We start from the raw sequence: 72089 nt of genomic DNA, 5'->3' as shown, positions 1-72089 counted from the left end.
GCATGTAAGTGGCGATTTGAAAAGTGCCTGGGACCCATGGGGGTGGGGGTGGGGAGACTATTCATTCTTCTGAGAGTGCTTCCATGAGAGCAGCAAGCATGGAGATTCCCCTCTGGGGACAAAAGAGCTGACTGACACAATTTCCCTCCCTTGCCCCTCAATATTAACCAGCTTCAGTAACAGCTTAGCACAGAAGAAAGCCTGCTTAACTTGCTTACAAGTTACACCCCCTGTGCTCTGCTGGTACTGCTTTCCTTGGGCACATGTGTCTAAGTTCCAGAACTGTGGGCCCTTTGCTCAGAAGACCAACAGTAATGCTGGATATGCCACATTTCTTGACCAAAGATTTCTACAAAACTTCAGTGGAAGAAACATCAGGTCTCATTTAACAAGCAGACAAGAGCATACCTAGTTAAAACTATGGACTCTGAAAAACAATCTGAGGGGTTTGAAGTGGCGGGGGTGTGGGAGGTCGGGGTACCAGGTGGTGGGTATTATAGAGGGCATGGATTGCATGGAGCATTGGGTGTGGTGAAAAAATAATGATACTGTTATGCTGAAAATAAATAAATGAAAAAAAAAAAAACTTGCCACACTCTGGCCAAGATCCAAATACTGCCCACTGCAGGCAAGGAGAGCCTGTGCAGATGACTGGCCTGAAAGAGCAAGAAAAACACAGCAGCAAACAAACAAATAAACACCAAAAAAACACAGCAGCAGAATGCATGCAGAACACACCAGGGACACTCCCTGAAGTGCTAGTCCCTGGACACTATAAGGGCTCTTCTTTTTGAGTGCATGTGGAATAGTCTCCAGAATAGACCACATACTGGAACACAAATAAGTTATCAAGCAGTACCAAAATATTGGGATTATTCCCTGCACGTTTTCAGACCACAATGCACTGACGCTTGAACTCAATCGCAAGAGGAAATTTGGAAGAAACACAAATAGAGGAAGGTTAAAGAGCATCCTGCTAAAGAGTGAATGGGTCAAACAGGAAATTTAGGAAGAACTGAAAAATTCATGGAAACAAAAGAAAAAGACCTTCCCTCTCATGCTCTCTCTCACTGTCCCTCTCTCAAATAAATAAATAAAAATCTTTTTAAAAAACAACCTAAACCAAACAGGAGAAGAGAAATAATTAAGATTAGATCAGAAATCAGTGAAATGGAAACCAAAAGAACAGTAGAACAAATTAACCAAACTAGAAGCAGGTTCTTTGAAAGAATTAATAAGATCAATAAACACCTCACCAGACTTATCAAAAATAAGAAAAGGGACCAAATTAAAATCATGAACGAAAGAGGAGAGATCATGATGAACACCATGGAAATACAATTTTAAGAACATATTATGAGCAACTATATGCCAAAAAATTGGGCAACTTGGAGAAATTGATGCATTCCTAGAAACTTATAAATTACCAAAACTTTAACAGAAAGAAAGAGAAAACCTAAACAGACCCATATCCAGCAAGTAAAATGAAGTAGTAATAAAAAATCTCCTAATAAACAAGAGTCCAGGGCTGGATGGCATCCCAGGGGAATTCTACCAAATATTTAAGAAGAAAAAATACCTATTCTTCTTAAGCTGTTTCAAAAAATAGAAATAGAAGGAAAACTTCCAAACTCATTTTATGAGGCCAGCATTACCTTGACCCCCAAACCAGACAAAGATCCCACCAAAAAGGAGAATTACAAACCAATATCCCTGATGAACACAGATGCAAAAATTCTCACCAAAATACTAGCCAATAAGATCCAACAGTATATTAAAAATTATTATTCACCACGACGAAGTGGGATTCATTCCTGGGCTGCAAGTGCTGTTTAAAATCTGAAAATCAAGCAACATGATACATCACATTAATAAAAGAAAGGAAAGAACCATATGATCCTCTCAAAAGATGCAGAAAAATATTTGACAAAATACAGCATCCTTTCTTAATTAAAACTCTTTACAGTATAGGGATAGAGGGAACATATCTCAATATCTTAAAAGCCATCTATGAAAAACCCACAGTGAATATCATTCTCAATGGGGAAAAACTGAGAACTTTACCCCCTATGGTCAGGAACATGACAGGGATGTCCACTCTTACCATGTTGTTCAACATAGTACTAGAGTTCTAGTCTCAGCAATCATACAACAACAACAACAACAAAATAGAAATCGTTCAAAATGGCAAAGAATTCAAACTCTCACTTTTCACAGATGACATGAAACTTTATGTGGAAAACCCAAAAGACTCCACCCTAAAATTGCTAGAACTCATACAGGAATTCAGCAACGTGGCAGGATACAAAATCGATGCACAGAAATGACTTGCATTTCTATAAACTAACAATGATGCAGAAGAAAGAGAAATTAAGGAATTGATCCCATTTATAATTGCACCAAGAACCATAAGATATCTAGGAATAAAACTAACCCAAGAGCTAAAGAATCTGTACTCTAAAAATTATAGAATACTCATGAAGGAAATTGAGGAATACACAAAAAAATGGAAACACATTCTATGCTCATGGATTGGAAGAATAAATATGTTTAAAACATCTATGCTTCCAGAGCAATCTACACATTCAGTACAACCCTTATCAAAATACCATCAACATCTTTTTTACAGAGCTGGAACAAATAATCCTAAAATTTGTATGGAATAAGAAAAGACCCCAAGTAGCCAGAGGAATGTTGGAAAAGAAAACCAAAGTCTGACCACAATGTCAGACTTCAAGCTATATTACAAAGCTGTAATCATCAAAAGAGTATGGTACTGACACAAAACCAGACACATAGATCAATGGAACAGAATAGAGAACCCAGAAACAGACCCTTAACTTTGGGTCCATTAATTACTCAAGTAATCTTTGCAAAAGCAAGAAAGAAGATCCAATGGAAAAAGGACAGTCTCTTCACCAAACAGTGAAAATTGGACAGCCATATTAAGAAGAATGAAAGTGGATCATTTCCTTACACCATGCACAAAAATGGACTCAAAATGGATGAAAGACCTAAATGGGACATAGTAATTCATCAAAATTCTAGAGGAGAATATAAGCAGGAACCTCTTTGACCTCGGCCACAACACCTTCTTTCAAGACACATCTCCAAAGGCAGGGAAACAAAAGCAAAAGTGAACTATTGGGACTTGATAAAAATAAATAGCTTCTGCAAGGCAAAGGAAACATTCAACAAAACTAGAAGGTAACCTATGCAATGGTAGAAGATATTTGCAAATGACATATCTGATAAAGACTTAGTACCCAAAATATATAAAGAACTTTTACAACTCAACACCAAAATCCCCCAGATAATCTACTTAAAAATAGGCAAAAGAAAAAAAATAGGCAAAAGACATGAACAGATATTTCTCCAAAGAAGACATACAAATGGCTAACAGACACATGAAAATACATTCAACATCACTAATCATCTGGGAAATACAAATCAAAACCACAATGAGATACAGCCTCACCTCTGTCAGAATGGCTAAAATTAACTTCAGGAAACAATAGATGTTGGTGAGGATGTGGAGAAAAGGGAACACTCTTACACTGTTGGTGGAAATGCAAGCTGGAAAACAGTATGGAAGTATGCATGGTGTAAGAAGGCAGGACAATTCCATTCTTCTGCAGGTTGCTGTCAAGTTTTCCCAACACCATTTGTTGAAGAGACTGTCTTTTTTCTATTGGATATTCCCTATCAGGGATGCACTCCATGAAGAGTGAGTAATCTCCCCCTTTGCGTGCCCCAGGTGCTCTTCAGATTGCTGTTTTCATGGTATCTGCCCCTCGATTCTCTCCAGGAGCAGTGCAGTCTCCTCTAGGCTCTAGCCCAGTCAAGTCTCCTGACCTTTAGAACTCTAGTCTTTAAGGCCACTCATTGCAAGAACTCATGAAATTCAACCCCTCTCCTTTTCCAAGCCAAAGGCTTTGGGTTAATTTTCTCCTTGTCCATTCCCCATGTGCTCCTCTCTCTTTCACTCTTCTCTGTGATCACAGCTTCCTTTCTTCCTTAGCAGCCATGATACATTTCTCCCTTAAATCACACCTCCACACTTCCTACCTTCTTGGTTGTTGTTTCTTTTCTCTGTTTAGTTGTGGAGTTAGTTCTTTCAGTTTTCAAAACAATTTCTGGAGTGTTATGATAATTTGATAGTTATATTGTTATTTTTGTGGGACCAGGAGAGCCTAGGGTCTTCTACTCTACAACCATCTTTCTGCTGCCAACTGATGGATATTTCAATCACTATCACAGCAACCACCATTTAATCTTAACTAATTCTCATCAGAACATCTCAAAGACACTTAAAACAGCAGATCTTGGGAAACAAAACCACCATATCTGCACCTGACTAAGGAAAAGGCCAAGGGCTCATCCTGGTTTCACTTCATTATCACAAACCACTACCATCCATCACTGCAGTTCTTGCTTGTCCTACCTACATCACACTCAGTCCAGGGTCATTTCTGTCCCCTGCACACTGTTGCAGCACTGGGGCAATCAACTCTTATCCCTCCCTTGATTTCTGCAAGATTCTCCTAATGGTCATTCCTGCAGCCATCTTGTCCCTGTCCATTCTATTCTCCAAACAGTGGCCAGAGTCATCTTCTGAGCACATGAATGAGATCATGTCACTCTCATAATGCAACTCTCCAACCTCAGAATATCTCCAGAATGATGTGGTTCCTGTCTGACTTTTTGACCTCAGCTCCTACCATCTGCACGTTGTCTGCTGGACTCCAGTCTGTTCCTGGAAAAAATGATGTCAAGCCTCATAACAAACCAAAGGCCATCCCAGACCTGGTTTCCTCTTGATCTTCAGAACTCAGCTGAAATGTTACTTCCTGAGAAAGAGCTTCACTGACAATCCCACATATAATAGTCCCATTCTGGGGCACCTGGGTGGCTCAGTCAGTTAAACACCCAACTCTTGGTTTTGGCTCAGGTTATGAGCTCAGGGTCTGGAGACTGAGCTCCATGTTGGGCTCTGCACTTAGCAGGGAGTTTGCATCTCTCTCTTTCCCTCTGCCGCTCCCCCCAGTTGTGCTTTCTCTCTCTCTCTCTGAAACTAAAATAATCTCATCTCCATTATTTTCTACTCAGTGGATTCACTTACTTTAAAGCACTCATTTTTATATACAGTTATCATGAGTACTGATTTGCTTACATGCTTACTGCCAGTTTTCCCATGTTAGAAACAAAGTGCCATGGATATTGCCTTGTCTTGTTCACTGTGTTGGGTCCCCAGGAACTAGTTCAGTGACTGCTATAGGTTGAACTGTACCACTGCAAAGAAGATATCTTGAAGTTTTATCCTTCATTACATCAGAAACCTTATTTGGAGAGTTATTACTGCAGATGTAATGAATTAAGATAAGGTCATACTGAAGTAGGGTGTGTCCCTAAACCAATGTGACTCCTGTCTTTATAAGAAGACAGTCATGTGAAATCAGAACAGGGTATAATGGCTTGTGACAATGAAGGCAGATATTGGATTCAAACATCTGCAAGCCAAGAAATGTAAACATTGCCAGACAACCACCAGAAGTTAGGGAGAATTATGTATAGATACTCCAATAATATTCTGAGAGAGGATGTCCCTGGAAACACCTTGATTTGAGGCTTCAAGACTTCAGAAATGTGAGACAATACATTTCTATTATTTAAGTCACCTAGTTTGTAGTACTTTGTTATGGGACCCTCAGGAAATTACTTAAATCCCTCCAAAATCAAACAGTAAATGAGTATGACTGAAGAGAAAAGATTAATTCCTTTTTGATCTACTGGGAATAGACATAGATACTTAAAGTTCAGTTGCAGGACAAATTGACACAAAAATAAGACATTACATGATTCAAAATAGTAAGAAGACCTCATTGCAAATTCACAGCAGTGATTTTCAAACTTGCATGGATACCACCATACACAGGAGAAATCATTCAAAATGTGAATACCTCCTACTGAACCTCCCAGCTTTGGGTACAGCAGACTTAATGTGGACCATGTAGCTGCAGTTTTAAGAAGCACTCCCTAGTAATTTTGATGAAGTGTTCCTAGGACCACACTTGGAAAACTCCTGATCTAAGCATCTGTAGTTTGTGCACTCTTAATTTGATGTCTATCATGCAGAGTTCTGTGATATGTGGGATGTCTCTGTTAATATCATTAATCAAGAAGTCTCATGTTCTAACCTCTCCACTATGACCAAAGATTGCTTTCCTATGTGGATTCATACTAAACTCCATGATATCCCTGTGTTGTTAGAGAACTGGGTGTTGTTAGCCCTTTGTATCCCCACTGGAAAAAGGGAAGTGACTTACACGATGGGACCCTGATTTCTTCACTCTTACTTGATGAAAATGTCTAACACACTGAACATCACGCTTGGTTTTCTACTGGCTCATTTCTGAGGCTTTGGGTGCACATCTTCTCTGCTGTTCTACTACAAGGGACAGTCAGAAGATCATACAGCATGTGGAACAGAGAAAAAAGTAAGAGGAAGGAAAAACACATGAAACACAGGGGAAAAGGGTCAGCATGTGCTTGCTTGTCCCCACTCAGGTCACTGGAAGCTGTGCAGTGATGCTGTGCCTCTTCCCCAGCTCCATCCCACAACCCCCTCCCACACACAGCAGTGACACCGAAGCTCTCACATCATGGAGATGGGGGCTCATCACTGCTTCCTTTTCCATGTCCAAGTATTCTCTCTGGTAGTTATGCTATGATGTTCATGTCAGAGGAATCATCACATTGACAGAATTAAGGAAGCAAAGTTAGAATGGTCAACTAACAGTTTGAGGGCTTTCTAGATGCCACACAATGTAATTTTCTATTTTCAGACTTTTTTCTTTTATATACTCAAAGCATTGTTCTGAAGCTCACAACATTGCTTTCTTCATACAGTTTCAGGGATACTCGGGCTCACAGAGGAAAGTACACGCTCAAACAATTTTAGGGAGGTGACAATGGATGCTAATGGAAGCCAATTTGAAGGGGCTAATACTGGCTAATCCTGCAACAATTTGAATATCAAAATACATAATCATAGTGTCAGATGATAACTATTTGAGCACAGTAGGAATCCATGAGTCATACTAATAAAAGAAATACATAGAATTTAAGAAGCAAAACAAATGAGCAAAGGGAAAAAGGCGAGAGGCAAACCAAGAAACAGACTCTTAACTACAGAGAACAAACCGTAGGTTGCCAGAGGGGAGGTGGGTAGGGGATGGGTGAAATAGGTGATGGGGATTAAGGAATGCACTTGTGATAAGCATCAGGTGTTGTATGGAAGTGTTGAATCACTATGTTGTACACCTTAAACTAACATTACACTGTATATTAACTAGCTGGAATTTAAATAAAAACTTTAAAAAAGGAAATACAAGAAAAAATAGATAAATGATATGGAAGAAAGCAAAATCTCTACCCAACATGAATGCCAATGAATAAATCTAGAAGGAATGATGACACCATTATAAAAAAGAAACACTTAACAATTATCAGAGTAATGAGTGATTCAGGCAAGTATCATAAATGGGTTTTCAGTCTGTACCAAGTCCCAAATTAGTCACTGAGTCACCATGGTAACCATGCTGGCCAAGGAAAGCTGAGATAAAACAAGCAGCAACCATCCTGACTTGTCTCCTAAACTACTACATATTAGTGACTGGTTTTCTGAAGATGACCTGTAGAATTTTCTGTAGGTCATTTTCATCTCTGGATTTAGTATAGTGCCAATCATATCTAAAGTCAGGGCAAATGAATATTGTGTGTGTGGGTGTATACCACTTGTCTGTTATAATTCAAACATCAAAATACATAAGTATAATGTCAGATGGTAAATATTTGAGCAAAAAAGGAAGCCAAGCATCATACCAATAAAATAATACACGAATAAGTAAGTAAATGATAGGGGAGAAGTGAAAAGCTCTATTCAACATTTGAATGTCAATTTTTAAATCCAGAAGGAATGATGGTGTTATAAAAGCAACACTTAACAGCTATCAGAAAGATGGGTGAGTAAGGCAAGAATCATAAATGGATTTTCAGTTTGTAACAAGTTTCACAGCAGTCACTGAGTCACCATGGTAACCATACTGGCAAAGGAAAGCTGAGAGAAAGCAAACAGCAACCATCCTGACTTGTCTTCTAATATGTGCTTGGAACTGAGGATGATAGATATAACCCACAGTAAATTACCTCACATATTCCTCACAAGAGCTACTTTCACCAATACACACACACACACACACACACACACACACACACACACACACACATGCGTGCTCTCTCAATCTTTCTTACTACCAAAAAAATCTAGGAATTCATTAAGGTGCATTTGTTTAAGAATAAACAAGAAAAATCCCTAATTCAATTCTAACCACACAAAGATGAAAGCTACTAAACAATCACATACTAATGAGTGGTTTTCTGAAGATGACCTATAGAATTTTCTGTAGGTCATTTTAATCCCTAGATGTAGTATACTGGCAATCATATCTAAAGTCATGGCAAGTGAATATTGTGATGATAAATTATATACATCTTTTTGTCAGGGCCACAGCACCCAGATATTTGATCAAACATTATTCTGGATATTTCTGTGAGAGTGTTGTTGGATGAGACTTACACTCAAATGTGTAGATTTTTTTTTAAATTTTTAATTTTTTATATTAAATGTGTAGATTTTGAGTAAAGGAGTTAGCTCTCTATATTGGTGGACCTCATCTTACCATGTGAAGATTTTATTAGGAGAGAGGGATTATCTCCCCTAAATCAAAGGGAGTTTTTCAAGTAGATTGCTTTTTTAAAAAAATTTATTTATTTTCAGCATAACAGTATTCATTATTTTTGCACCACACCCAGTGCTCCATGAAATCCGTGCCCTCTATAATACCCACCACCTGGTACCCCAACCTCCCACCGCCCCCCGCCACTTCAAACCCCTCAGATTGTTTTCCAGAGCCCATAGTCTCTCATGGTTCACCTCCCCTTCCAATTTCCCCCAACTCCCTTCTCCTCTCTAACTCCCCATGTCCTCCATGATATTTGTTATGCTCCACAAATAAGTGAAACCATATGATAATTGACTCTGCTTGACTTATTTCACTCAGCATAATCTCTTCCAGTCCCGTCCACATTGCTACAAATGTTGGGTATTAGTCCTTTCTGATGGAGGCATAATACTCCATAGTGTATATGGACCATATTTTCCTTATCCATTCGTCTGTTGAAGGGCATCTTGGTTCTTTCCACAGTTTGGTGACCCATTGCTGCTATAAACATTGGGGTACAGATGGCCCTTCTTTTCACTACATCTGTATCTTTGGGTAAATACCCAAGAGTGCAATGGCAGAGTCATAGGGAAGTTCTATTTTTAATTTCTTGAGGAATCTCCACACTGTTCTCCAAAGAGGCTGTACCAACTTGCATTCCCACCAACAGTGTAAGAGGGTTGCCCTTTCTCCACATCCCCTCCAACACATGTTGTTTCCTGTCTTGCTAATTTTGGCCATTCTAACTGGTGTAAGGTGATATCTCAATGTGGTTTTCATTTGAATCTCCCTGAGGGCTAGTGGTGATGAACATTTTTTAATGTGTCTGATAGCCATTTTTATGTCTTCATTGGAGAAGTGTCTGTTCATATCTTCTGCCCATTTTTTTTGATATGATTGCCTGTTTTGTGTGTTGAGTTTGAGGAGTTCTTTATAGATCCTGGATATCAACCTTTTGTCTGTACTGTCATTTGCAAATACCTACTCCCATTCTGTGGGTTGCCTCTTTGTTTTGTTGACTGTTTCCTTTGCTGTGCAGAGGCTTTTGATTTTGATGAAGTCCCAAAAGTTCATCTTCGCTTTTGTTTCCTTTGCCTTTGGAGACATATCTTGAAAGAAGTTGCTGTGGCTGATATCGAAAAGATTACTGCTTATGTTCTCCTCTAGGATTCTGATGGATTCCTGTCTCACATTGAGGTCTTTTATCCATTTTCAGTTTATCTTTGTGTACGGTGTAAGAGAATGGTTGAGTTTCATTCTTGTACATATAGCTGCCCAGTTTTCCCAGCACCATTTATTGAAGAGACTGTCTTTTTTCCACTGTATATATATATTTTTTAATTTTTAATTTTTTATAAACATATATTTTTATCCCCAGGGGTACAGGTCTGTGAATCACCAGGTTTACACACTTCACAGCACTCACCAAAGCACATACCCTCCTCCACTGTATATTTTTCCTTGTTTTGTCAAAGATTATTTGCCCATAGAGTTGAGGGTTCATATCTGGGCTCTGTACTCTGTTCCACTGGTCTATGTGTCTGTTTTTATGCCAGTATCATGCTGTCTTGGTGATCACAGCTTTGTAGTAAAGCTTGAAATCAGGTAGCGTGATGCCCCCAGTTTTATTTTTGTTTTTCAACATTTCCTTAGCGATTTGGGGTCTCTTCTGATTCCATACAAATTTTTGGACTATTTGCTCCAGCTCTTTGAAGAATGCCGGTGGAATTTTGATTGGAATGGCATTAAAAGTATAGATTGCTCTAGGCAGTATAGACATTTTAACAATGTTTATTCTTCTGATCCAAGAGCATGGAATGGTCTTCCATGATTTTGTGTCTTCTTCAATTTTGTTCATGAGTGCTCTGTAGTTCTTGGAGTACAGATCCTTTACCTCTTTGGTTAGGTTTATTTCCAGGTATCTTATGGTTCTTGGTGCTATAGTAAATGGAATGGATTCTCTAATTTCCCTTTCTGTATTTTCATTGTTAGTGTATAAGAAAGCCACTGATTTCTGTACATTGACTTTGTATCCTGCCACGTTGCTGAATTGCTGTTGCTGTATGAGTTCTAGTAGTTTGGGGGTGGAGTCTTTTGGGTTTTCCATATAAAGAATCATGTCATCTGTGAAGAGAGAGTTTGACTTCTTCATTGTCAATTTGGATACATTTATTTCTCTTTGTTGTCTGATTGCTGTTGCTAGGACTTCTAATACTATGTTGAACAAGAGTGGTGAAAGTGGGCATCCTTGTCTTGTTCCTGATCTCAATGGGAAGGTTGCAAGCTTTTTCCCATTGAGGATGATATTTGCTGTGAGTCTTTCATAGATCGATTTGATGAAGTTCAGGAATGTTCCCTCTATCCCTATACTTTGTTTTTTTTTTTTTTTATTTATTTTTATTTCCAGCATAACAGTATTCATTATTTTTGCACCACACCCCGTGCTCCATGCAATCCGTGCCCTCTATAATACCCACCACCTGGTACCCCAACCTCCCACCCCCCGTCCCTTCAAAACCCTCAGATTGTTTTTCAGAGTCCATAGTCTCTCATGGTTCACCTCCCCTTCCAATTTCCCCCAACTCCCTTCTCCACTCTAAGTCCCCATGTCCTCCATGCTATTTGTTATGCTCCACAAATAAGTGAAACCATATGATAGTTGACTCTCTCTGCTTGACTTATTTCACTCAGCATAATCTCTTCCAGTCCCGTCCATGATGCTACAAAAGTTGGGTATTCATCCTTTCTGATGGAGGCGTAATACTCTATCCCCAGGGGTACAGGTCTGTGAATCACCAGGTTTACACACTTCACAGCACTCACCAAAGCACATACCCTCCCCAATGTCCATAATCCCACCCCCTTCTCCCCAACCCCCTCCCCCCAGCAACCCTCAGTTTGTTTTGTGAGATTAAAAGTCACTTATGGTTTGTCTCCCTCCCAATCCCATCTTGTTTCATTGATTCTTCTCCTACCCACTTAAGCCCCCATGTTGCATCACCACTTCCTCATATCAGGGAGATCATATGATAGTTGTCTTTCTCTGCTTGACTTATTTCGCTAAGCATGATACGCTCTAGTTCCATCCATGTTGTCGCAAATGGCAAGATTTCATTTCTTTTGATGGCTGCATAGTATTCCATTGTGTATATATACCACATCTTCTTGATCCATTCATCTGTTGATGGACATCTAGGTTCTTTCCATAGTTTGGCTATTGTGGACATTGCTGCTATAAACATTCGGGTGCATGTGCCCCTTTGGATCACTACGTTTGTATCCTTAGGGTAAATACCCAATAGTGCAATTGCTGGGTCATAGGGCAGTTCTATTTTCAACATTTTGAGGAACCTCCATGCTGTTTTCCAGAGTGGCTGTACCAGCTTGCATTCCCACCAACAGTGTAGGAGGGTTCCCCTTTCTCCGCATCCTCGCCAGCATCTGTCATTTCCTGACTTGTTTATTTTAGCCATTCTGACTGGTGTGAGGTGATATCTAATTGTGGTTTTGATTTGTATTTCCCTGATGCCGAGTGATATGGAGCACTTTTTCATGTGTCTGTTGGCCATCTGGATGTCTTCTTTGCAGAAATGTCTGTTCATGTCCTCTGCCCATTTCTTGATTGGATTATTTGTTCTTTGGGTGTTGAGTTTGCTAAGTTCTTTATAGATTCTGGACACTAGTCCTTTATCTGATATGTCGTTTGCAAATATCTTCTCCCATTCTGTCAGTTGTCTTTTGATTTTGTTAACTGTTTCCTTTGCTGTGCAAAAGCTTTTGATCTTGATGAAATCCCAATAGTTCATTTTTGCCCTTGCTTCCCTTGCCTTTTGCGTTGTTCCTAGGAAGATGTTGCTGCGGTTGAGGTCAAAGAGGTTGCTGCCCGTGTTCTCCTCAAGGATTTTGATGGATTCCTTTCGCACATTGAGGTCCTTCATCCATTTTGAGTCTATTTTTGTGTGTGGTGTAAGGAAATGGTCCAATTCCATTTTTCTGCATGTGGCTGTCCAATTTTCCCAGCACCATTTATTGAAGAGGCTGTCTTTTTGCCATTGGACATTCTTTCCTGCTTTGTCGAAGATTAGTTGACCATAGTGTTGAGGGTCTATTTCTGGGCTCTCTATTCTGTTCCATTGATCTATGTGTCTGTTTTTGTGCCAGTACCATGCTGTCTTGATGACGACAGCTTTGTAATAGAGCTTGAAGTCCGGAATTGTGATGCCACCAACGTTGGCTTTCTTTTTCAATATCCCTTTGGCTATTCGAGGTCTTTTCTGGTTCCATATAAATTTTAGCATTATTTGTTCCATTTCTTTGAAAAAGATGGATGGTACTTTGATAGGAATTGCATTAAATGTGTAGATTGCTTTAGGTAGCATAGACATTTTCACAATATTTATTCTTCCAATCCAGGAGCATGGAACATTTTTCCATTTCTTTGTGTCTTCCTCAATTTCTTTCATGAGTACTTTATAGTTTTCTGAGTATAGATTCTGTGTCTCTTTGGTTAGGTTTATTCCTAGGTATCTTATGGTTTTGGGTGCAATTGTAAACGGGATTGACTCCTTAATTTCTCTTTCTTCTGTCTTGCTGTTGGTGTAGAGAAATGCAACTGATTTCTGTGCATTGATTTTATATCCTGACACTTTACTGAATTCCTGTATAAGTTCTAGCAGTTTTGGAGTGGAGTCTTTTGGGTTTTCCACATATAGTATCATATCATCTGCGAAGAGTGATAATTTGACTTCTTCTTTGCCGATTTGGATGCCTTTAATTTCCTTTTGTTGTCTGATTGCTGAGGCTAGGACCTCTAGTACTATGTTGAATAGCAGTGGTGATAATGGACATCCCTGCCGTGTTCCTGACCTTAGCGGGAAAGCTTTCAGTTTTTCTCCATTGAGAATGATATTTGCGGTGGGTTTTTCATAGATGGCTTTGATGATATTGAGGTATGTGCCCTCTATCCCTACACTTTGAAGAGTTTTGATCAGGAAGGGATGCTGTACTTTGTCAAATGTTTTTTCAGCATCTATTGAGAGTATCATATGGTTCTTGTTCTTTCTTTTATTGATGTGTTGTATCACATTGACTGATTTGCGGATGTTGAACCAACCTTGCAGCCCTGGAATAAATCCCACTTGGTCGTGGTGAATAATCTTTTTAATGTACTGTTGAATCCTATTGGCTAGTATTTTGTTGAGTATTTTCGCATCTGTGTTCATCAAGGATATCGGTCTATAGCTCTCTTTTTTGGTGGGATCCTTGTCTGGTTTTAGGATCAAGGTGATGCTGGCCTCATAAAATGAGTTTGGAAGTTTTCCTTCCATTTCTATTTTTTGGAACAGTTTCAGGAGAATAGGAATTAGTTCTTCTTTAAATGTTTGGTAGAATTCCCCCGGGAAGCCGTCTGGCCCTGGGCTTTTGTTTGTTTGGAGATTTTTAATGACTGTTTCAATCTCCTTACTGGTTATGGGTCTGTTCAGGCTTTCTATTTCTTCCTGGTTCAGTTGTGGTAGTTTATATGTTTCTATGAATGCATCCATTTCTTCCAGATTGTCAAATTTATTGGCGTAGAGTTGCTCATAGTATGTTCTTATAATAGTTTGTATTTCTTTGGTGTTAGTTGTGATCTCTCCTCTTTCATTCATGATTTTATTTATTTGGGTCCTTTCTCTTTTCTTTTTGATGAGTCGGGCCAGGGGTTTATCAATTTTATTAATTCTTTCAAAGAACCAGCTCCTAGTTTCGTTGATTTGTTCTATTGTTTTTTTGGTTTCTATTTCATTGATTTCTGCTCTGATCTTTATGATTTCTCTTCTCCTGCTGGGCTTAGGGTTTCTTTCTTGTTCTTTCTCCAGCTCCTTTAAGTGTAGGGTTAGGTTGTGTACCTGAGACCTTTCTTGTTTCTTGAGAAAGGCTTGTACCGCTATATATTTTCCTCTCAGGACTGCCTTTGTTGTGTCCCACAGATTTTGAACCGTTGTATTTTCATTATCATTTGTTTCCATGATTTTTTTCAATTCTTCTTTAATTTCCCGGTTGACCCATTCATTCTTTAGAAGGATGCTGTTTAGTCTCCATGTATTTGGGTTCTTTCCAAACTTCCTTTTGTGGTTGAGTTCTAGCTTTAGAGCATTGTGGTCTGAAAATATGCAGGGAATGATCCCAATCTTTTGATACCGGTTGAGTCCTGATTTAGGACCGAGGATGTGATCTATTCTGGAGAATGTTCCATGTGCACTAGAGAAGAATGTGTATTCTGTTGCTTTGGGATGAAATATTCTGAATATATCTGTGATGTCCATCTGGTCCAGTGTGTCGTTTAAGGCCTTTATTTCCTTGCTGATCTTTTGCTTGGATGATCTGTCCATTTCAGTGAGGGGAGTGTTAAAGTCCCCTACTATTATTGTATTATTGTTGATGTGTTTCTTTGATTTTGTTATTAATTGGTTTATATAGTTGGCTGCTCCCACGTTGGGGGCATAGATATTTAAAATTGTTAAATCTTCTTGTTGGACAGACCCTTTGAGTATGATATAGTGTCCTTCCTCATCTCTTATTATAGTCTTTGGCTTAAAATCTAATTGATCTGATATAAGGATTGCCACTCCTGCTTTCTTCTGATGTCCATTAGCATGGTAAATTCTTTTCCACCCCCTCACTTTAAATCTGGAGGTGTCTTCGGGCTTAAAATGAGTTTCTTGGAGGCAACATATAGATGGGTTTTGTTTTTTTATCCATTCTGATACCCTGTGTCTTTTGACAGGGGCATTTAGCCCATTAACATTCAGGGTAACTATTGAGAGATATGAATTTAGTGCCATTGTATTGCCTGTAAGTTGACTGTTACTGTATATGGTCTCTGTTCCTTTCTGATCTACCACTTGTAGGCTCTCTCTTTGCTTAGAGGACCCCTTTCAATATTTCCTGTAGAGCTGGTTTGGTATTTGCAAATTCTTTCAGTTTTTGTTTGTCCTGGAAGCTTTTAATCTCTCCTTCTATTTTCAATGATAGCCTAGCTGGATATAGTATTCTTGGCTGCATGTTCTTCTCGTTTAGTGCTCTGAAAATATCATGCCAGCTCTTTCTGGCCTGCCAGGTCTCTGTGGATAAGTCAGCTGCCAATCTAATATTTTTACCATTGTATGTTACAGACTTCTTTTCCCGGGCTGCTTTCAGGATTTTCTCTTTGTCACTGAGACTTGTAAATTTTACTATTAGGTGACGGGGTGTGGGCCTATTCCTATTGATTTTGAGGGGCGTTCTCTGAACCTCCTGAATTTTGATGCTCGTTCCCTTTGCCATATTGGGGAAATTCTCCCCAATAATTCTCTCCAGTATACCTTCTGCTCCCCTCTCTCTTTCTTCTTCTTCTGGAATCCCAATTATTCTAATATTGTTTCGTCTTATGGTGTCACTTATCTCTCGAATTCTCCCCTCGTGGTCCAGTAGCTGTTTGTCCCTCTTTTGCTCAGCTTCTTTATTCTCTGTCATTTGGTCTTCTATATCACTAATTCTTTCTTCTGCCTCATTTATCCTAGCAGTGAGAGCCTCCATTTTTGATTGCACTTCATTAATAGCTTTTTTGATTTCAACTTGGTTAGATTTTAGTTCTTTTATTTCTCCAGAAAGGGCTTTTATATCTCTCGAGAGGGTTTCTCTAATATCTTCCATGCCTTTTTCAAGCCCGGCTAGAACCTTGAGAATTGTCATTCTGAACTCTAGATCTGACATATTACCAATGTCTGTATTGATTAGGTCCCTAGCCTTCGGTACTGCCTCTTGTTCTTTTTTTTTGTGTTGAATTTTTCCGTCTTGTCATTTTGTCCAGATAAGAGTATATGAAGGGGCAAGTAAAATACTAAAAGGGTGGCAACAACCCCAGGAAAAAATGCTTTAACCAAATTAGAAGAGATCCAAAATCGTGAGGGGGGAGAAAGGGGATAAAAAGAGGTTCAAAAAGGAAGAAAGAAAAAAAAAGAAAAAAGAAAGAAAAAAAAAAGAAAAAAGAAAAGAAAAGAATTAAAAAAAAAAGGAAAACACCTGAGAAAAATGTAAAAATGAAAAAATATATATACTAGATAAACTAGTAAAAAATCGTTAAAAAAGAAAAAGGTAACAGTTAAAAAAAAAAAATTTACCCGAAGGCGAGAAAAGAAAAAAACAAAAAAATGAAAAAGAAAAAATTGAATTAACTGCAAGACTAAAAAAAAAATCACAGGGAAAAAGCCATGAGTTCCGTGCTTGGCTTTCTCCTCCTCTGGAATTCTGCTGCTCTCCTTGGTATTGAAACCGCACTCCTTGGTAGGTGAACTTGGTCTTGGCTGGATTTCTTGTTGATCTTCTGGGGGAGGGGCCTGGTGTAGTGATTCTCAAGTGTCTTTGCCTCAGGCGGAATTACACCGCCCTTACCCGGGGCCGGGGTGAGTAATCCGCTCGGGTTTGCTTTCAGGAGCTTTTGTTCCCTGAGCGCTTTCCGTAGAGTTCTGGAGGACGGGAATACAAATGGCGGCCTCCTGGTCTCCGGCCCGGAGGAGCCGAGAGCCCAGGGCCGCACTCCTCAGTGCGCCCTCAGAGAACAGCGCCCAGTTACTCCCGTCTGCCTGACCTCCGGCCGCGCTCCGAGCTCTCCGAGCCTGCGACCAGTTCAAGGTAACACCGAGCTGTGAGCTTACTGTCGGCTCTGTCTCTGTAGCCGGCTTTCCCGTTCCAATACCCGCAAGCTCTGCGACACTCAGACACCCCTGATCCTTCTGTGACCCTGCGGGACCTGAGGCCACGCTGAACCCGCGTGGGCTTCGCCCCGGTTTAGCCTCTGGAGCGATGTCCCTCAGCGGAACAGACTTTTAAAAGTCCTGATTTTGTGCGCCGTTGCTCCGCCGCTTGCCGGGAGCCGGCCCCTCCCCCCGGGGTCTATCTTCCCGTCGCTTTGGATTCACTTCTCCGCCGGTCCTACCTTTCAGAAAGTGGTTGTTTTTCTGTTTCCAGAATTGCTGTTCTTCTTCTCTTCGATCTGCCGATGGATTTTCAGGTGTTTGCAATCTTTAGATAAGCTATCTAGCTGATCTCCGGCTAGCTGAAGCAGTCTCAGTCTGCTACTTCTCCGCCATCTTGACTCCTCCGCCAGCTATTTTTTATTTCTTCACAGCAGAACTTTCTTGCATCAAGATTCTGCAGGTAGCATCTCTACCATTACTCATGTAGCTGTGACAAATGAGAAGCCGTGGAGGGGAGATAAGGAAGGAGACCAGTGTGCTGAGACTGGATATGGGGAGACAGTCACATCAGCAGAAAGCCTATCCCTATACTTTGAAGCGTTTTAATCAGGAACACATGCTGGATTTTGTCAAATGCTTTTTCTGCATTGATTGAGAGGACCATGTGGTTCTTCTCTCTTCTCTTATTAATTTGTTCTATCACATTGATTGATTTGCGAATGTTGAGCCATCCTTGTAGCCCAGGGATGAATCCCACCTGGTCATGGTGGATAATCTTTTTAATGTGCTGTTGGATCCTGTTTGCTAGGATCTTGTTGAGAATCTTAGCATCCATATTCATCAGTGGTATTGGTCTGAAATTCTCCTTTTTGGTAGGGTCTTTGCCTGGTTTGGGGATCAGGGTAATGCTGGCTTCATAGAAAGAGTCTGGAAGTTTTCCTTCTGCTTCAATTTTTTGAAACAGCTTCAGGAGTATAGGTGTTATTTCTTCTTTGAAAGTTTGGTAGAATTTCCCAGGCAATCCGTCAGGCTCTTGTTTTTTGGGAGGTTTTTGATCACTGCTTCAATCTCGTTACTAGATATCGGTCTATTCTGGTTGTCAATTTCTTCCTGGTTCAATTTTGGGAGTTTATAGTTTTCCAGGGATGCATCCATTTCATCTAGGTTGCTTAGCTTATTGGCATATAACTGTTGATAACAACTTCTGATGATTGTTTCTACTTCCTTGGTGTTAGTTGTGATCTCTCCCTTTTCATTCATAATTTTATGAATTTGGGCTTTCTCTCTTTTCTTTTGGATTAGTGTGGCCAATGGTTTATTGATCTTATTGATTCTTTCAAAAAACCAGCTTCTAGTTTCATTGATACGTTCTACTGTATCTCTGGTTTCTACCTCATTGATCTCTGCTCTAATCTTGATTATTTCCCTTCTTATGTGTGGAGTTGGTTTGATTTGTTGTTGATTCTCCAGCTCTTTAAGGTGTGGAGACAGCTGCTGTGTTCTGAATTTTTCAATTTTTTTGAGGGAGGCTTGGATGGCTATGTATTTGCTCCTTAGGACAGCCTTTGCTGTATCCCATAGGTTTGGGACTGATGTGTCTTCATTCTCGTTGGTTTCCATGAATTGTTGAAGTTCTTCTTTGATCTCCTGGTTGATCCAAGCATTCTTAAGCAAGGTGGCTGTTAGCTTCCAGGTGTTTGAGTTCCTTCTGAACTTTTCCTTGTGATTGAGCTCCAGTTTCAAAGCATTGTGATCTGAGAATATGCAGGGAATAATCTCAGTCTTTTGGTATCGGTTGAGTCCTGATTTGTGACCCAGTATGTAGTCTATTCTTGAGAAGGTTCCATGTGCACTTGAGAAGAATGAGTATTCTGTTGTTTTAGGGTGGGATGTTCTGTATATATCTATGAGGTCCATCTGGTCCAGCGTGTCATTCAATGCTCTTGTTTCTTTATTGATTTTCTGCTTCGGTGATCTATTTCTGAGAGAGGCATGTTAAGATCTCCTACTATTAATGTATTCATATCAATATGACTCTTTATCTTGATTAACAGTTTTCTTATGTAGTTGGCTGCTCCCATATTGGGGGCATAGATATTTAAAATTGTTAGATCATCTTGGTGGATAGTCCCTTTAAGAATGAAGTAGTGTCCTTCTGTATCTCTGACTACAGTCTTTAGTTTAAAATCTAATTTATCTGATATGAGAATCACTACCCCAGCTTTCTTTTGAGGCCCATTTGCATGAAAGATGCTTCTCCATCCCTTTACTTTCAGTCTGGGTGTATCTTTAGGTTCAAAATGGGTCTCTTGTAGACAACATATGGATGGGTCCTGTCATTTTATCCAATCTGCAACACTGTGCCGTTTTATGGGTGCATTTAGGCCTTTCACATTGAGAGTGATTATTGATAGATACGTTTTTATTGGCATCGAGTTACCTTTGAAGTCTTTCTTTCTGTAGATTGTCTCTATATTTCTGTTCAATGCTATTCTTAGGATTTTTCTTTCCATGAGTCACACAGGGCCTGCCTGTGGCACAAGCTCTGTTAAGGAATCTCTGACTGACGATTCCTGTCACTTGGATTTCAAACAAACCAATTCTGAATCGGGAAAGCAGAAAGGAATTTACTTTAGATTTACAAAGTTAATAGGCCCCAATACTGACAGACATCACCCAATGGACTTCCCTCCCGAAGAGTTGAGGTGCTTCTGTTCGGTGTCTCCACAGAACCCCGGAACAGCTACACTTGCACCGTGACCTCTGCTAACACTTCACTGCCTCGATGAAAGAAAAGGCTTCAAAGGTAAATCTTAAAAGCTAAAAACTTTACAATGAAGTATTATAATAATGCCACAGCTTTTGCCTGCCCAAGTGGAAAAGTAATCCCATGACTGGTCCGAGAATCCAGTGGCCTTTAAAGAAACTTCCCTCTGGGAGAATTCAGAACGGCTCAGTGTCTCATAGGAATTTGGGGAAAATACCTTTCATTGTCTTCTCAAGTTCAGCAAAAATGTAGTATCTTACAAGCTGAAGTGTTTTTAAACCTCTAGAGACAAGTGGGTCCTTGTGAAAGCGAGATGAAGCTAAAGCCACTTCTGCCCAAAGCAAGTAAGCTCGGGAGAGGAAGCCAGGGTTGCACAGATGTTTCTGTACATTTCTTCCGGCCTGTCCCTGTGAAGGTAGAACAGGATTCCAGGAAGAGGCACAATTTGCCAGATTCTGTACAAGAGAAGAGGGAGAAAACCACCATATTACCTAAGCTTACAGATTCACTTGGGAGGAATTCATTCAGACCTACATCACCTACAAAATAACCCAGATTGGGGGGAGGTGGGGGAGAAACAGGCTTCTAAAAGGTAGAGTACAGTGTCCTTGTGGCAGTAAAGCCAAATGATGCCTAAAACAGAGGGTTCGGAGCTCAGAGTGGGGATTCCTTTAGCATGTAATTCAGGGGTGGTCAGTGGCTTATTCAAGGCCACACAACAGTGTAAAGCCAGAACTCCGGTCTCCTGGTTGACTCTTTTCCCTTTCCTGTTCCACAGTACCATGAATTTAGGGAAAAGTTACTTTCCAGGTTTTCATGAAATGGGCCAGACCTTCTCCCTGAAGGAAAACACTCCCGGTTCTCCCAATGCTGGCTTGTTTGCCCCACTGGTGCACCTCTGCTCCCGAGCCAGGCACACCGTGTGCTCTGCTCCCGAGCCAGGCTCACCATGTACTCGCTTGATCATCCCACCACCCTGCTGGGGTGGCTCTATACAGACACCTGGTAAAGCTGCACAGAAACCACCCAGGGAGCTTCTGCTTTCATAGCCTGGTCCAATCCTCCTGAGGTGTCCAAAGTATTTGATCTCCCTCTGGAACCAAAACCAAGCCCAGCAGCTGCAGAAGGCAAACAGATCTTGGCTCTGACTCCTTTCAGAAGCTGAATGAAACTGCTCCCTGGGCCACCTAGAAGGGCCTGGGAAATGGGCAATGTCCCGGTCTTGGAGATCCTTGTCTAGGTGAGCTTACACACATGCGAGCTTTTCAAGTCAAGGGACATGGGCCACACGGGCCAGGAACGTAGTGCAGCGTGTAAACGGGAAACTTGGTGGGGCTGACCAGTCCCTTTCTCCCTCTGTCTAGCTTGGGGGTGGTGGGGGAATCTCTCCTTCCTCTCTGAGGTCTGAGAACACCTCTAACCACTTCCCACATCCAAGCAGTTGGGTTCTGAACCTTCTGCTTGAGCCATTCTGCTGGTGCTGTCAAGATCTTTTCAGCAGAGCCGGTCACGCTGTTCCTGGCAGACGGAGGGGGGTGCTGCCAGGGGCCTGCATTGCTGGCACTTCCAGCTCGGTGTGGCCCCTAGAGGATCCAGAGTTGGTACCCACAGGGCAGAGTGTTCCCTGGACTTGGCACTGATGAGGTGAGTCATTTCCACATTCTCCAGGCCTTTTAAACAGCATATGAAGGTGACGAGCTTATTCACAGTAGATGGGCCTTTGCCTTTCAGAGCACTGCCCTCCTCCTCACAGATGGTCCCCTTGCCTGCTGGTTTCAGAAATGCATGAATTTTTAAGGAATTAATATGAAAGGAAATAGGTCAAAAGCCACCAGAAGAACCACCTAGTTCAATGGTTGGGCTAAGGCTGAAGTTCTGACAGGAAGGGTCTGAGGTGCTGAAATGCAGAGCTAACATTCGGTCCTGCTGGCTAGACGAGTCTGTCCACCCGTACCAGAGAGAGAGAAATGCAAGTGTGTCTGGGAGGACGGGGGCCCCAGAAGTGATCTGGCGATAGCACGCACTTAACATTCGTTTCCAGAGACCAAAATCTAAGAATCCCAAGTAATTAGCCATTCCCTGCTGCCAGGTTTCCAGTATATGGCCAGAGCCTCAGGGATAGAAGGAATTCACACAAACCTAAGTCATCTCACCTGCCCTTTCCAGTTTAACCCTCCCTACAAAAAGAAGTTGGTTATCGCCAGGTCCCAAGAATACACATACACTTTCCTTAAAGGCAGGGCCAGATGGTGACACATGTCTCTTGGAAAGGCCCAGGTGTACCAAAAAAAAAGCGGGATCCAACCACTTGCCTCTTTGAGAGCCATGGGAGAGCCATTTGAGAGCCATCTAGGCAGAAAACGAATGCCTAGCATTCAATTACTAAACCAAATCCCAGAACGTCAGCCAAGGCCCTAGGCGTCATTTCATCCAGCTTCATTTTACAGATTAGAAGGGTGAGGCCCACAGAGGTCCAGGTCTTGTCTATAGTCCATACTTCTGAGGCTGGAGCCCTGGTCTCTTCATTCTTGGGCCAGAATTCTTTGAGCTCCTCGGGCCTGGCATCTAGCATTTTAGGTTAAGTAGAATCACATCCCTCTAGGATCCTGTATGATTGTATTGAGAACCAGGGCTAAGGCTTTGTGGGTTTGGGAAAACTTCTGTTTCTATTGCAAGAGTCAGTCAATGTATCCCAGAGGTTCTCTGATGCCTCTGGCTCCCAAATTTGATCAGGAGGTGCTGCTTATGTCCTGATGCTCCCATGATTCGATTAAGGTGCTTTCTAAACCCAGTGTAGCAGCTGGGGCCTGGGCCTCCAACTAGAAACTTCCTAGTGAGCAACCCAAGTCTGTCGTTAGGGTTCAGGTGAAAGACACAAACTCCTGAAGTCTCCTGTGTGGCCATCTTGTAGGCACAGCCAGGTTCTTTCACAGGAGTGTGCTGACCGGCCAGTCAGGTGGTTTTCTCCCGGAATGGGAGACCAGAGTGATTTGATCCTGATTTCTCTTGTTCCAAGATCTCCAAAAACCAAATACAGCTTCCAGGTTAGTGGCTGCAAACTAGGATTCCAAACGTTTGAGAATCACTGGGGACATCTTTCTTGTCTTCCATGGATTAATTCAAGTCACCAAGGGCTTACCCCATGGCTCACCCTCAGACTCTACAGGCTTTAATTTAATTACAAGGAGCAAGACAGACTCCACGGCACCTCAAATTCTGCTTGCGCCTCTCCAAAGAAAAAGGAAAGGATTTCAAGAGGGTGGCACTCACAGGGGACTGGCTAATAGCAGGAATAGAGCTGGGATTTCACAGCTCGCAGGGAATCATCACACTGCGCATCCGAGGTCAGCCCCTCAGGCGGGAGGGCCTGACCCAGGATGCTGTCGCACACAGAGACCGGCTGGCAGAACTCCCTCATGAAGTTCTCCTCCGAGGCCAGCAGCACTGCATTCCAGGCGCTGATGTCCCAGCTCTCCCACCGTGCCCCCATACTCCTTGGGGAGAATGCTTCTGGGAAGACTTGTGTGGAAAGAGTTCAGGTCAGACCCATGGAGGAAAAATCTGTTTGCTATTTTCTCCTTCAGAAATGGTTTTATGATGGCAAAAAGGCCTTTAAATATTCGAGGTTCATTCACTACATGGACTGCTTTTATCCGAATGGGGAAGCCATCCTGAAGGACGCCAATCACCTTTTTGGCTATAAAAGGGCCAAAGTGAGATGTTTTTGATAAGCTCACTCCTTTGCAGTCCGCAAGAATCACGATTCCATTCACTTGGGTTTCTTCAGACTAAATGAGTTTTTCTAACGTCAAGTATATAGCTCGGATGTTTTTGGTAATTGGGTAGTTGCTCGGTATCCATCTGTCTGGGCGCATTCACAGGATGTGGCAGCCCCGGGGGTCGGTGTGGGGCAGCACGGTGAGGAATCCGGAAGCGAGGACATCCTTTAAGGCCGAGGGCTTCAGGTTGTTGAAGACCTCAGGCCAGCTTCTCCTGCAGCTTTGGTAACTGACCAGGAGCTGCAGGGCTCAGTCATAATCAAACTTGCGGGCCCGGAGGAAACGCAGCAGGAAGGCGTCGTCCAGGGAGGTGCTCAGTTTCGGGCACTCCTTCCGCACCATGTCAAGGAGGGCCTGCAAGTCTCGAAATCTCCATTCCGGCTTCTCCTGCAGCTCCTCCCTGGCTTTGGTCACCAGATCCTCTGTCAGTGAGCACACGTAGCCGGGAGGCTCGGCCGGCGGTGGCAGCTCATTTTCTGAGAGCGAGGCTGCAGAGGGGCTGGTTCGCAGATAGTCACTTTCTTCTGACATTAGCTACCAGGATCCCGGCCGGGCTACCGGGTGGAGCGCGGGAATATCGGCTGCAGGAGCCTCCTCCGGCAACGCTCACAGACCCGACCCGCACTCCCTGCGGATTGCTTTTTTTTTTAATTTAATTTTTTTAGTGTTCTAAGATTTATTGTTTACGTACCACACCCAGTGCTCCATGCAATATGTGCCCTCCTTAATACCCACCACTAGGTTCGCCCATCCTCCACCCCTCCTCTCTAAAATCCTGTTTTGTTTTGTTTTTTTCCCTCAGAGTCCACAATCTCTCATGGTTTGTTTCCCCCTCTGATTTCCCCTACTTCACTTCTCCTCTCCTTCTAATGTCCTCCATGTTATTCCTTATGTTCCACAAGTGAGTGAAACCATATGATAATTGACTTTCTCTGCTTGACTTATTTCACTCAGCATAGTCTCCTCCAGTCCTGTCTTTGACTCCACTACAACATCAGCCCCTGTGGTTGTCTAGCAAATAGCTTTCAGAGTCCAGCTGTAAGTCCTTCCTAAGTCTTCAGTATGCTTAGCCTTCCCTATCAGATTCTGCCAACCCTCCACAATCTCTAGAGACAACTAAATAAATCTCTATCTATATGGCAACATCCTATTGGTTTTGTTTCTCTGGAGAACACTGACTAATACAGGTTTTAAGGAGCAATTATCTTTTCCATCCTAGAATAACTTGTGTCTTCAAACAAAAAGATCCCAGCAACATTTGGCATAGTTCAGTGAAAATATAATACCTGGAAATCATAATAAAAATTAGTGCCATCGATGATAATATAAAAGGCATGAACAACACAGAGGTAATCTATGTATCACATCTATGAGTGCAAGGCTTGTATTCTGAACACTGCAAATCATTGCTGAGGGAAATTTAAAATACCTAAATAAATGAAGGGAAATACCATCTTTAAAGCATGAGAAGACTCAATGTTGTTAGGATGTCAATTCTCCCCAAACTGATTTATAGATTCAATGCCATCAGAGTAAAAAAACCTATTATATAGTAAAAAAAATGACAGGTTTATTGTAAAAGTCATGTGAAAACACAAAGGGCCGAGACTATGAAAACAAATTTGAAAAACAAGAATAAGGCTGAAGGATAAATACTACTTTATGTCAAGACTAATTATATATTCACAACAACCAAAACAGTATAGTATTAGGATGAAGGTAAAAATGTGTGTCAAAGGGACAAAATAAAGAGTTCAGAAAGAGACCCACACATATATGGAAAACTGGATTTTGACAAAGGTACAAAAGCAATTCAGTGCATGGATGATAGACTTTTCAACAAAATACTGCTGGGACAAGTGAATCTCCATATGCACAAATTCCAACTCTGATCCATGTATTGCACCATATTAAAAATCAAGTCAGTATGAATTACAGACCTAATATAAGGCTAAAAGCATAAAACTTGTAAAGGAAAACCCAAGGGGAAAAAAAATCTTGGGACCTTAGTTTAACTGAATATTTTATAGATATGACATCAATGTCAAAATCAAACCATAAATAAACTGAAAAACCAGACTTCCTAAAAATTAAAACAAAATAGTTTCTCCAAGGACACTGTTGAGAGAATTAAAACACAAGCCACTGACTTGGAGAATATATTTGAAAATCATATATCCGATAAAGGGCTTGTATCCAGAAAAAAATCTCACAAAGTCAGTAAGAAGAAAACAAACCCTCTAATAAATAAGTGAGCAACTGAGAAGATACTTCACTAAAGAAGATATGGAAAATAACCCGAATAGCCAGAGTAATGTTGAAAAAGAAAACCAAAGTTGGCAGCACCACAATTCCAGACTTCAAGCTCTATTACAAAGCTGTAATCATCAAGACAGTATGGTACTGGCACAAAAACAGACACATAGACTAGTGGAACAGAATAGAGAGCCCAGAAATAGACCCTCAACTCTATGGTCAATTAATCTTTGACAAAGCAGGAAAGAATGTCCAATGGAAGAATACAGTCTCTTCAACAAATGGTGTTGGGAAAATTGGACAGCCACATGAAGAAGAATGAAACTGAATCATTTCCTTACACCAGACACAAAAAATGGATAAAAGACCTTAATGTGAGATAAGAATCCATCAAAATTCTAGAGGAGAACACAGACAGCAACCTCTTCGACCTCAGCCACAGCAACTTCTTCCTAGAAACATTGCCAAAGGCAAGGGAAGCAAGGGCAAAAACGAATTCCTGGAATTTCATCAAGGTAAAAAGTTATTGCACAGCAAAAGAAACAGTTGACAAAACCAAAAGACAACCCATTGAATGGGAGAAGATATTTGCAAATGACATATCAGATAAAGGGCTAGTATCCAAAATCTAAGAACTTATCAAACTCAACACCCAGAGAACAATCAACCCAATCAAGAAATAGGCAGAAGACATGAACAGACATATCAGCAAAGAAGACGTCCAAATGGCCAACAGACACATGAAAAAGTGCTCCTTATCACTTGGCATCAGGAAAATACAAATCAAAACCACAGTGAGATATCACCTCACACCAGTCAGAATGGCTAAAATTAAACAGTCAGGAAATGAAAGGTGTTGGCGGGTATGCAGAGAAAGGGGAACCCTCCTACAGTATTGGTGGGAATGCAAGCTGGTGCAACCACTCTGGAAAACTGTATGGAAGTTCCTCAAAAAGTTAAAAATAGAGCTATCCTACGACAGCAATCGCACTACTGGGTATTTACCTGAAATACAAATGTAGTGAACTGAAGGGGCACATCCACCTGAATGTTTATAGAAGCAATGTCAACAATAGGCAAACTATGGAAAGAACCTAGATGTCCATCAATATATATGTGTGTGTGTATATATACACACACACACACACACACATATACATACAATGGAATATTAGGCAGCCATCAAAAATGAAAGCTTGTTATCCACAACAATGTGGCTGGAACTAGAGGGTATTTGGCTGAGTGAAATAAGTCAATCAGAGAAAGACAATTGTCATATGACCTCTCTGATATGAGGAATTTGAAAGGCAGGTCAGGGGGTCGTGGGGGGTAAGGAGTGAAAAAATGAAACAAGATGGGATGGGGGAAGTACACAAAACGTAAGAGATTCTTAATCTCAGGAAACAAACAGGGTTGCTGGGGGGTTGAGGAAAGGATAGGGTGTCTGGGTGATGGATATTGGGGAGGGTATGTGAGGTGGTGAGTGCTGTGAATTGTGTAAGACTGATGATTCACAGACCTGTACCCCTGAAGCAAATAATACATTATATGTTATATAATAATGATATATCATCTACTTGGGTCAGAAGACTCAGTATTGTTAAGATGCCTTTCTTCCCAAACTGATCTATAGATTCAGTACAATCCCAATTAATTCCTAGCAGACATTTTTGCAAAAGAAATTCACAGGCTTGGGGCACCTGGGTGGCTCAGTTGGTTAAGTGCCTGCCTTCGGCACAGGTCATGAACCCAAGGGTCCTGGGGTCGAGTCCTGTATCAGGCTCCGTGCTCAGCAGAGAATTTGCTTCTCCTTCTCCTTCTGCTGCTCGCCCTGCTTGTGTGCTCTCTCTCTCTCTTTAATATAAAAAATAAAATCTTTAAAAAAAAGAACTTAACAGACTTATTCTAAAAGTTGTGTGGAAATATAAATGTCCAAGACTATGGAAACAACTTTGAAAAAGAAGAAAAAAGTTAGGGGATAAGCACTACCTTATTTCCAGACTTATTATAAATCCACAATATTTAAGACAGTATGGCATTGAGATGAAAGTAGAACTACATAAAGGAACAACATGAAGAGTCCAAAAGCAGACCCATACATATATAGACAATTGATTTGTGGTAAAGCTCCAAAGACAATTCACCGAAGAAAAGATAGTCTCTTCCATAAATGGTGCTGAGACGACTGGTTCTCCATATGCATAAACAGCAACTGTGATCCAGGTAGCACACCATTTACAAAAGTGAACTCAAAATAACCACAGACCTAATTATAAAAGTCAGCATTCAAAACATCATGAAGAAAATACAGAATATGATTGTGACCCTAGGTCAGCTGAAGATGTTCTAGATATGACATCAAAGGCAAAATCAGAAGTATTAATGAAGAAACTGACAAACTAGACTTCTTCAAAATTAAAAACTTTCATTCTTCCAATGAAACTGATAGGAGAATTAAAACATAAACCACCAAGTTGGAGAAAATACTCGCAGATCATTTATCTGATAAGGGATTTGTATCCAGAATTTAAAATCTCACAAAGGACAATTAGAAGAAAAACAGACACTCTAGTAAATAAATGGAAAAAAGATACTTGAAAAAAATACTTCACCAAAAGAAATATATAAATTTCAAATAAGGACATGAAAAGGTGCTGAGCATCATTAGTCATCAGGAAAATGTAATGCCACTATACCGCCCCCCCCCCAAGAAAGCTCAAAGTAAACAACAGGCCATAACAAATCCTTGCAAGGTTGTGGAAGATGAAACTCTCACAAATTGCTGGGGGTAATAAAAATTGATGTGACCCCTTTGGAAAAACAGTTTCTCATTTTCTTACAATGTCAATCTTACACCTATCATATGATGCAGGTTTTGAACTCCGAATGTGTTCACCTGAGAGACAGACCTATGTCCAAGCAAAAATTAATCATAAATGTTCATAGAACCTTTTTTTTTATAAGATGTCCAAATTGGAAAAAAAAAGGAAAAAGTATCCATGAGCAGGTCAATGGATAGAACAATTTTGGGTATATCCACAGAATGGAATATTAGTTGACAATAAAAAACAAGGAAACACTCATGCATGGATAAATCTGGAAACAAGTTGAAAGAAAAAAGACTAACAACAAATACAGATGAGTGTTTGCACTTCTTTCTTGTTATTGGCAAGTCGTAATACACACAGACACACACACACCCTTATTTTAATTTTTTAAAAAGATTTTATTTATTTATTTGACAGAGAGAGATCACAAGTAGGCAGAGAGGCAGGCAGAGAGAGAGGGAGAAGCAGGCTTCCCACAGAGCAGAGAGCCCAACATGGGGCTCGATCCCAGGACCCTGAGATCATGACCTGAGCCAAAAGCAGAGGCTTAACTCACTGAGCCACCCAGGCACCCCAATATTTCTTAACAGATCTGAATTCCTTTGTGTTAGATATACCTCTGGAAAAAGTATAGTTTTGGATTTTTTTTCAATAGGCCATTTTAAAATACTTTACTTTTACTAGGGGTACTAGGGGAATTCAGTACACGTACCTTAACTGATATGTTCAATATGTTTGAAAGTTTGTGCTCAGTTTTGTCACATGGTTAATAAACTCATAGAAATTACATATTTTTACATGAGACTGTGTGTTTCATTTGTTCTCTCTTTTTACTTAGTATTTAGAACGGTTGCTGTTTTGTTCTAGTGGTACTTTTATACTAAACCCTTATGTACCCAACTTAATATGCTTGATATGGAATGAAGTATAACTAATGAATAGAGAAATGGTCAAATTATACGAGGAGATAATTCACATAACAAGCAATATCCATGCTCATTAAACTTGGAACAAAGTCCCCAGTTACAATACTTAAAGGAATGCAAATTAACATCCTGGGCTACCACACGGAGTTAAAAAGACAAGTTGCTTGAAAATAAGTAAAATGTCTTTCTCCAATTGACTTATTTCGCTAAGCATAATACCCTCTAGTTCCACCCATGTCGCAAATGGCAAGATTTCAAAAGACAACTATCATATGATCTCCCTGATATGAGGAAGTGGAGATGCAACATAGGGGGTTTGGGGGGGTAGGAAAAGAATAAATGAAACAAGACGGGATCGGGAGGGAGACAAACCATAAGAGACTCTTAATCTCACAAAACAAACTGAGGGTTGTGGAGGGGGCAGGGAGAGAGTGGTGGGGTTATGGACATTGGGGAGGGTATGTGCTATGGGGAGTGCTGTGAAGTGTGTAAACCTGGTGATTCACAGACCTGTATCTCTGGGGCTAATAATACATTATAAGTTAATAAAAAATAATTAAAATGTAATAGTAGGGGCAAAAATATGTGTAATGAACATATTTTGTAGAACCACATTCCTGCTTCTTTTTTTTTTAAGATTTTATTTATTTATTTGACAGAGATCACAAGTAGGCAGAGAGGCAGGCAGAGGGAGAGGGGGAAAGCAGGCTCCCTGTGGAGCAAAGAGTGCAATGTGGGGCTTGATCCCAGGACCCTGGGATCATGACCTGAGCCAAAGGCAGATGCTTTAACCCACTGAGCCACCCAGGTACCTCATTCCTGCTTCTAAAGATGTGTGGGATAGTGGAATTGTGAATTATCCTTTGTGAACTTGAACTTGCTCATCTTTAGAATGGGCATAATTATATTAAGCTCAGAGAGCTGTTATGAGAAATGAGCAAGGCTTTAGAAAGCATCTGATATATAATATTTCAGCAAATATATGTATGATCTTTGCTGTGTTCTTCCACTCACAGAAGAGATGTCTTGAAATTAATGAACATCTCACAGGGATTTTTTTGATTAAGCAGAAGGAAAGAAAATGCATACATATTGACACAATGGATAAGCTTGGGTGATATATCTCTATAGGACAAAATACCTGAAGATGGTAGAAATGATGAAGCAAAACCCGGCTCTTTATTGTTTTTAATGTTTCTGAGGTTTTTAACCTTCCATGTTGACAATGGAATAGCACTTTCCTTTGAGCTTCGGAAAGGAGACAGTACAGAATAACAGAGTATCAAGATGGCTCTGTTGTACAACAGACTGAAATCAAGAGGTCTGGGTCCCAAATACCGCATTGGCCCCTCCTACAGTATCATAGGTAGTCACTTGCCCTATGCTGAACTTGGCTTTAACACAGAGAAGATTGTAAACTTAATGGTTAGTGACGTGGGCTTTGGACACATATAGTTTCTTGTCAACTTTAGGATATTTAATAACCGGTTTCATGATGTTTAGCAAATGTTGAGTCACGTGTGAAACTCACATGTAGTAAATACACATTATAGATGCATGCAAGGAGAGTGTAATGGGAGGAAATACACAAACACGATATTCTGTTCTCTCTCTCTATGTATATATACATATGTATGTGTGTATACATGTGTGTATATGTATATATATATATACATATGTATGTGTGTATATATATGCATATATACACAATGAATGGTAAGATTGCTGATTAATTATATAATTCATTCTATTCTGAACTTTCTCCTCACAATTTGTAAATTAATATGAATCATGTAAAAATGAAATATAGGCTCACAGAAACAATGCTTAGTATAAAATATTTTAGACAGAAATTATAAAAATAGCATACTTCTGTGTATTCCTATTAAGTGATAAAATACTACATATACAGCTGTAACTCATTTAAAGTATGTTTCTCAAAAAAAAAGTACTTTTCTGACTGCATTAGCCTCCTTCTTATCAAAGGGTAACCACAACAAGAATTTGGATTTTTCATTCTTCATACATTTCTTCAGAGTTTTGTTACATATGTGTATACCCCTACGTGAAATATGCTACTATTCTCTTGCCTGTTTTATCTATACTTGTCTGGCTATAGTCTGTGTTTGAGCTTTTGTGTGGGTATAGATTTTGAAGACTTAATTGTTTCTTGAAGGGATTTCTAGGAGAAGTTTAGAATGATGTATGTAAATTTCATCCTATTCCTACAATTTAGAAATTTATTCCAATCATCTTTCACATGATGAGCCTCTACTGTGATTATGCTTTATAAGGCAATGAATGCATATTTCTACACACTGCTCCTTGAGGCACATAAAAAGTCATTTCCTCAGAAGGTGGTTGAGTGTACAATCAGAACAAGGAATATTATTAATTTTGAGAAGTTATCTAAAAAGTGTCCTGAAGTAATTTCTTCTGCTACAGAGATAGCCTTGCAAAGAAGCCACTTTTCTTGACTACCCATAACCAGGATGCCTTCATCAGACAGCAGATACATATGCATTTCAGTTCTTGAACTTACTGATTGTCCCCATGCAGCACTGCTGAGTGGAAACATCTGTCCAGTTCTGGGGTTTAGTTATAGGAATCCCACCTGCCTTGAGACAAATGTAAGCCACATTCTCCAACATCATTTTTATAATGAATAAATTTGAAGTATTCTTCTCTTTATTCCTTTGTCTTATTTCTTAGTTGCTTCAGAGCCTAAATATGGAGAAAATGTGTATTTTGATGGAGGGGGTTCCCTTAAAGGTCCAAGCATATTAGAGCAAGACCATAGGAATTGTTGGGGATCCAGCAAGACAAAGAAAAGATTAGAAGAGCTGTGGACATATTTTTAGACCCACCCTTGAGTGCAGAGGAAAATATCTGCTCCATAGGGAGAGCTTTCTACAAGAGCTTTGAAGGGAGGTCCTGGGCTGTGCCCCCCACCCTCACTAATCAGGTAAGTGATTCATTGTCTAGATAGGGGAGTGAGTATATGGAGAGATTGGATGTCTTTTTTTTTTTTTAATGAATGTCCATACACTAGGAAGAAAATGTCAGGAATGGAGGGTAAGAATTCCTCAGGACAAACCAATTTGTCTTTTAATTGACTAGGTTTCTGCCTACTAAATGACTGTAATAGTTTAGGTTTGCCTCCCTAAGATAACTCTGTGACTTCTCTCTCTCTCTCTCTTTCTTAGTTTTTATTTAAATTCCACTTAGTTGGCATACAGTATAATATTAGTTTCAGGTGTACATTTAAGTGATTCAACACTTACATGCAACACCCTAGTGCTCATCAGGAGAAGGGCACTCCTTAATCCCCATCACCTCTTTCACCCATTCCCCACCCCACTCGCCTCGGGGAACCATCATTTTGTTCTCTATAATTAAGAGTCTGTTTCTTGGTTTGCCTCTCTCTTTCTTTCCCCTAGGATCCTCTGATTTGCTTTTTAAATTCTGAATGTATTTGTCTTTCTCTTATTTTGCTTAGAATAATACTCTCCGGTTCCATCCATGTCATTGCAAAGGGCAAGGTTTCATTCTTTTTATAGCTGAGCAATATTCCATACACACACCACATCTTCTTTATCCATTTGCCAGACAATGGACATTTAGGCTCTTTCCATAATTTAGCTGTTGTAGAAAATGCTTCTATAAACATCAGAGTGCAGTTATCCCTTTGAATTAGTATTTTTGCTTACTTTGGGTAACTACCCGGTAGGGAAATTGCTGATTGTAGGGTAGTTCTGTTTTTTTTTTTAATTTATTTTTTATTTATTTTCAGCATTACAGTATTCATTATTTTTTCACCACACCCAGAGCTCCATGCAATACGTGCCCTCTATAACACCCACCACCTGGTACCCCGACCTCCCACCCCCCCGCCACTTCAAACCCCTCAGATTGTTTTTCAGAGTCCATAGTCTCTCATGGTTCACCTCCCCTTCCAATTTCCCCCAACTCCATTCTCCTCTCTAACTCCCCATGTCCTCCATGATATTTGTTATGCTCCACAAATAAGTGAAACCATATGATAATTGACTCTCTCTGCTTGACTTATTTCACTCAGCATAATCTCCTCCAGTCCCGTCCATGTTGCTACAAAAGTTGGGTATTCATCCTTTCTGATGGAGGCATAATACTCCATAGTGTATATGGACCACATCTTCCTTATCCATTCGTCCACTGAAGGGCATCTTGGTTCTTTCCACAGTTTGGCGACTGTGGACATTGCTGCTATGAACATTGGGGTACAGATGGCCCTTCTTTTCACTACATCTGTATCTTTGGGGTAAATACACAGGAGTGCAATTGCAGGGTCATAGGGAAGGTCTGTTTTTAATTTCTTGAGGAATCTCCACACTGTTCTCCAAAGAGGCTGCACCAACTTGCATTACCACCAACAGTGTAAGAGGGTTGCCCTTTCTCCACATCCCCTCCAACACATGTTGTTTCCTGTCTTGTTAATTTTGGCCATTCTAACTCGTGTAAGGTGGTATCTCAATGTGGTTTTAATTTGAATCTCCCTGATGGCTAGTGATGATGAACATTTTTTCATGTGTCTGATAACCATTTGTATGTCTTCATTGGAGAAGTGTCTGTTCATATCTTCTGCCCATTTTTTGATATGATTGTCTGTTTTGTGTGTGTTGAGTTTGAGGAGTTCATTTTAGATCCTGGATATCAACCTTTTGTCTGTACTGTCATTTGCAAGTATCTTCTCCCATTCCGTGAGTTGCCTCTTTGTTTTGTTGACTGTTTCCTTTGCTGTGCAGAAGCTTTTGATTTTGATGAAGTCCCAAAAGTTTATTTTCGTTTTTGTTTCCTTTGCCTTTGGAGACATATCTTGAAAGAAGTTGCTGTGGCTGATATTGAAGAGATTACTGCCTATGTTCTCCTCTAGGATTCTGAAGGATTCCTGTCTCATGTTGAGGTCTTTTATCCATTTTGAATTTATCTTTGTGTACGGTGTAAGAGAATGGTTGAGTTTCATTCTTCTACATATAGCTGCCCAGTTTTCCCAGCACCATTTATTGAAGAGACTGTCTTTTTTCCACTGTGTATTTTTTCCTGCTTTGTTGAAGATTATTTGCCCATAGAGTTGAGGGTCCATATCTGGGCTCTCTACTCTGTTCCACTGGTCTATGTGTCTGTTTTTATGCCAGTGCCATGCTGTTTTGGTGATCACAGCTTTGTAGTAAAGCTTGAAATCAGGTAACGTGATGCCCCAGGTAGTTCTGTTTTTAACTTTTTGAGGAACCTCATACTGTTTTCCAGAGGTAACTCTGAGACTTCTTAAATGACATTTGTAGTATATGAACCTAGATCATTCAGTCTCATGATTATAAACAGTTTCTTAGTTCTCTGGCACAGATGGCTAGCTGCTCAGCATGGCCATGATTTTTTGGTGACCCTGCAAGGACCAGCTCATCTCCAAGAAAACTAGGATACCTCCCAGGGAAATCTGTGCACTGATAATACCACACCCTAGTGTCTTTTAATCAAAACTCTTTTTTCGAGTTAACAGATAATACAGTAATGGTTTCAGGAGTAGAATTTAGTGATTCTTCATTTACATATAACTTGCCCTCTTTAATGTCCATCACTGATTTAGCCCATTCCCCCATCTACCTCCCCTCCAGCAACCCTCAGTTTGTTCTCTATATTTAAGAGTCTCTTTAAAAAACAAACAAACAAACAAATTATATTATTCATTTTTTTTTATTTTAGAGAGAGAGAGAGAGAGAGAGAGAGAGAGCTGGGGGAAGAACAGAGGGAGAGAGAGAGAGAGAGCGAGCATCTCCAGCAGACTCCGAAATGGGTGCAGACCTCAGTGCAGGGCTTTACCCAGGACACTGAGATCATGACCTGAGCCAAAACCAAGAGTCAGACACTGAACCGACTGAGCCACGCTGTCGCCCCTAGAGTTCAGAGTCTCTTATGTTTGTTTTTATCTCATTTTATTTTTCCTTCCCTTCCCCTATGTTCACCTGTTTTGTTTCTTAAATTCCACATAGGAGTGAAATCATATATTTGTCTTTCTCTGGCTGACTTATTTTGCTTAGGATAATACACTCTAGTTCCAACCACATTGTTGCATTGTGTGCATGTATATGTGTGTGTGTGTGTGTGTGTGTGTATCTCAAATCTTCTTTATCCATTCATCAGTTGATGGATATTTGGGCTCTTTCTATAATTTGGCTATTGTTGCTGCTATAAACATCAGGGTGCATGCATCCCTTCAAATCACTACTTTTGTATCCTTTGGGTAAATACCTAGTAGTACGATTACTGGGCCATAGGGTAGTCCTATTTATAACTTTCTGAGGAACTTCCAAACTGGTTTTCACAGTAGCTGCACCAGTTTGCATTCCCACCAACAGTGCAAAAGGGTTCCCCTTTCTCCACATCTCACCAATATCTGTTGTTTCCTGAGTTGTTAGTTTTAGCCATTCTGACAGGTGTGAAGTGGTATCTCATTACAGTTTTGATTTGTATCTGCCTGATGATGAGTCACGTTGAACATCTTTTCATATGTCTGTTAGCCACGTGGACGTTTTCTTTGGAACAGTGTCTATTCATGTCTTCCATCCATTCCTTAAGTGGATTATTTGGTTTTGGGGTGTTGAGTTTGATAAATTCTTTATACACTGTGGATACTAACCCTTCATATGATATGTCATTTGCAAATATCTTCTCCATTCCCTCTGTTGCCTTTTAGTTCTGTTGATTGTTTCCTTTGTTGTGCAGAACTTTTTATCTTGATCAGGTCCCAATAGTTCATTTTTGCTTTTGTTTCCCTTGCCTCTAGAAACGTGTGTAATAACAAGTTGCTGCAAGGGGTGCCCAAGTGGCTCAGTCGGTTAAGCATCTGCCTTCAGCTGAGGTCATGATCCCAGAGTCCTGGGATGGAGCCCTGCATTGGGCTCCTTGATCAGCAGGGTGTCTGCTTCTCCCTCTGTCCCTCCCCTGTTCATGTGGTCTCTCTGTCTCTCAAATAAAGAAATAAAATCTTAAAAAACAAACAAACAAAAAAGGAGTTGCTGCAGCCTTGATCAAAGAGGTTGCTGCCTGCTTTCCCTTAATCAAAATTCCTGAGGACGACAGGGCTACTCTTTGTGCCATCAACATCAGCAGAGTTGGCTCAGTTGCATGGGTCTCAGGCTAGAGATTCTAATTACCATGCTTCATAATGTGGAGGCCTGAAGAGCTAAGGTGTTTTGCTGTTAGGGAAAGGCTGGGGCATGAATAATTATGCAGAGGCATTTGCTGTGTGGAGGGGCAGCCTGTGCTTCACGGTTGCCGTAGAAACCAGAAGTCAGCATTGCAGTCCTAAGGACTTTTTTTGGAGACAAATGTGCTTGGCAGGGATTGCAGGGTCCAGCCTTTGGGTGTTTGGGTCTCAGCTGAGGGTTTGGGTCCCTGTGGTGGGGCTGAAACTCCCTGGGGCATGGGGACACAAAGGCATCCGGATTCAGGTTGCCTCTTTCCAGCTGTGGGGGTTGGTGCCCAGGCAGTCTTCTAGGTAAAGCCGTTGGGGTCTTGCCCTGCCCTGGTGAGCATGGGTTCTCCTTCAGGGGTGTCCTGGAGCTGTTTTCATCTAAAGCCTGGGCCTGGGAGGGAAGACAGGTAATGGCCTCTTCCGAGGCCTAGCTAGCCCCTCTGTAAATTACATGGGGTTGAGAATGCTTCATCACAGGACTGCTGAGACCAGTCAGTGATACCCATGAGCAAGGCCATGGCCCTGTGGATAATGTGGGGTTGTAAATGCCTGTATGAATTCAAGCCACTTCTTTCTCCTTTTCAACTTTGTTGTTAGAAGATAGATGAGGCAAGGAGAAGAAGGCCAGGTGAGAAGTCCATTATAACATGTGATTCTTATGATCATGACCAATCGTATCTGAGTCATTGTCACTAATTTAGTGCCTAGCATGGTGCTGGGCATAGAGCTACACCAGAAAAGGATAGTGGTTTCTGGAGCTGTCTCTTCTTCTGCAGCTCTTCATGCTGGTGGCCCAGCTCCTATCAAGTACCTGAAAGAGATTGGTTCTGAGGATCTGACCTCTACTCCAGATTCAAGGGCAACAATCTTCAGGAGACTCCAGCACCTCACATCCCTGGCTGGATATGAATCCTGGCTTAAGCGAATGCATAGATCTGAACAAAAACGTGATGTGGAATAGCTCCACCGAGGTTCATAGACTAGCCAAAACTTTAAAAAGCTGCCTTGAGCTCATCATGGGAGAAGAGGTTTAGCAGGTGGAATTCCATTCCATCAGTAGCTACATGCTGTACGGTAGCCCTTAAGACCCATTTTGGAGATGGCTTTCATAGCTGAAATGTAATAAATTGTCTGGTTCAACAAGGCAGTAGGTCTTTAATATCCATTTGCATAAATAAATTGTTCTCACTGTATAAATAGTAATCAGCAATTCCCATGTATCTCCTAGGTGGGTGTGGAAATGTGCAGTTGCACTCTTCTACATTACAAGGTAAAGTCTTACCTGGTGCCCATGATCCTTTCCATAATATAATAAACACTTTTTTGAAAAAAGATTATTTATTTATTTATTTGACAGAGATCACAAGTAGGCAGAGACGCAGGTAGAGAGAGAGGCAGGGAAGCAGGCTCCCTGCCGAGCAGAGAGCCCGATGCAGGGCTCGATCCCAGGACCCTGAGATCATGACCTGAGCCAAAGGCAGAGGCCTAACCCACTGAGCCACCCAGGCACCCCTTATAATATAATAAACACTTTTAAAGGGCCAGAACAGCCCCAAATGACTAGAGGTTAACACATTGCTTTCAATGAAACTGAGCTGACACACAATGTTACGTTTGTTTCATGTGTACAGCATAGTGTTTGGAAAACTACATGTTATGCTATGTTCACCACAAGTGTAATTGACATCTGTCAACATACAATGCTATTACCATACCATTGGCTATACTTATTATGCAGTACTTTTCATCCTTATGTCTTACTCAGTCCATACCTGGAAGCCTGGACCTCCCACTCTCTTAAAATTTAATATCTTAAAAAATATTTAACACCCTAGGATTTTCTCAATTATAATGATACTCAGCTTCTTTTCATAAAGTAACCAGGTCTCTTAAATATCATCATGATTATTATATAATATTTTTATTTCTGTAATTTAGAAGGAAAGAAAAATCAACTTTCTCTAAATATTTGGATAAAGTTAATTGGAAAGAATTATTTCTACTTTGGTTATATGTAGTGGGAACCAGTGATTAGATATAGTGTGAGTCTGATCATGCTATAAAAACATAATCATATGAATATGTCACCCAATTTATTTAATGACATCAGAGAATTATCAATATATAATAAATGTCAAATACTCCAACAAGGTATAGCCAATATACAATACAATACATATTTAAAGGGGATGCTCTAAAAGGTTTGGTATGTGTATGTTCCTGTCAATCCAGTTCTACAGTCTAGATGAACATATCCTTCCCCTCAAAAAGCCTCTTTGTGCCCCACTGTAATGCCCAGAGCTACCTCACTCTAGCTCCCTCTCGACACCACCCTCAATCTCAGGCAACCACTGATCTCTCACTATGGTTAGTTTTTCTTCTCCTGTAATTTTATGTGAGTGGAAGCCTACAGTGTATATTCTTTTTTTTAATCCTTTTTTGTTCTTTCCTTCAGCCCAATTATTTCTAGATTTATCCATTGGTTGCATGTATGAATATTTCCTTCTTTTTTTTTTAAAACCACTGACTAATATTCCAACCTGTGGATGTGTCACTATTTGGTCTTTCATTCGCCTGCTAATGGATATTTGGGTTGTTTCTCATTTGGGGCTCTTGTAAATTCAGGAGCTATTAACACTCAGGTGTAAGTTTTTGCCTGGATCTATGTTTTCTTTCTCTGATGTTTAATGGTATTTACTTAGAGGAGTTATACAATTAACTGTGTTGGAAACTGTTTTCCTCAGCGGTCACATCATTATTCATTGCCACCAGCAGTGTATGAGACTTCCATCCTCTACACCCTGCCAGGACTTGGTAAGGACAGTCTTTTTATTTTAGCTATTCTCAGGGATACAGTGGTATCACTTTTCTTTAATGACTAATGATGTTCGGTGTCTATTCATGTGTATTTCATATTTGTATATCTTCTTTAGCAGAGAATCTTTTCAAATATATTGCCCACTTATTTATTGGAGTGTCTGTTTTCTTCTAATTGACATTTGTGAGACTTTTTATTCTGGGTACAAGTCCTTCATCAGATATATGGTTTACAAACATTTTCTCCAAGTCAGTGGCTTGTTTTTTAATTCCCTCAAGTCTGTGGAAGAACAAAAGGGTTTTGTTTATGTTGATGCTGTTTTTAAATTTTGAGAAAATTGAGTTTTCTGTTTATCATTTATGCTTTGATTTTGCGTATCTATAAAATATTCAACTAACCCAGGGTCATAAGGATTTTTTCCAGTGTTTTCCTTCAGAAGTGTACTTTTAGTTTTTATATTTAGGTCTGTGACTCATATTTAGCTGACTTTTTAAATATGGTGTGATACATGGATCACAGTTGATGTTTGTGCATATGGAGACCTACTTGTCCCAGCACCACTTGTTGAAAAGACTGTACTTTCTGCATTGAATTGCCTTTGCAGCTTTGTAAAAATGATACTGTTATGCTGAAAATAAATAAATTTTAAAAAATCAGTTGTCCATATATGTGTGGGTGTTTTTCTGGACTCTTTATGTCATTCCTCTAATATACACTTCTACCTTCATCCCAATCCCATGCTGTCTCGGTTACCGTAAATTTATATTTAATTTTGAAATAAGGTAGTGCTTATCCTCCAACTTTATTCTTCTTTTTCAAAGTCATCTTAATAGTGTAGGCCCTTTACATTTCCACATGACTTTTACAAGAAGCTTGTCAGTTTCTTTTATATATATATATGTATATATACATACATATATACATACATACATAGTGTATATATGTATGTATATATATGTATGTGTATATATATGTATATGTACATATACACATATATAAAATATACATATATAAAAGATATGTATATATACATATATATACATACACACATACATATACATATGTATATGCATATATACACATATATTCATATGTATGTATATATGTACATATATTCATATATAGATATACATATATAACATACATATATAGATATATGTATGTGCATATGCATATACATATATATACATGTATATATACATGTATATATGCCCTCTCTTATGTACATATGCATATATGTATATGTACATATACATATACACGTATATATATGCCCTCTCTCTATATATGTACATATACATATATACATATATATATATAAAAGAAACTGACAAGCTTCTTGTAAAAGTCATGTGGAAATGTGGAAATGTGGAAATGTGGAAATGTGGAAATGTAAAGGGCCTACACTATTAAGATGACTTTGAAAAAGAAGAATAAAATTTTTACTGGGATGAGGTTGAATGTATAGATGGAGTTGGGAGGAATAGTGAGTCTTAATGATACTGAGTCTTAACAATACTGAGTCTTCTGACCTCTGAAGACAGTAGGTTCTTCCATTCATTTAGGTCCTATTTCCTTCACTGAAGTTTTGCAGTGTTCAGAATACAGGCCTTGCACATCTGTGGACTAGATGCTCTATATAGTTTACCTCTGTGTGGTTCATACTTTTTATGCTATTGTCAATGGCAGTAATTTTTGTTGCAGTTTTCAGGGAGTGTATTTTCACTGAACTGCTGGTAGCCAAATGTTGATGGGGAATCTTTTTGTTTGAACACGCAAGTTACTCTGGGAACCATGAGAGGCTGTGGACTCTGAGAAACAAACTGAGGGTTTTGGAGGGTGGGGGGTTAGGTGAGCCTCATGGTGTGTATTAAGGAGGACACGTATTGCATGGAGCACTGGGTGTGCTGCATAAACAAAGAATCTTGGAACACCGAAAAAAATAAAAGAAAATTTTAAAAAATGAGAACACTAGTTACTCTGGTATATAAAAGATACTTGTTGCTTAACACCTGTATTAGTCAGTGTTCTCCAGAGAAGCAAAACAAAGAAGATATTGGCATAGAGCCTATAGATGGAGCTTTGTTTTTAAGAGTTGACTCAAGATTGTGGAGGGTTGGCAGAATCTGATGGGGGAGGCTGGCAGTTTGCAGACTTGGGAAAGAGTTACAATCAGACTCTGAAGACTATCTTCTAGAGAACCAAAAGGTGCCAATGTTGTAGTGAAGTCAAGGGCGACCCACTTGAAAAATCCCCTTCAGCTCAAAGAAGATAATCCCTCTTTTTTGAGGAGAGCTTCACTTGATTAGATGAGGCCCACCCATATGGAGAGCTAACTGCTCTTCTCAAAGTTTACCCACTTCAGTGTAAGTCTCATTCAAAAACACTCACAGAAACATTCAGAGTAGTGCTTGTTCAAATATCTGGCCACCATGGCCTCACCAAATTGACACAAAATTGTTGATCACAATATTCATTTGCCAAGACTTTCATAGTAGCTTTTAGATATGATTAACAATGTACTGAATCTAGGGAGTAAAATGACCTACAGAAAATTCTGCAGGTCGTCTTCAGAAAATTACTCACTAATATAAAATAGCTGAATAGTTTTCAAGTTTGTGTGGTTAGAATGAAGTTAGGGATTTTTCCTCAATCAAATGGACCTCGATGTGAATTCCTTAGTATTTTGGTGGCAAAAAAAGAGAAGAAAAGAAAAGAAAAAGCAAGAGAGCATGCATGAGTGTGTGTGTGTGTGTGTGTGTGTGTGTGTGTGTATGTGGATGTGTATCTGTGTGTGCATTGGTGAAACTCTGGGGAATATTTCTTTTTTTTTTTTTACATTTTTTTAAATTTATTTTTTATTTATTTTCAGCATAACAATATTCATTATTTTTGCACCACACCCAGTGCTCCATGCAATCCGTGCCCTCTATAATACCCACCACCTGGTACCCCAACCTCCCAGCCCCTGCCACTTCAAAACCCTCAGATTGTTTTGCAGAGTCCATAGTCTCTCATGGTTCACCTCCCCTTCCAACTTCTCTGGGGAATATTTCTTGTGAGGAATATGTGAGGTGAATGACTGTGGGTTATGTCTGTGCTCCTCAGTTCTGAGCATGTGTTAGGAGACAAGTCAGGATGGTTGCTGTTTGTTTTCTCTCAGCTTTCTTTGGCCAGCTTGGTTACCATGGTGACTCAGTGACTGCTGTGAAACTTGGTATAAACTGAAAATCCATTTATGATTCTTTGCTGACTCCCTCATTATTCTGATAATTGTTAAGTGTTGCTTTTATAATGCTGTCATCCTTTCTAGATTTAAAAATCGGTGTTCAAATGTTGAATAGAGCTTTCTGCTTCTCCCTCATCATTTACTTATTTATTCATGTATTTTATTGGTATGATGCTTGGATTCCTATTTTGCTCAAACACTTGCCATCTGACATTTTACCTATGTATTTTGATGTTATATTGTCACAGAATTAGCCAGTGTTAGCCCCTTCAAATGGGCTTCTGTGTCTCTTTATTACTGCCCATTAATTCTCTATGCATGTACTTTGCTCTTTGAGCCTGAGTATCCCCCAATCTGTAGGAAGAAAGTAATGTTGCAAACTTGAGAGCAACGCTTGGAGGATTTAAAGAGAAGTCTGGAAACAGCAATCTACACTGTGTGGCATTCAGAAAGCCGGCAAAATGTTAGCTGCCCATTCCAACTTTGGCTCCATCATTGTCAAATGTGCTGCTTTGGATGTGAACATTCTACCATGACTGCTAAAGAGAATACCTGGACATGGAGCAGCAAGCAGGCATGAGCCTCCATCACTATGATGTGAGAGCCTCAGCGTCACTGCTGTGTGAAGGAAGGGACTGTGGGGTGGAGCTGGGGAGGAGGCAATGTGTCACTGCACAGCTTCCAGTGACCTGAGTGGGGATAGGCAAGCACATTCTCATCTTCCCGTGTGTTTCATGTGCTCTGCCTCTCACTTTCCTCTCCATCCCATGTGCTGTCTGACCCCCTGACTCTTGCCAGCAGAGAAGGGTGTGAACTCTGAGCCCCAGGAATAGGAGCTGATAGAGAAAAATCAAGCAAGATGTCCAGGGTGCTAGACAATTTCCTAGAGCAAGAGTGAAGATATCATGGTCCCTTCACTGGGACACTTTTGTTAAGGCACTGCCATTTTTCCAGTATTTTTTTTTTAAACAACAGGAGAACAACACACAATTCTCCAACAACATAGGAATATTGTGGAATTTAAGTTTGAATCCATGTGAGAATGCAATCTGTGGTCACAGTTGGAAGGGAAGAACCACTGTCCCGCTGGATAATTATACTAACAGAGACACCTCATATATCACAGAATTCTGCATAGCAGACATTACATTAATGATATACAAATGTCAGATGTTTAGGTCAGGAGTTTTACAACTGTGGTCCCTGGACTACCTCGTCATAGTCAGCAGGAAGTGCACATCGAAATAGCAGGTACAGGGGCCCACCCTAGGTCTGGCGTATCCCTAACTGAGAAATCGGGTTGGCTGTATCTGCATTTTGAATAATTTCTCCTGTGTATTTTGGTGTTTGTGCAAGTTTGAAAAGCACTGCTGTGAACTTGCAGCAAGCCGTTCTTAAAACTTTGAATCCTTTCATGTCTTATAGTGGTATCCATTTCTCTTGCAGCTCAGTTTTAACTATCTGTGTCTGCATCCAGTGGATCAAAAAGGGAACAATTCTTTTTCTTCAGTCATACAGTGTTTGATATGGGAGGGGCTGCTGTAGTTTCCTAAGTTCCCATAACAAAGTACCCCAAACTACGTGGCTTAAACTACAGAAATTTATGGTCTCATGTTTCTGGAAGCTAAATGTCTGAAATCAAGGTGTTGCTAGGGCCATGTTCCCTCAGAATCCCTGCAGGGCATCATATCCATGCTTTCTGGTGGTTTGCTGGCAATCTCTGCATCTCTTGGCTTACAGCTCTGTGATTGCAATGTCTGCATTCGTAGTCACATTGTGTTGTCCATGGTCTGTCTTCACATTGTTGTCTTCTTATAAGGACACCAGTCACCTTGGTTTAGGGACAGACCCTACTCCAGTATGACCTCATTTCAATTACATCTTATTAATTACATCAAATTAATTACATCTTCAATAACCATACATCAAGTAAAGTTACTTTCTGAGGTTCTGGGGCTAAGACTTCAAGATGTCTTTTGGGGGGTGATTCAATTCAACCTATTGTTAGGGAACCTGGACTTGGTCTTGGCAGAAGAACCAAGCGGCCCTCAGAGACTTTGGAGGATTGGAGGTTAATTTAACGCCAGCAGGCTCAGAGGAGAGTAATCTCCCCAGGTCTGAGCCCGGAGCACAAACAAAGGGGGTAGTTTACACACTTTTACTTCCGTATCTGTGGCATTTTTTGTAGCTGGGGCAGGCAAGGCAGGAGGGAAAATCCAGAATGGCCTTGGGGCCAGGACTGGGATTTCCCTGCTGGATTGGTTAGCCACCTGATAACACAGATTTCCCTTATCACCATAACAGCCACTGACTAGTTGCTGGAGTCACAACACAGCCAAACAAACAAACAAACAAACAAAACAAGGTATTGTCCCTGGCGCTTTGTTTCTAGCTTGGGAAAACTGGCAAGAAGCAGGTGAGAAAATCAGTAAGCAGGACAGTTGTATATTTACGAAAAATAAATAAGTCCATTGAGTAGGAAATGATGGGAACTTGGATTTTCATAAATGGGGTTGTCAGTGACACTCTTTCTCATGAAGTGACATTTGAGCTGAGTCCTGATGACCCAGAGAAAACCAGGCCTGGCCTGGCCTTTTGGTTTGTGATGTGCTTGGAACCAGTTATTCCAGGAGCAGACAATAAGCTGCTGAAGTAGCTGGAGCCCGGTAGACAAAATGTAGATGGTAAGACATGAAGTTGCAGGACATGCAGGAGCCACACCTTTTGGGCCGTGTAAGGAGACTGGCATCATTCTGAAGGTGGGGGGTTACAGCATGAGAGTGACATGATATGATTCATGTGCTCAGGAGGTGACTCTGGCCACTGTGTGAAGACTGGACTGGACAGAGACAAGATGGCTATGGGGATAACCATTAGGATAATCTTCCAGAAGTCAAAGGAGGGAGGGATGAGGGTGGATTGTCTCAGTACTGCAGCAGTGTGCAGGGCACAAGGATGGTCTTGGACTGAGCCTGTTGGAGATAGGACATGCAGGACCTGCAGTGGCTGTGGGTGGGGGTGTGTGGGGAGGAGGCTGGATTCAGGAGGAGCCCTTGGATTTTGTTTCCTCATGTGCAGAAATGGTGGTGCTCTTCCCTGAGACTGCTTGTTCCAAGTTCTTCTGAGATGTTCTCACAGTTAGTTAGGTATCCATCAGTGGTTATAGTGAAAGTTGGTGATTTCAAATGTGCATCAGCTGATGAATAGGATTCAGTTTTAAAATTACTGATACTTATTCAAAACACATGAAAATCGGTGCACCTGGGTGGTGCAGTTGGTTGAGTGGGGACTCCTGGTTTCAGCGCAGGTCTGATCTCAGGGTCATGGGACTGAGCCCCGTGTTGGGCTCCGCACCCAGCACAGAATCTGCTTGAGTTTTTCTCTCCCTCTGTGCCTAACCCCGGCTCGCACGCTCGCTTTCTCTCTCTCTCTCTCAACAAATAGGTTTTAAAAACACATGAAAACATTTTATAAAAACTATCAAAACTAAAAGAATCTGAACTTGCGTATGTGTATAAAAACACCTGACATTTATTGAGCTGGTACAGTGTGGCTTGATTTGCTTAAAGCGTGTTTGTGTATTAATTCAATCGATTCTCCCAAAACTGCAACCCAAGAAAAAGGTCCAGTCGTTTTCCCCATTTTACAGCAGGAACTGAGGCACAGAGTTCTTTCACTCTTTCAGGGTTCAGAAAGAGCCAGTTACCGCAATGTCTCTGCAGTAGAATTTTAGAAGTAATGTGGTTCTTCACCATTCATCCTTGTAAACCTCAAAACACAAGGATACATTTTTGTTTTAAACCCTTTTCTTCAGTCAGTACTGTATAAGTGCAATTTTAGAGCTTGGGCAATTGAGTTAATGTAAGATAAAATAAAAACTCCCACCACTTCCAAGTAGAGAACTAGGGTTTAGGCCCTGTCTGTCTACAGAGCTCACACTCATAAACAGTACACTTTGAAAGAAGAATGAGTCATTTATTGAACTGTGTTAGCCCATGGTGGGTGACACTAGGTCAGGGCCATGACTCTTCAGTGGTGTCAAAAAGAAAATCACGGGTCAAAAATGCAGTCGCTTATGCTGGGCCAAGTCACCACACTGGGCCTTAATACCTAACATAATCACATTTTCAACCTCCTCCAGAAATTAAGTTGTCTTCCTTGTCAGTCAGGAATTTTCTGATTAGTGCCAAGGTATTATGTCACAAGGAAACTGGAGATGGTCATTTCTACTGAGTTGGTCATTGTTTCTTGTGGTTTTCAGTGCATGGAGCCCGTAAATATGTATTATAATTTTTTTGATATTATATATATATTTTTAATTTTCAGCATAACAGTATTCATTATTTTTGCACCACACCCAATGCTCCATGCAATCCGTGCCCTCTATAATACCCACCACCTGGTACCCCGACCTCCCACCTCCCGCCCCTTCAAAACCCTCAGATTGCCTTTCAGAGTCCATAGTCTCTCATGGTTCACCTCCCCTTCCAATTTCCCCCAACTCCCTTCTCCTCTCTATCTCCCCATGTCCTCCATGCTATTTGTTATGTTCCACAAATAAGTGAAACCATATGATAATTGACTCTCTCTGCTTGACTTATTTCACTCAGCATAATCTCTTCCAGTCCCGTCCATGTTGCTACGAAAGTTGGGTATTTGTCCTTTCTGATGGAGGCATAATACTCCATAGTGTATATACAGCATCTTCTTCCATCTTGGGCTGCTCTTCTTCACCTTATAGGTGATCATTTTTGTCTGTTTTTGTTTAAACTTTCAATTAAAAGAAATTATCCTACCCCTGTGTGTTGAGCCCCTAAAATATGGTTACTGTGACTGATTAACTAATTTTTTTTTCATTTAACTGTAAATAGTGCTGTGTGGCTTGACTACCATATTGGACAGCAGCATCTCTGCACATTTTTGTCACTTTGCTTTTTTCACACACACACACACACACACACACACACACACGTATATGTGTGTGTGTATATATATATATATACATATATATATATATATATATACATATATATGTATATATATATATGCTGGAGATCAGTCCATAGCCATACAGAGAGGGAGACCCTCTTGCTTTTCTAGCTAGGACATAGATGTGTCATATCTTATTCATCCAGCCCCTTATTGGTGGACATCTGTCTTATTTCTAGGTTTTGCTGTTACAAATTTTTCTGTAAGGAATCACCCTGTATCTTTCCCTTTTTGTCTTTTCCGTTGTTTTGTTTTTGTTTTTTAGATATATTTTTTTATAAGAGAGGTTACTGGTTCCAAGAGGAAATGTGTATATAATTTTACTAGATGGCACAAATCCCATCCACCGGGTTTGTACCATTTTACAATACCTCCAGTGATGCATGGGAATGCTGATTTCCTTAGAGACTATCATATTGTTATCACATTGTTAAGAAGAGGTCATGAATTTTTTTTTTGGTCAAACACCTGTTTATATCTATTGCTTCTATTTTTCTCCTGGTATTTTTGGAGGATATTTTTGCCCTTACTTTTTCATGACTCCCTATATATTAAGGGATCAAACCTTTTGTGACATAAGTTGTAAATATTTTTCAAAATTTATGTCTTTTCAATTTAGATTGCTTGTGTTTTTGTTTTTGCCATGCAATTTTTAAAAAGATTTTATTTATTTATGACAGAGAGAGTGAGAGAGGGAACATAAACACAGGGGATATAGAGAGGGAAAAGCAGGCTCCCCTCTGAGGAGGGAGCCTGACATGGGCAGATCCCAGGATGCTGGGATCATGAGTTGAGCCAAAAGAAGGAAGACGCTTAACAACTGAGCCACCCAGGCACCCCACCATGCAATTTTTAAATGAAATTAAATATATCACTCTTTTCCCTAATTGCTTCTGGTGTTTTAGTCATAATTGGAAAAGCTTACCGTACCACTAGGTTATAAAGGAATTTCACTGGGTCTAGTTCTGTGAACAGGAAAGAGATGAGAGAGAGATGGATCATACTGGGGTGTTAGCTCTAAGAGGAACAGTGGGGGAGGTGAATTTCTTATGAGAAATCTGTGAAAACCATGTCATTAAGTCAGGAGAATTAGATGTTGAGGTCCTGGTTTTGTGTTTGTCTTTGAGAACCTCATTTCTCCCCTTTCCCCTATGGATCTGAGTACAGGCCCCCACAACTGGGAGACAAGGTCTCCACGGCACCTCAGATGGACCCCTCTCAGGACTAAATGGGAAGACCAACATCCTAGGCATAAAACAGACACAAGATATTTTCCAAAATTTACCATACAACCTGACCATGGACTAAAAAGTGAAACTTCTATTTCCCACCCATGAGACAACCAAGGCTGAAGCCACACAGGTATTACCTTGTCCTTCACTCTGTACCTGGGAGCAAGGTCTCCTCAGAGGAAGGTTATATCCTCTGAGTGTTATTCAAGAGGGTAAAGGTATAGGCTACAAGTTGCTTTACTTTCCCAAGGTACAATCTAGCCCCACTCAACTGCATCATTTCGCATTTAGGTGCTGGGTTTGCAGGACCCAGGGTTAAGCCCTGGCTTAACTTGCTTGGGATGGATTTCATTTGAGGTCAAACCTCATCACTGCATATGGTGGGCACTAACATCCAATCTGGCTGCCCGTGGACATTTCCAGTTATCCAGTCTAGATATCTAGATACCAAGAGAAGGAAGACATGGATGCAGCTGTGGAATTGGACTGACAGTGCCTGGCACACAATAGACCTCTAATTCACATTTAATAACCATGACATGTAGATGTAGGGCACAAGTAGGATGTACAACTTTATATATGTTCTTTCATTCTTTTCATACATATGAATTTTTCAGAGAGTATTGGGATCACACTATAGTCACTGTTTCGTAAACTGGTTTGAAGAAAAGTTTTGTTGCTGCGTCTAAAATAATGTCTTTTCGTTGAGAAAATATAACCTGTAGAAAATGAAAATGATGCATCTATAGAGATATGTGTGACCTCACAGTGGGTCATCTGTAAAATAGGCAGGTTGATACTTACCTCACAGAGTGTTGTGAAGAGAAATGAGCAAAGCAATAAAAAGTATCTGACTTCTAGTGCTGTAATATTTCAACAAATATATGCATATGTATATGTCCTTCTTGTGTTCTCCTCCCACCCCAACAAATGACATGACTTGACTATGAACATCTCATAGAGATGATTGTGCTTTGACACAGAAGAAATGGAAGTGTACACATGTTTATTTGCTGGATTAGCTTTGGTGCCATTTCTTTTTTTAAATTAACATATGATGTATTATTTGTTTCAGGGGTACTGGTCTGTGAATCATCAGTCTTACACAGTTCACAGCTCTCACCGTTACATATACCCTCCCCGGTGTCCATCACCCAGCCACCCTATCCCTGCCTCCCGCCACACCCCACCCAGCAGCCCGCAGTTTGTTTCCCGAGATTAAGAGTCTCTTATGGTTTGTCCCCCTTCCTGGCCCCATCTTGTTTCATTTTTCCCTCCTTTCCCCCCATGAACCCCCGCCCTGCCCCTCAAACTTCTCATATCAGGGAGATCATATGATAATTGTCTTTCTCTAATTGACTTATTCCGCCTAACATAATATCCTCTAGTTCCATCCACGTCATTGCAAATGACAAGATTTCGGGGTTTTTTTGATGTGGTGCCAATCCTTTGTGGATGAGTTACCTCATGTCGTTGAGGAAGAGGAAGCAAATCACCACTACTTTTTATTTGTGTGTGTATAGCATAATAATTTGGTATTGATATGTATATCATGAAACGATCATCACAATAAATCTAGGTAACATCCATCACCTTACGTATAGTTACAGAAATTTTGGGTGTGATGTGGACCCTCCAGATTTACTTCTGAGCAACTTTCACATTTTCAGTACAGTATTAATAACTATAGTCACTGTGCTGTACATTATATCCCCCATGACTTACTTATTTTATAACTAGAGTTTGTATGTTTTGACTCATTTCACCCTTTTGTCCAGCCCTCAGCCACCACCTCAGACAGCCATCAATCTATTCCCCATATCTCTGTACTTGGTTTTTCTGTTTGTTTGATCTTTTTTTTTGTTTTTTTGTTTTGTTTTGGTTTTTGGTTTTTGGTTTTTTTTTAGATTCCACGTGTAAGTGAGGACATATGGTATTTTTTTTTTCCTCTGTGGGGTTTATTTCATTCAGCATAAAGCCCTTAAAATCCATCCATGTTGCTATAGGTGGCAACATTTCATTCTTTTCATGGCACACTAATAGTCCATTGTGCATGCATGCATGTGGGTGTGTGTGTGTGTATTATATTTCCTATTTTCTTTATCCATTCACCCATCAATGGACACTTGGGTTGTTTCCATGTCTTGGCTATTATAAATAAATCTGCAATTAACTTGAGGTTCATATATATTCTCAAATGAGTGTTTTTTGTTTTCATCAGAGAAATCCAGAACCAGGATTGCTAGAAAATAGGGTAGTTCTATTTTTAATTTTTTGAGGAACTTTCATATCGTTTTCCATTGTAGCTGCACCCATTTACCACCAAAAGTGGATGAGGGCTGTTTTATTTTTTTTTCACCACATCTTCACCAACACTTCTTATATCTTGTCTTTTTCATAATCCCCATTCTAACATGGATGGCATGATATTACATTGTGGGTTTGCTTTGCATTTCCCCCACAGCTATGATGTTGAGCACCTTCTCATGCATTTTTGGCCAGCCATCTGTATCTTTTCTTCATAAAAACTTCTATTCAGATCTACTGCCCTTTTGAACACTGGGTTGTTCGGTTTATTTTTGCTATTGAGTTGCATGAGTTGCTTATATATTTTGGATCTTAACCCTTTATCAGATGTTTCTTTCCATTTGATGTGATTTCTGTCTTTCTTTTCACCTTCTACAATTTTTAAAGATTTGTTTATTTATTTTAGAAAGATACAGAGCGTGTGCAGGGGGATGAGGAAAGGAAGAGGGAGAGAAACAGACTCCCCACTGATCACAGACCCAGTCAAGGGCTGGATCCCAAGACCCTGAAATCATGACCCTGAGATCATGACCCTGAGCCAAAATCAAGAGCCGGATGTTCAACTGACTGAGCCACCCAGGTACCCTATTTTTTCACCTTTTCTTTTGACATTAAAATATCATCCTCTCCGGGCACCTGGGTGGCTCCATTGGTTAAGCATCTGCCTTAGGCTCAGGTCATGATCTCAGGATCCTGGGATCCAGCCCTGCATCTCACCAGGCTCCCTGCTCAGCAGGGAGTCTGCTTCTCCCTCTGTCTCTGCCTCTCACCACACCCCCCACTCTTACTCTCTCTTTCTCACTCTCTCTCAAATGAACAAATAAAATCTTTTAAAAAATATCATCCTCTCAGTGGTCCCCTAAAAGGAGACAGTACAGAATAACAAAGTATAAAGGGGAGACTGTTGCACAACAGATTGAAAACAGGAGGCTCGAGTCCCAAATACAAGATCAGTCCCTTCCTACAGGTCCATGGCTAGTCACTTCCCTTGTGCTGGTCCCAGTCCTTAACAGAAAAAGAGTGCATAATCCAATGGTTAGAGTGGGGAGAAAACTGGGTACATTTAGCTACTCGTTTCATGATATTTAGGAAATGTTGAGTCTCCAGATATGCAAAACCCACACGTAATGTAATGTATATGTATTACATGTGCACACATGGAGAATATAATGGCACTATTATGGACAGAATTACGTCCCTCCCAAATTAATATGTTGAAATCTCAGAATGTGATGGTTTAGACACATTTCCTTTAAAGAGAAAGTAAGATTAAAAAATCCTACAGGTGAGAGGAGTCAAGATGGCAGAGAAGTAGCAGGCTGAGACTACTTCAGCTAGCCGGAGATCAGCTAGATAGCTTTTCTAAAGATTGCAAACACCTGAAAATCCATCGGCAGATCGAAGAGAAGAAGAACAGCAATTCTGGAAACAGAAAAACAACCACTTTCTGAAAGGTAGGACCGGTGGAGAAGTGAATCCAAAGCGACGGGAAGATAGACCCCAGGGGGAGGGGCCGACTCCCGGCAAGCGGCGGAGCAACGGAGCACAAAATCAGGACTTTTAAAAGTCTGTTCCGCTGAGGGACATCGCTCCACAGGCTAAACCGGGGCGAAGCCCACGCGGGGTCAGCGTGGCCTCAGGTCCCGCAGGGTCACAGAAGGATCGGGGGTGTCTGAGTGTCGCAGAGTGTTGCAGAGCTTGTGGGTATTGGAACGGGAAAGCCGGCTACAGAGACAGAGCCGACAGTAAGCTCACAGCTCGGTGTTACCTTGAACCGGTCACAGGCTCGGTGAGCTCGGAGCGCGGCTGGAGGTCAGGCAGACGGGAGTACCTGGGCGCTGTTCTCTGAGGGTGCACTGAGGAGTGGGGCCCCGGGCTCTCGGCTCCTCCAGGCCAGAGACCAGGAGGCCGCCATTTGTATTTCCGTCCTCCGGAACTCTACAGAAAGCGCTCAGGGAACAAAAGCTCCTGAAAGCAAACCCGAGCGGATTACTCAGCCCGGCCCCTGGTAAGGGCGGTGCAATTCCGCCTGGGGCAAAGACACGTGAGAATCACTACACCAAGCCCCTCCCCCAGAAGATCAACAAGAAATCTAGCCAAGACCAAGTTCACCTACCAAGGAGTGCGGTTTCAATACCAAGGAGAGCAGCAGAATTCCAGAGGAGGAGAAAGCAAAGCACGGAACTCATGGCTTTTTCCCTGTGATTTTTTTAGTCTAGCAGTTAATTTAATTTTTTTCTTTTTCATTTTTTGTTTTTATTCTCGCCTTCTGGTAAATTTTTTTTTAACTTTTACCTTTTTCTTTTTTAACGTTTTTTAACTAGTTCATCCAATATATATATTTTTTCTTTTTTTATATTTTTATTTGTTTTCTTTTTCTTAATTCTTTTCTTTTCTTTTTTCTTTTTTCTTTTTTTTCTTTCTTCCTTTTTGAACCTCTTTTTATCCCCTTTCTCCCCTCTCACGATTTGGGATCTCTTCTAATTTGGTTAAGGCATATTTTCCTGGGGTTGTTGCCACCCTTTTAATATTTTACTTGCTCCTTCATATACTCTTATCTGGACAAAATGACAAGACGGAAAAATTCAATACAAAAAGAAGAACAAGAGGCAGTACCGAAGGCTAGGGACCTAATCAATACAGACATTGGTAATATGTCAGATCTAGAGTTCAGAATGACAATTCTCAAGGTTCTAGCCGGGCTCGAAAAAGGCATGGAAGATATTAGAGAAACCCTCTCGAGAGATATAAAAGCCCTTTCTGGAGAAATAAAAGAACTAAAATCTAACCAAGTTGAAATCAAAAAAGCTACTAATTAGGTGCAATCAAAAATGGAGGCTCTCACTGCTAGGATAAATGAGGCAGAAGAAAGAATTAGTGATATAGAAGACCAAATGACAGAGAATAAAGAAGCTGAGTAAAAGAGGGACAAACGCTACTGGACCACGAGGGGAGAATTCGAGAGATAAGTGACACCATAAGATGAAACAACATTAGAATAATTGGGATTCCAGAAGAAGAAGAAAGAGAGAGGGGAGCAGAAGGTATACTGGAGAGAATTACTGGGGAGAATTTCCCCAATATGGCAAAGGGAATGAGCATCAAAATTCAGGAGGTTCAGAGAACGCCCCTCAAAATCAATAAGAATAGGCCCACACCCCGTCACCTAATAGTAAAATTTACAAGTCTCAGTGACAAAGAGAAAATCCTGAAAGCAGCCCGGGAAAAGAAGTCTGTAACATACAATGGTAAAAATATTAGATTGGCAGCTGACTTATCCACAGAGACCTGGCAGGCCAGAAAGAGCTGGCATGATATTTTCAGAGCACTAAACGAGAAAAACATGCAGCCAAGAATACTATATCCAGCTAGGCTATCATTGAAAATAGAAGGAGAGATTAAAAGCTTCCAGGACAAACAAAAACTGAAAGAATTTGCAAACACCAAACCAGCTCTACAGGAAATATTGAAAGGGGTCCTCTAAGCAAAGAGAGAGCCTACAAGTGGTAGATCAGAAAGGAACAGAGGCCATATACAGTAACAGTCACGTTACAGGCAATACAATGGCACTAAATTCATATCTCTCAATAGTTACCCTGAATATTAATGGGCTAAATGCCCCTGTCAAAGGACACAGGGTATCAGAATTGATAAAAAAACAAAACCCATCTATATGTTGCCTCCAAGAAACTCATTTTAAGCCCGAAGACACCTCCAGATTTAAAGTGAGGGGGTGGAAAAGAATTTACCATACTAATGGACATCAGAAGAAAGCAGGAGTGGCAATCCTTATATCAGATCAATTAGATTTTAAGCCAAAGACTATAATAAGAGATGAGGAAGGACACTATATCATACTCAAAGGGTCTGTCCAACAAGAAGATTTAACAATTTTAAATATCTATGCCCCCAACGTGGGAGCAGCCAACTATATAAACCAATTAATAACAAAATCAAAGAAACACATCAACAATAATACAATAATAGTAGGGGACTTTAACACTCCCCTCACTGAAATGGACAGATCATCCAAGCAAAAGATCAGCAAGGAAATAAAGGCCTTAAATGACACACTGGACCAGATGGACATCACAGATATATTCAGAACATTTCATCCCAAAGCAACAGAATACACATTCTTCTCTAGTGCACATGGAACATTCTCCAGAATAGATCACATCCTCGGTCCTAAATCAGGACTCAACTGGTATCAAAAGATTGGGATCATTCCCTGCATATTTTCAGACCACAATGCTCTAAAGCTAGAACTCAACCACAAAAGGAAGTTTGAAAAGAACCCAAATACATGGAGACTAAAAGCATCCTTCTAAAGAATGAATGGGTCAACCGGGAAATTAAAGAAGAATTGAAAAAAATCATGGAAACAAATTATAATGAAAATACAATGGTTCAAAATCTGTGGGACACAACAAAGGCAGTCCTGAGAGGAAAATATATAGCGGTACAAGCCTTTCTCAAGAAACAAGAAAGGTCTCAGGTACACAACCTAACCCTACACCTAAAGGAGCTGGAGAAAGAACAAGAAAGAAACCCTAAGCCCAGCAGGAGAAGAGAAATCATAAAGATCACAGCAGAAATCAATGAAATAGAAACCAAAAAAACAATAGAACAAATCATTGAAACTAGGAGCTGGTTCTTTGAAAGAATTAATAAAATTGATAAACCCCTGGCCTGACTTATCAAAAAGAAAAGAGAAAGGACCCAAATAAATAAAATCATGAATGAAAGAGGAGAGATCACAACTAACACCAAAGAAATACAAACTATTATAAGAACATACTATGAGCAACTCTACGCCAATAAATTTGACAATCTGGAAGAAATGAATGCATTCCTAGAAACCTATAAACTAACACAACTGAACCAGGAAGAAATAGAAAGCCTGAACAGACCCATAACCAGTAAGGAGATTGAAACAGTCATTAAAAATCTCCAAACAAACAAAAGCCCAGGGCCAGACGGCTTCCCGGGGGAATTCTACCAAACATTTAAAGAAGAACTAATTCCTATTCTCCTGAAACTGTTCCAAAAAATAGAAATGGAAAGAAAACTTCCAAACTCATTTTATGAGGCCAGCATCACCTTGATCCCCAAACCAGACAAGGATCCCATCAAAATAGAGAGCTATAGACCAATATCCTTGATGAACACAGATGCGAAAATACTCAACAAAATAATAGCCAATAAGATTCAACAGTACATTAAAAGGATTATTCACCACGAACAAGTGGGATTTATTCCAGGGCTGCAAGGTTGGTTCAACATCCGCAAATCAGTCAATGTGATACAACACATCAATAAAAGAAAGAACAAGAACCATATGATACTCTCAATAGATGCTGAAAAAGCATTTGACAAAGTACAGCATCCCTTCCTGATCAAAACTCTTCAAAGTGTAGGGATAGAGGGCACATACCTCAATATCATCAAAGCCATCTATGAAAAACCCACCGCAAATATCATTCTCAATGGAGAAAAACTGAAAGCTTTTCCGCTAAGGTCAGGAACACGGCAGGGATGTCCATTATCACCACTGCTATTCAACATAGTACTAGAAGTCCTAGCCTCAGCAATCAGACAACAAAAGGAAATTAAAGGCATCCAAATCGGCAAAGAAGAAGTCAAATTATCACTCTTCGCAGATGATATGATACTATATGTGGAAAACTCAAAAGACTCCACTCCAAAACTGCTAGAACTTGTACAGGAATTCAGTAAAGTGTCAGGATATAAAATCAATGCACAGAAATCAGTTGCATTTCTCTACACCAACAGCAAGACAGAAGAAAGAGAAATTAAGGAGTCAATCCCATTTACAATTGCACCCCAAACCATAAGATACCTAGGAATAAACCTAACCAAAGAGGCACAGAATCTATACTCAGAAAACTATAAAGTACTCATGAAACAAATTGAGGAAGACACAAAGAAATGGAAAAATGTTCCATGCTCCTGGATTGGAAGAATAAATATTGTGAAAATGCCTATGCTACCTAAAGCAATCTACACATTTAATGCAATTCCTATCAAAGTACCATCCATCTTTCTCAAAGAAATGGAACAAATAATTCTAAAATTTATATGGAACCAGAAAAGACCTCGAATAGCCAAAGGGATATTGAAAAAGAAAGCCAACGTTGGTGGCATCACAATTCCGGACTTCACGCTCTATTACAAAGCTGTCATCATCAAGACAGCATGGTACTGGCACAAAAACAGACACATAGATCAATGGAACAGAATAGAGAGCCCAGAAATAGACCCTCAACTCTACAGTCAACTAATCTTCGACAAAGCAGGAAAGAATGTCCAATGGAAAAAAGACAGCCTCTTCAATAAATGGTGTTGGGAAAATTGGACAGCCACATGCAGAAAAATGAAATTGGACCATTTCCTTACACCCCACACGAAAATAGACTCAAAATGGATGAAGGACCTCAATGTGCGTAAGGAATCCATCAAAATCCTTGAGGAGAACACAGGTAGCAACCTCTTCGACCTCAGCCACAGCAACATCTTCCTAGGAACAACGCCAAAGGCAAGGGAAGCAAGGGCAAAAATGAACTATTGGGATTTCAGCAAGATCAAAAGCTTTTGCACAACAAAGGAAACAGTTAACAAAATCAAAAGACAACTGACAGAATGGGAGAAGATAAAGGACTAGTGTCCAGAATCTATAAAGAACTTAGCAAACTCAACACCCAAAGAACAAATAATCCAATCAAGAAATGGGCAGAGGACATGAACAGACATTTCTGCAAAGAAGACATCCAGATGGCCAACAGACACATGAAAAAGTGCTCCATATCACTCAGCATCAGGGAAATACAAATCAAAACCACAATGAGATATCACCTCACACCAGTCAGAATGGCTAAAATCATCAAGTCAGGAAATGACAGATGCTGGCGAGGATGCGGAGAAAGGGGAACCCTCCTACACTGTTGGTGGGAATGCAAGCTGGTGCAGCCACTCTGGAAAACAGCATGGATGTTCCTCAAAATGTTGAAAATAGAACTGCCCTATGACCCAGCAATTGCACTATTGGGTATTTACCCTATAGATACAAACGTAGTGATCCAAAGGGGCACGTGCACCCGAATGTTTATAGCAGCAATGTCCACAATAGCCAAACTGTGGAAAGAACCTAGATGTCCATCAACAGATGAATGGATCAAGAAGATGTGGTATATATACACAATGGAATACTATGAAGCCATCAAAAGAAATGAAATCTTGCCATTTGCGACAACATGGATGGAACTAGAGCGTATCATGCTTAGCGAAATAAGTCAAGCAGAGAAAGACAACTATCATATGATCTCCCTGATATGAGGAAGTGGTGATGCAACATGGGGGTTTAAGTGGGTAGGAGAAGAATCAATGAAGCAAGATGGGATTGGGAGGGAGACAAACCATAAGTGACTCTTAATCTCACAAAACAAACTGAGGGTTGCTGGGGGGAGGGGATTTGGGAGAAGGGGGTGGGATTATGGACATTGGGGATGGTATGTGCTTTGGTGAGTGCTGTGAAGTGTGTAAACCTGGTGATTCACAGACCTGTACCCCTGGGGATAAAAATATATGTTTATAAAAAATAAAAAATTAGGGCGCCTGGGTGGCTCAGTGGGTTAATCCGCTGCCTTCGGCTCGGGTCATGATCTCAGGGTCCTGGGATCGAGTCCCGCATAGGGCTCTCTGCTCAGCAGGGAGTCTGCTTCCTCCTCTCTCTCTGCCTGCCTCTCTGCCTACTTGTGATCTCTCTCTGTCAAATAAATAAATAAAATCTAAAAAAATAAAAAAATAAAAAAATAAAAAAATAAAAAATTAAAAAAAAATCCTACAGGTGGACCTAAATCAATGTATCTGGTGTCTTTATAAAAGGAGAACTGGTCACAGAAAAGATGGATCTAGGGATGACCATGTGAGGATACAGTGACATGGTAGCAGTCTAAAAGCCCAGGAGAGAAGCCGCCAAGAAACCAAACATGCTGACACTTGGACCTTGGACATCTACCTTCCAGAACTGTGAGAAAAACAATTTCTGTTGTTTAAGCCACCCAGTCTCTGCTATTTTGTTATGAAAGCCCTAGCAGACTAACACAGGGAGGAAATGCACAAACATGATACTTGGAAAAAAATTGAGTGGTGGTGTTGAAGATTGGTTTACTCATTGGTATCTGGTTTGACTGTAATTTTCATACCTTTTTAACAAATAATTTCTACTTCAGTGAAATATTCTATTGTTTTGTTACTTCTTTTTTTCACTGATGCCTGGCTACCTAATAGAAAAGGAGGACGGAAGAAACAAGAACTATTCCAGAATCACATGCCAACAGGGTGACCTGCCATTTATGCTTCCTTGCCATGTGTGTTCTCTCAGAGATTTTTAAAGGGATGCACCCAGTTTGCCACTTTGCGTGCTGTAGGGAACACTAACAGAGTAAACAGATAGTATTTTTAGTCACTTTTTTCATCATTTGTGTTCAGCCTTAGAGTTCCCAGGCTTCAGCTAGCACAATGCAATGTCTTGGTGTCTCCTGAACCTAAAACACTTTCCTTTGTCCAGGCCTAATTTTCTGGCTTTCATTCACATTATTACTCATCTGGCCGGTATATCCAGATCATAATCTGGGCCATGCTGGTGAGAGACAACAGTGATTGCAGGGATTTTGTTTTTTCTGTGTCCAGAATAACGCTGAAATCCCTAGATTGGTTGAGGGATACACCACATTTTGAACTTGAGCTGATTTGTATTATAAGTGTTGGCCATCTGTATATTTTTCTTTCCTTTTACTAATTTAGTGGTACAAGGAAGATACTTCAAAGATATTTTAATCCACGTGTTTTTGTTTGCCTAGGCCCTGGGCTGAAGGAGCCTGTGACTAAACTTCCCCCTGAATCCTGCTGTTGAAGCATCTTGCCACTGAAAGCTGTGGGCTGAGACCACTGGGCCATCTCGTGCTCCCTCCCCCTTTCCCTCCACTGTAGGTTCCCTGCTTGGCTAACTGGGAGGTTAAAACCCTGAGCCTGGAATGCAAGGTTTATTTGAAAGACAGGCTTGCTTTTCCTTAGACATCTCTGGTGCCCCTGAAGATGCCCATTGGGATTGTTATGTGGTAGGCTCACAAGTTAAAGCTGTGGCCACCCTATTAGCTAATATCCTTGCTTTGGAGATATTCTACATCTGACCCTAACTCAGGCTCCTTTCGGAATGGCTGAGGATATTTATTTCTATCTTGTTACCTATTTCACTTCTAAACCCTAGTCCTTTTGTTGAAAAAAAAAAAAGGAAAATACAAGGAAGGAAAATAATCATTAGAATTTTTAAAAATGTCTATTACTCATGGATAAGTACTATTTACAGTTGTGTATATATATATATTTTTATATATATATATACATACATACATACAACAGATATATATATGTGTGTGTGTGTGTGTGTGTGTGTATATATATATATATATATATATATATATATTTCTTTTTTCAAAATTTTACTGAACAGGGGCAGCTGGGGGGCTCAGTGGGTTAAGTGTCTGCCCTTGGCTCAGGTCATGATCCCAGCATCCTGAGATCGAGCCCCACATCAGGCTCTCTGCTCAGTGGGAGCCTGCTTTTCTCTCTCTCTGCCACTCCCCATGCTTGTACTCTCTCTCTCTCTCATCAAATAAATAAATAAAATATTAAAAAAGAGAAATTTTACTGTGCAAATGTAGCATATTTCAGGACAGAAGTGAAATAATATCCCACTTACAGCTTTTTTTTTTTTTGAGCAAAAGAGAGTGAGTATGAGTGGGGTGGGTGGGACAGAGGGAGAGGGAGAAAGAAAATCTTAAGCAGATTCTCTCGAATCTCACAAGCCAATCTCATGACCCTGAGATCATGACCTGAGCCGAAAACCAAGAGTCCGATGCTTAACTGACTGAGCCACCCAGGAGCCTCCAATATATAGTTTTTTTAACTGCTTTTTGATGATAAATATTATATTGTGAAGGTCACTTAACAACATACAATATGAATGCACATAATAATAAAAAGGGCTCTCAAAACTTTAAAAGTCCATTCTGACATGATAGTAATGATAACATGATTAATATTTGTTACCTTCCCTTTGTCCAATACTGTTAAGTGTGAAACCTATATTTACTCATTAATCCTCACCACAACCTATGAGGTGAAGCTATTGATATCTGACTTTCAACATCAAGGAACTGAGGCACAATGAAGGCAGGGCTAGTTAAGTTTCAAGAGTTAGATGTGAACACAGGCTCTGTGGCTTCTGAGTGAATACATCTAACCAGTATATGCTACTGTTTCCCATTTCATAAATTACAGCCCTATTGTTAATCTTAGCAAAGCAACCAATCTGACAAGAAAAGAAACAAAACTAAGGTTCTGTCATTGTTTCCATTGACTGCTATGGTAAACTACACAAATTAGTGGCTGAAAACAACATGTACGGGGTTTCTCACAGTTGTGGATGTTAAAAGACTGAAATCAAGGTGTCACCAGTGCCTGGCACATTGGGACACTGTGGAGAATTCCCCTTGCCTCTTCCAAGCCTCTGGTGGCAACCATCAATCCTTGATGTCCCTTGCTTAAAGCAATGTCACTCTAGTTTCTGTCTCCATCATATGTTCTCCCCAACTGTTCCTGTCTTCAGTGACATTTTACACTTCTTGTAATGCCATATGTCATATAGGATTAGGGCCCACCCAAATAACCTCATCATAACCTGAAACACCAGCAGGTATGCAATTTCCAGATAAGGTCCTATTCATAGGTACCTAGGTTTAGAGCCTCAGCATACTCTTGATGGGACAGTACAACCAAATAATAGGTACAGTGGTTTTTCCCATGCAACTAGACAGAAAATATTACATCAAAAGTCAGAGAATGGATTTTTTTTAACAGTTAAAAGGAAGGTAGTGCCTATTTCCCTCTGACTCATTCCACTGTGCTCAAAGACAGGATGAAAGGCATGGTAACAAGTGCCCTTCCAAATCAGAGAGGGAGACAAACCATGAGAGACTCTGGACCCTGGGACACAAACTGAGAGTCACAGAAGGGAGGAGGGTGGGGGGATGGGGTAGCCAGGTGATGGGTATTAAGGAGGGCACATGTGGTGATGAGCACTAGGTGTTGTACACAACTGATGAATCATTGAACACTACATCAAAAACTAATGATGTACTATATGCTGGCTAACTGAACATAATGAAGAGAAAAAAACAAATGCCCTTCCTATGATTCTTTTATTTATTCATTCATTCATTTATTTTTAATTATTTTGTAAAATGGAGTTGACATAGAATGTTCCATTAGTTTCATTTGTACAGCATATGAATTAGAGAATTCTATACATTACCCAGTGCTCACCCTGATAAGTGTAGCCACCATCTGCCACCATACATTATTACAATGTTATTGATTATATTCCTTATGCTGTACATTTTTTCTCCATCACTTATTGTATAACTAAAAATTTATAAAACTCTTTTTTTTAAGATTTTATTTATTTATTTACAGACAGAGATCACAAGTAGGCAGAGAGACAGGCAGAGAGAGAGGAGGAAGCAGGCTCCCTGCTGAGGAGAGAGCCCGATGCGGGGCTCGATCCCAGGACCCTGGGATCATGACCTGAGCCGAAGGCAGAGGCTTTAACCCACTGAGCCACCCAGGCGCCCCCAAAATTTATAAAACTCTTAATCCCCTTTATTTACTTTGTTCTTTCACCCACTTCCCCTCTGTCAACCACCAGTTTGTTCTCAGTACTTAAGGGCCCATTTTGTTGTTGTCCTTTGATCCCTTCTTTTGTTTTCTAGATTCCACATATAAGTGAAACCATAATGGTATTTATCTTTTCCTGTCTGACTTATTGCACTTAGCATAATTCCATATAGGTCCACCCATGTTCTCACAAATGGCAAGAACACATTTTTAATGGCTGATTAATACTCTATTGTGTTTATGTACCACATCTACTCACTATGCTTCTTATTGGTGAATAGATCAATATGACATTTTCAGGCTTTGTCACAAACAACATCTTATTGCCACTGTTCGTTCCTTCCTTTTAAATCTATGCTTCAGCAAGTATCCAAACTTCTTACGGGAAAGGCATCCTGCATGAGTTCTGAATCCTGGTACTTCCTAAGTATCTTTGGGCTTCAGAGCATTTGCTCTGATTCTGGGCAAAGATGATGCCACTGACCAATCATAAATGGTGCGAGAGCAGATGTCTGAAACTGACATGGCCATGCCTGCAGACACCAATAAAAATTTCAAGACAGAGTGGGATACTTCAGAGCTGACAGATTACCCAGTGGCACTGGGTGATGTGGAAGAGGAGCTCACAGCTAAAGACTGGTAATTCCAGTAGTGAAAATCATAAAAGGGGGAAAAAACTGAAGCTAGTGATGATGTACAAAACTTAGCAAAATTTTGGTCCATGGAAAAAGCATTACCAATTATTCCTCATTATTATGTTCACTTAATCTGAACATAGTCAGACTATGTTCATTTAGTCTGACTTCTAACCACAGTAAACTCTTGATTTTATGGGATACAAAGTTCTTGCATTTTACCTTTAATTTTTGTTGCCTTTTCCTATACTTTCCTTTTTTTAAAGATTTTGCTTATTTATTTGACAGAGAGAGAGAGATCACAATTAGGCAGAGAGGCAGGCAGTGGGTGGGGGGAAGGAGCAGGCTCCCTATTGAGCAGAGAGCCCAATGCGGGGCTCAGTCCCAGGACCCTGAGATCATGACCTGAGCCTAAGGCAGAGGCTTTAACCCACTGAGCCACCAGGTGCCCCCTATAATATTTTCTTTATACGAATAATATATTTTCATTACTGTGAATGTAGCAACTGTGGATCAGCAAAGTGAAGCTCCCTGTGTTGTTCATTTTGAGCCTACAGAATGGCATGCAGAACAAATGTATCAAAGGCTTATTCAATTAAACTGTTTTCAGAGTAAATACACAGAGCCAGAATAGACTTTGTGAACATTCTATATCTCTTATTACTCTCCAGCAAATAATCAGTGACCCTGAGGCCCTGCTGGATTCTAGAGCACCTTTGGGATCATGAAAAAGAGGCTAGTTAATGCAAGGTTTTGATCTGGTATTCAGAATAATTCAAAATTATTGAAAAACAATGGTTTTGTATTGCATATGGATACAGAATTGAAGAAAAGCGCTTAGTTGCCAGTTATTCTGCACGAGAAAGAGAGTTTACATATGTATGTAAGAAGATAGTGAGGGCAATTGCTGACAGACACCTAGGTAAGGGTTACCCAGGAACAGCTCCATCTGGATCAGCTGTCCCAAGAAAGAGGCAGGGTGACATTTCTGTACCAAGAAATGAATGCAATTTTCCATTGAATGCTGTAAGAAAGAACAAACAAGTCTTGACTCTACAACTTAAACCAACCCGTTTTCTCTTTAATTTTTTTTAATTGACTCTGTATATTTCTCCGTGCCCTCCAGCTCTACCACCTCCATACACGCTCACATTTGCATTTTCACTCTCAGTTCAGGGCAGAGTTGGACTTCCAATCTCAAGTTGGATACAGAGGAATTGTTCCAGTTATGTGAAAATCCAGATATTTGGGGGCTCCTGGGTGGCTCAGTGGTTTAAAGCCTCTGCCTTTGGCTCAGGTCATGATCGCATGGTCCTGGGATCGAGCCCCGCATCGGGTTCTCTGCTCAGTGGGGAACCTGCTTCCCTTCCTCTCTCTCTGCCTACCTGTGATCTCTGTCTGTCAAATAAATAAATAAATAAATAAAATCTAAAAAAAAAACCCAAAGAAAATCCAGATATTTGGCTGATCACATGAGGTCAAGTTCCTAACCTCTATCTTCCTTCCTCCCCATGAAGCTCCCTGGTCTGGGCCTCTCTGAGCTGCCATCCTGAGTCTGACTACCAGGTAGCATCACATTTTTGTTTTTCTCTTTTAATTGCAAGGAATACATGGTACAAAGAGTTAAAAGTCACAAAAGAGTTTTTTTACTGTGATACCAATTCTGCTCAGAAATTCATAAGTTTCTTTATCATGTGTCTGATAGCCATTTGTATGTCTTCATTAGAGAACTGTCTGTTCATGTCTTCCGCCCATTTTTTGACATGATTATCTGTTTTGTGTGTGTTGAGTTTGAGAAGTTCTCCATAGATCCTGAATATCAACCTTTTGTCTGTACTGTCATTTGCAAATATCTTCTCCCATTCCGTGGGTTTCAACTTTGTTTTGTTGACTGTTTCCTTTGCTGTGCAGAAGCTTTTGATCTTGATGAAGTCCCAAAAGTTCATTTTTGCTTTTGTTTCCTTTGCCTTTGGTGACGTATCTTGAAAGAAGTTGCTGTAGCTGATATTGAAGAGATTACTGCCTATGTTCTCCTCTAGGATTCTGATGGATTCCTGTCTCACGTTGAGGTATTTTATCCATTTCAAGTTTACCTTTGTGTACGGTGTAAGAGATTGTCGAGTTTCATTCTTCTACATATAGCTGTCCATTTATTGAAGAGACTGCCTTTTTTCCACTGGATATTTTTTCCTGTTTTGTCGAAGATTATTTGCCCATAGAGTTGAGGGTCCATATCTGGGCTCTCTACTCTGTTCCACTGGTCTATGTGTCTGTTTTTATGCCAGTACCATGCTGTCTTGGTGATCACAGCTTTGTAGTAAATCTTGAAATCAGGTAACGTGATGCCCCCAGTTTTATTTTTGTTTTTCAACATTTCCTTAGTGATTCGGGGACTCTTCTGATTCCATACAAATTTTTGGATTATTTGCTCCAGCTCTTTGAAGAATACCGGTGGAGTTTTGATCGGAATGGCATTAAAAGTATAGATTGCTCTAGGCAATATAGACATTTTAACAATGTTTATTCTTCTGATCCATGAGCATTGAATGGTCTTCCATCTTTTTGTGTCTTCTTCAATTTTGTTCATGAGTGCTCTGTAGTTCTTCGAGTACAGATCCTTTACCTCTTTGGTTAGGTTTATTCCCAGGTATCTTATGGTTCTTGGTGCTATAGTCAATGGAATTGATTCTCTAATTTCCCTTTCTGTATTTTCATTGTTAGTGTATAAGAAAGCCACTGATTTCTGTACATTGACTTTGTATCCTGCCATGTTACTGAATTGCTGTAGAGTTCTAGTAGTTTGGGGGTGGAATCTTTTGGGTTTCCCATATAAAGAATCATGTCATCTGCAAAGAAAGAGAGTTTGACTTCTTCATTGTCAATTTGGATACATTTATTTCCCTTTGTTGTCTGACTGCTGTTGCTAGGATTTCTAATACTATGTTGAACAAGAGTGGTAAGAGTGGGCATCCTTGTCGTGTTCCTGATCTCAACGGGAAGGCTGCAAGCTTTTTCCCATTGAGGATGATATTTGCTGTGGGTCTTTCATAGATCGATTTGATGAAGTTCAGGAATGTTCCCTCTATCCCTATACTTTGAAGTGTTTTAGTCAGGAATGGATGCTGGATTTTGTCAAATGTTTTTTCTGCATCAATTGAGAGGACCATGTGGTTCCTCTCTCTCTTCTCTTATTGATTTGTTCTATCACGTTGATTGATTTGCGAATGTTGAACCATCCTTGTAACCCAGGGATGAGTCCCACCGGTCATGATGGATAATCTTTTTAATGTATTGTTGGATCCTGTTTACTAGGATCTTGTTGAGAATCTTAGCATCCATATTCACCAGTGATATTGGTCTGAAATTCTTCTTTTTGGTAGGGTCTTTGCCTGGTTTGGGGATCAGGGTAATGCTGGCTTCATAAAAGGAGTCTGGAAGTTTTCTTTCTGTTTCAATTTTTTGAAACAGCTTCAGGAGTATAGGTGTTATTTCTTCTTTGAAAGTTTGGTAGAATTTCCCAGGCAATCCACCAGGTCCTGGGCTCTTGTTTTTTGGGAGGTTTTTGATCACTGCTTCAATCTCGTTACTAGATATCAGTCTGTTCAGGTTGGCAATTTCTTCCTGGTTCAATTTGGGAGTTTATAGTTTTCCAGGAATGCATCCATTTCTTCTAGGTTGCTTAGCTTATTGGCCTATAACTGTTGATAATAACTTCTGATGATTGTTTCTACTTCCTTGGTGTTAGTTGTGATCTCTCCCTTTTCATTCATAATTTTATGAATTTGGGCTTTCTCTCTTTTCTTTTGGATCAGTGTGGCCAATGGTTTATTGATCTTATTGATTCTTTCAAAAAACCAGCTTCTAGTTTCATTGATACGTTCTACTGTATCTCTGGTTTCTACCTCATTGATCTCTGCTCTAATCTTGATTATTTCCCTTCTTATGTGTGGAGTTGGTTTGATTTGTTGTTGATTCTCCAGCTCTTTAAGGTGTGGAGACAGCTGCTGTGTTCTGAATTTTTCAATTTTTTTGAGGGAGGCTTGGATGGCTATGTATTTGCTCCTTAGGACAGCCTTTGCTGTATCTCATAGGTTTTAGACCAAAGTGTCTTCATTCTCGTTGGCTTCCATGTATTGTTGAAGTTCTTCTTTGATCTCCCAGTTGATCCAAGCATTCTTAAGCAAGGTGATCTTTAGCATCCAGGTGTTTGAGTTCCTTCCGAACTTTTCCTTGTGATTGAGTTCCAGTTTCAAAGCATTGTGATCTGAGAATATTCAGGGAATAATGTCAGTCTTTTGGTATCGGTTAAGTTCTGATTTGTGACCCAGTATGTGGTCTATTCTTGAAAAGGTTCCATGTGCACTTGAGAAGAATGAGTATTCTGTTGTTTTAGGGTGGAATGTTCTGTATATATCTATGAGGTCCATCTGGTCCAATGTGTCATTCAATGCTCTTTTTCTTTATTGATTTTCTGCTTCAATGATCTATTACTGAAAGAGGTGTGTTAAGATCTCCTACTATTAATGTATTCATATCAATATGACTCTTTATCTTGATTAGTAGTTTTCTTATGTAATTGGCTGCTCCCATATTGGGGGCATAGATATTTACAATTGTTAGATCATCTTGGTGGATAGTCCCTTTAAGAATGATGTAGTGTCCTTCTGTGTCTCTGACTACAGTCTTTAGTTTAAAATCTAATTTATCTGATGGGGCGCCTGGGTGGCTCAGTGGGTTAAGCCGCTGCCTTTGGCTTGGGTCATGATTTCAGGGTCCTGGGATCAAGTCCCACGTTGGGTTCTCTGCTCAGAGGGGAGCCTGCTTCCCTTCCTCTCTCTCTGCCTGCCTCTCTGCCTACTTGTGATCTCTCTCTGTCAAATAAATAAATAAATAAAAATCTTAAAAAAATCTAATTTATCTGATATTAGAATCACTACCCCAGCCTTCTTTTGAGGCCCATTGGCATGAAAGATTCTTCTCCATCCCTTTATTTTCAGTCTGGGTGTATCTTTAGTTTCAAAATGGGTCTCTTGTAGACAACATATGGATGGGTCCTGTCGTTTTATCCAATCTGCAACCCTGTGCTGTTTTATGGGTACATTTAGGCCATTCACATTGAGGGTGATTATTGATAGATACATTTTTATTGATATCATGTTACCTTTGAAGTCTTTCTTTCTGTAGATCGTCTCTATATTTCTGTTCAATGCTATTCTTAGGATTTTTCCTCTTTTATAGAACCCCCCTTAATATTTCCTCCAGTGTCGGCTTGGGTTGCATAGTCTTTTAAGCCTTGCCAGTCTTGGAAACTCTTTATCTCTCCATCCATTTTGAATGTCAGTCTTGCTTGATAAAGTATTCTTGGCTGTATGTTCTTCTCATTTAGTGCCCTGAATATATCTTGCCTGCCATTTCTGGCTTGCCAGGTCTCTGTGGACAGGTCTGACGTGATTCTGATGGGCTTTCCTCCGTATGTAAGGAGCTTCTTTGTCCTGGCTGCTTTCAAGAGGGTCTGCCTACAATTATAATTCTTCATTCTTACTATTAGGTGTCTCGAGGACTTTCAAGAATCTATAATCTTGGGGGGAAACCATTCTGCCTCTAGTACATGAACTCTGGTTTCATTCATGAGATTGGGAAAATTCTCATGGACAACTTGTTCCACTATATCTTCTAGACTTCTTTCTTTCTCCTCCCCTTCAGGGATTCCAATAATTCTGATGTTGGAACACTTCATGGCATCATTTATTTCTCTGATTCTGTTTTTGTGGCTTCTAAACTATTTGTTCCAGGCTTCATCCTCATCCTTTCTCTGTATCTGTTTGTCCTCCAGATCACTAATTCTATCTTCTGTCTCAGTTACCCTAGCTTTTAGAGAATTTATATTAGATTGTTACTCATTGAGAGCATTTTGAACATCACCCCGGTTCTGCCCTAACATTTTGAACATCATCCCTGGTGGCTTTCAGTTCTGCTCTAATCAATTCCGTTTGGTCATCCATGGCTTTCTCCAACCTAGCTATTGCCTGGATAATTGTTAGCCTGAATTCCCTTTCCAACATGTTGTCTATGTCAATAGCCATTAGCTCTGTTGCAGAAGGTCCATCCTCTGTATTTTTCTTCTGTTGGGCATTCCTCCTCATGGTCATTTTGGTGAGAGATGACTGAACGGATGTAGCTGGATGTATCAACTGTGGTGCAGTCAAGGTGCACCCTGGAATTCTTCTTAGCAATCAGGATTCCCCACCCAAATGAGAGAAAAAATAAAAGAAAAAGAAAGAAGAGAGAGAGAGAGGAAAAAAGGGAAGATAAAAGAGAAGGCTCAGCCCAAGTGGGCCCCTAGGTAAGATTTATGATGTATACAAACAAAAACAGACAAACAAAAAGACTGATAAAAGTATATGACAAGAGAAAAATATATATATATAAAAGCAAAAAAGGAAGAACCTTGTCAAAAAGAATCCCAAGTATAAGATTTATATACTATCAGGACAAGCACAAATACACAGAAACACTGGTGAAAGAAAAAAAAATGGGAGAGTTGTTATAAATTCTCAGTGTGGTTGAGGAAGGTTATTTTGATTCTTCCTGGATGTATCTTGATATCTTTGTTAAAGGACTCAACTTTCCTAAGATAAAGGGGGATTAAAAATTGGTTTACCCATAGGGATAGCATTCATTGGGGAAAGGGGGTTAACTTGAAGTTTAACTCTATATGAATATTAGAAAATAAAAGTAAAAAAGAATAAACTAGACTAAACTAAACTAAAATTAAAAAAATTTTTAAAAATAGAAAAGTAAAAGAAAAACACAGGTGTATGTATCAAAAAGTTCAGGTTAGAAGGTTATTATGGAATTTGATGTACTAGACATCTCACTGTGATGGTAAATAGGTTAAAAAATTATCTATAAAAAAATGAACCAGAATAGTGGGGACGAGTTAAAAATAAAAGTTGTATCTATGAAGTAGTGGTGGTTGTTCTCTTGTCATCTTTTTTTTTTCTTTCCTGGTTGGCTTTCTGGGGGAGGGGCCTGCCACGTGGGTTTTCATTTTTAGTAAATGATATTCCCTGAGTTAATTCCTCCCACTCCCCTCAAGGGGGTGGGCTCTGAGGAAACCGGTTTTTCAGGCTTTTGTTTTCTGGAGGTTTTTATGTTTGTTTGTTCCTTTTTTTTTTTTTCTCTCACCTCGACAGCTTTTGATGGTTTTTGGAGGTTGAGAGGAAAGCAAACTGCACCACGACCACCCTCTCAGAGAGAAGCCTCAGTCTGCTCCCCTGTGGGTGCTCAGAGCACATAAGATCCCCCTCAGCTGCTGGCAGAGTGGGTTCTGAGTTGTGGTCCCTGGGGATGAAGAATCTCCTGCTTGTACCCAAAACCATGGCAGCGGTAGAATCTGGGCAGCTCCAGACTGCCAGAAAGGTTCGAAGCAGCAATCACACAGTGAGATTTTTCCACTGGTCCAGGCTGGGAGTGCCTGGTCTTTTTGGGTCTGAGAGCACCGGGCTGGCCCCTGCATGCACCTCTCCCAGGGGAGGGTGTAAGGCGCAAGCGTCTCAGGCTCTGATAGCATGGCGGGGTGTTCTGCCATCTGGGGAGGCACCCAGCCCCTCACAGGAGCCTGACCCCATGCGTTCTCGGGCACACTGGCGGCTCAGGGAACAAGACCTGGTTTCTCCGCCGCACTCTTTCTGGCTCAGCGCCTGGGGAGGCTGTCTAAGGTCCTGGGACTTAAGCCCCTGTCCCTAACTGCCCCGGTTCCCAAAATTTCCACCCGTGGTCCTTGGCTTTTTTTGAGTGCTTTCAACCAGACTCCAAGTTAATGCTGGTCCCCA

The 72089-nt window shown here is 40.4% G+C and overlaps 2 pseudogenes; one reads left to right on the top strand and one right to left on the bottom strand.

The window, feature by feature from the left end:
- Positions 1–23299: 23299 nt before the first annotated feature.
- On the bottom strand, positions 23300–24660 carry LOC116583473 (annotated as a pseudogene).
- Positions 24661–37996: 13336 nt separating this feature from the next.
- On the top strand, positions 37997–64262 carry LOC116582315 (annotated as a pseudogene).
- Positions 64263–72089: the final 7827 nt, after the last annotated feature.

This window comes from Mustela erminea, chromosome X (assembly GCF_009829155.1).
Source record: "Mustela erminea isolate mMusErm1 chromosome X, mMusErm1.Pri, whole genome shotgun sequence".
Taxonomy (NCBI): domain Eukaryota; kingdom Metazoa; phylum Chordata; class Mammalia; order Carnivora; family Mustelidae; genus Mustela; species Mustela erminea.
The sequence above is the reverse complement of the archived record's forward strand: the minus strand, read 5'-3'. Positions and strand labels throughout refer to the sequence as shown.